We start from the raw sequence: 72,089 nt of genomic DNA, 5'->3' as shown, positions 1-72,089 counted from the left end.
TGCTACATAGTTTCAATTTGAAGTAAATCGGACTGATTCTGTGTCTCGCTGGCATCGTCAACATTGGGTATGTGTTGTTCATATTTACATTTCTTAGTTGCCTTGAATAATTAAAGTATATTAAAATGTATATGTATCCCTATTAACATTACAGTCACGCGCTAGCTGTGACCAGCAAGTTTTAAAAATAAACGGCTGATAAAGTTTTATTAAATTATTTACTGTCATAAATCAAGGATAACGTAATTTCAAACATCTATTTTTCGTTTTATTCGTTTTATGGAGTACTTCGTAACCCGATGACTTTCCAAGCTTAGAGCTGTTTGGCTACATTCATAAAAAGAAAGAAAATCCACCAAAAAACGTTGACAACGTAAAGAAAGCAGCAAGTTTAAAAAGCCCCACCTCGGCTCACTTTTTGAAACTTGGTCCCATTTTGAATATCAACAGCAAATCGGTGGTTTTAACGTTTAAACAATAGCATCATTGCCATTAACATGCCTACTTGTTATTCGTTTAATTCAATCATTGGTCATGCACTTAATAATTATTATAAAACAAAACATATATAGGATATTGGCAAGAACAACATAATAACCTTTCTGATCGTTCCAGAATTATGCTAACAACTTAATATCGCATCGGCACATTAAAGATACATAACACTTCTGGAAATAATTTAAGTTGATAATTATGACAAAAATTAAATCAGTATCTTTTACAAATGGGACCAAGTTTCAAAAAGTGAGCCGAGGTGGGGGCTTTTTAAACTTGCTGCTTTCTTTACGTTGTCAACGTTTTTTTGGTGGATAATATTAAACACGAAGTACTTGTGATGTTTCCGAAGTGAAAAGCTGCGTTAGGAATAAGTATTGAAACTGTTGACACTTTATAGAATTTCTTATTTGCATTTCTACCATTACCTGAACCTTTGCCGGTTCAAATATTACCATGGTTACGGTAACATTAATGATTAAAAATAAGTAAATAAATAGCTTTGCTTTTTATAAAACTCCCTAGCAAAGTGTGACACCTCAAAGCTGAAATGGTCACGCTTATATTTCAGCCAACTGAAGGACCTCTGTTGATAGAAGAAAACAATAGAAATCGATTCTTCATCGGATTTGTTGCCATTAACCAGATTTTTAGTTGTACACAATCATTTATATTAAATCAAAAGTCTTTCATGACCTTTGCTTTTGCACTGCTTAAATATGATTATAAAGCGAACCTATTTATTATTTACTGATTCTTTCAATGTTTGCAGCAAAGTATACATTTTTTATTTCAATAAAACATGGTCGATAAATTGCGGAATGATGAGTGGCTTCATGAAATATGAGTGCTTGCTCCGACCAAGTACCCTTCTCTAGTCAATAAGTTTAATTCAACACTAACTCGCATAAAAAAGGAAACCTTGTTCATACCTTCCTTGTCCTTACATTATAAAGACCTATACGCTTGTTTTCCAAGTATGCATGGAGACGGAGAAGAAGCAAGAAATAGGCCAAGACGGAAGTGTAAGGAATTATAAGATATAATTTTAACAGGAATGTTACCTGGTTATGTCCTTGCATATTACTACATAAGGAACATATTGTTGTCAACACATGACATGGTTAAGTAACATTCTGCACAATTTATCAATACCGAAATAAGTGAAGTACATCAACCCTGGAGGAACTTGAAGAAGGCCGTAATAACGGTGCTCGGGTTTGGGGTTCCTAGAATTTTTTTAAATAATTATGCAGTGTAGAAGGAAGTCGATTGACTCAAGTTGAGGCAGTGGCCTTTGGAATACTCGCTCGACTTTAAAAACATCCGATCGCAAGGGTCCGTTTGTGTAGAAAGTGCTTAATGACCTTCAATTGCTTATGGATTAGGCTCAGCGAGTAATATGATCACGTCCCTAGATATACAAGGATGATAGTAACCATTTCAAGAGGATACAGTTTATCTTGCATGACCCGAAAATATAGATCTATATTGCATCATTATACTAGTATTACATTCATTACCTCTTTTTTATACACGGATCTTGTTTATTTAGCTTAATATGAGTGAGCAGGTGTGATATGGGTACGTGTGTGGTGTGTGAGCTGTAGGTTGGGGTGTGGGTGTGTGTGTGTGGATGGGGACGCTTGTATGCTGACAATGAGCATGTTTGCTGCTAAAGTGAGGACACACACCAGACCAAATGAACACCTTCATACCTTCAACGAGGGATTATACTCGTTTATACACTGATAAAGGACTGCATATACTTCCTTCTATTATGTTTAGACTTGCAGAGTATTTCACAATTATAATTTATAAATATGTATAATTATATTGTAAATTTATATTTCACAGTAGAGTAGTTTGCTGTGACATGTCGGGCTGTGGTAAAACTACATATTAACTGTATTGTTCGTTTAGACTATAGTAGAGTCTTTTACAATGGTATTTCGAAGTATGGTAAAACTACATTGCATGTTTAGTCTAGTATGATATTTTACTGTGGTATTTTGAGGTGCGGTAAAACTACATTGTGTATTAGACATGTAGAATATTTTACAGGCGTATTTCGATGTATGGCAAACTTACATTGTATGTTTAGACGTAGATACAGTGATATTTTGAGGTACAGTACTTTAGAGTGATATTGTGTGTGGTAGTAAGACTACAGTGTACATGTATTTTCCGGGGTAGTACGTTTAGACTAGTAGAGTATTTATTTGACAGTGGCTTTTTGTGTTAAAGTAAACCAAATTATACATATTGATAAATTTTATGATTGATTCTCACAACCAAAATGTTCACTTTTTTTTGCGGTAGCTATGTCTTTTTCAAACTGATGTTATACTCCATGTTTAGATGAGTAAAGTCTTTTTCAGGGGTATAGCCACAAATGGTTAAATTATATTTGTACATTTAAATACATGAACAATAGCCTTCATACCAATGTTTTTTTCGAAGAAAATGCTAATCCTGTATTGCAGGTTTAGACTCAACATTATGCAATGGTGGTAGACATCCCTTTTATATAACAAAACACAAAATATATAGATGGCAATTTCAACTGACTTGTAACCTCAATATGTAACCCGGGTCTGTAACCGATAGTCAACCATTTAGTTTCTGTATTTTTACAGTATTGGTCAAGCCTCGACTTGTCCGATCATATAAATACCACGTGTGACTTTTCGTTTGATGTGAATGTCTCGTAAAACACCCTCCATAGTATTAATAATTAAGCCAGAATAATCGCAAGTTCCTAATTGCTACAATATTTGAACCATATTACGCTTATTACTTGATTAGATTTTCTTTTAAACAAAATAAATGAAAATTTAACACTAAATATACATAAGCTTATCAAAAATTGCTGTGGAAGAACTGAGATAGTTCAAATCAATGACATGGATTTGGTTGACTTGACATTTTGTGACATTAACTGAAGTACACACTTTTTGATATTAAAGATTAGTTGTTAACAATCGCTATAGAATCAAGAAGTCTGGGCGTCATATGTGAACAATTCATGTCAGAATGTCTACATCATGCAAATAATCATTGAGTTCTTCAAACACTTCACATGTTGAATTGGCTCTCCAGATTTGACATGACATGCATGACATGAAAAGAATCAGATAAAATCACATAATTTCGCTAAACGACGATACATTCAATAAAATTGCGGAAAAGTGTTACGGGTGTCTTCGCTCTCTCAGTGTTTGAACCAATATCGAGTGAGAACATGACATTCATGACTACTTTGACAATTCATAAATTTGAACTAACAAGAAATTAAAATTTAGGGCTAAATCCTTTACCTAATCGACTATTTAATCAAGCTACGGGATAAAGTTGTTGAATAATTAAACTGATTAGTCATAAAGGTGTGCTGACATAGTTGAGAGATTATCAAATTTAATTAATTTTCACGTAATGACTTACGTGGAAAGCAAAGATCAAGACACAGTACGAGTCATTATTGCTGGAAGCGAAAGTTACCTCATACATGAGTCGGTTTATTTTTTGTTCTTTGCTTTCCCCGATCCGTTCCATCCAACCAGGCTATTTGGGTAATTATGTTGTAACAACTGGCGGCGCTAATCAATAACATATTTTCTGAATGGGTTATATTTGGACAACTGTCAACGCTGATATGACAAGCATTACGTCGGTAAAATTATAAATAACTAAAAGGCCTGGTGTCAGACTCAAAAATAGTAAGATACTTGACAATCGATATGTGTAAATTAATTCCAAAAATATTCAGATATCGTTTGAATATAACAAAATCTACATCAAAAGGCAGTCTTTCAAGTTAACTTTCGGTAAAATATTGCATGTTTGGCCATTCTTTAATGGTAGTTTAATTAAAACACAATTTTGTGATATAAGCACATGCATGATGTATGATTCTTTGAATGGGATGTTTAAGGATGTTGAAGGATTGCATTTTAAACGTTCCAACCACTATGGTCTACAATAGCCTCATTCCAATGACATAGTTCAACCTCAATTAAACAATCATATTGCAAAATTTGACCTCAAGTTACAAAGTATGAGTTTTTGTACCCAAATTTTCAGAGGCCATTCAATGAATGTACAAATATACTGGGGTTAAAGAACTGTACCCTGATAGATGAGCATGAGCAACGTAGAGCAAATGGCAGTATATCATCTTTGGGAACAGAACGGTACATGCAAGGAACCAAACTAAATCTGACAGGAAAATTTTATTCAGTAACCTTTTTCTGCTCTTTATGGATGGCCACAATATTTTGATTTACAATGTCCTTCATGTATCTTCTGAAAAGATTTCAGCGTTAATGAGGCTGTCAAGTGTCAGAAAAAATCATTACGAAAAAATGGTGTAACTTCTTAATAGAGGCAATGTAATATTCCATTTGAAATATACACACCTATGTAAGACATGACATTGAGGGTAGACGATGTATTGTTGGTCGAAGCAGCCAGAAAAAAAAATCGATTTTCATTATCTAAATCAATATATTATTGAAAAATAACACTTTGATGTTTTGCAAAAGTTCATTCTACAAATCAAATACTTTGAAAAATATGCTTGATTTATTGTTGTTAATGAGTTATGTACGTTTGACAAAAGTGTTGTTGTTTCAGCTCTCTTTACAACATAACTCACAGGACCTACAAAAGTATATCTGTGATATTAAATTTCTTCTACACACTCGCTATGAAAATTAATGATCAATGCAATTTTTGCCAAAGCTCACTACCATTCGCAAGATACTGTGAACTACCAAATCTCAACAGTTTAAAATAGTTGCTAACCTTACAATCATTGGTGGTGTGGACTTCAAATGGAGGTAACTCAAATTAAGGTCAAGTCTTCCATAGGGGATGTATGGATTTCAGATGGCATAGCCCAATCAGTCAAGGAATCTAAATATTAATTAAATTTGGTGTAAAATAGCGATGTTACAGAATTTTGGTTTTAATTTTTGTAAGAGTAAAATCATGAGACTCTATTCTAAAATTGTTAAACGTTCGCCTTCCTTTGAAATACTGACCGAATAATACCTTTTAAAGGGGGAACTACTGAGAGCAAAGAGCGTATCAAGTTCTTATACATGGCACTATTGCATTAAAAGTATAGTGAAACTGCTTACAAAACATCTGGACCTCTGTAGTTTGTAGGTAATAGCTGCCACTAAAAGCTACTAAAATAGTTTGAACAATAAACGAATAATATATTTTCCATATGCAAGGTTAAATCACATAAACCATAAACAACAATAGGCACAACAACTATTTATATAGGTTAAACAAAATATTATATAAACAACAAAACACACAACTACACGATTCCTGATCCATGCCACCGCAATATTACATTTCCTTGCTGAAACAATACATAAACAAATAACCACCAAAGAAGTAAACGTCAAAAAGTTAAAATACATAACGCGAGCTATATTATAATAGCTAGATCAATTTGGATAACCAATTTTCTATTTTCTTCAACCACTTTCAGGCGAAACGATAGACAAACAAAGACGAAATCTGTTTGCATTCTATTTGGTCACGGTAGCCATACAGTATAGACATTAATACCTAACGGCGTACAACTTGTCTTTATCCCACCTGCTTTCATAAAAAGCTTCCTTCGAATTTGAGAGCAAAGAGATGATTGGATTTCGCCTTTAGCTGCATAAAAATACACAACTTACATCATCCCCATGATCTCTCCTTACACCATTAACTTACTTCTAGGTTATGTCAAAAGACTTGCAGTTATATTTGAGTCATAATTTGCTTGTGTGTATAATTATTGGTATTTCCTATTGGCAATAGTATCTAAGTACAATAATGAGATTATTTGGATTAATGGGAAATGATTATGATAGTGATGTATGTGTATCAGGATGTTTGTTTTTATATTGGTTGAATCATTTAAATCCATAGTGTGCATGGTTAATTTTAGCTTTCAATCATTTAAATCCATTATGTGCATGGTTAAATATATAAGCGAACATTGCAAAAATCAAATAACATTTCTTAAAAGAACCAACAGTAACAAATAATTGAAAAGACTAATACAGTACGGAAACGCTTTGCAAATTTTCCTGCTCGCTGCATGCACTCGCGCAATATACAAACCATTGAGGTTTGCAAATTGGTATCTGGAAAGACATGCAAGAGGGGGGGCAAAGATTTGTTGGCAGGCCGAGGGGGGGGATATTTTTTGTTTGTTTTGGTGGACATTATATTGTGTAGTGAAAAATGATTATGAAAGAAAAATAATTACGGCTATGCTTTAGTCATTGTTAGTCGGGATAGAGTGTCTAAGGGACTTTTTAGATAACGTAGTCCGTGCATATTAGCATTTTAATGTGTTAGGCAATTATTTTTCAGTTTAATGGTATCAGAAAACTAATATGTAGGGGTGGGGGTGTGTATGTGGGTGTGTGTGTGTGTGTGGGGGGGGGGGGGGTGGGTGGGTGTATGGGGTGGAGGATTGCCCTGTTGGCAGTGGTGTAACTAGTGCAACGTGCCCCGGGCGCTACTACTAGGGGGAGCTAAATCGGCCTCACTAAAAATATTGAACCGATGCCATTCCCACACCCCGCGTCTAAGAAATTCCGGGGGGGGGGTAGGGGCGCTAATTTTGTTTCTTTCCCCTGGCGCTACCAACCCTAGTTACGCCAGCGCGCCACTGCCTGTTGGTGTGCGTATCATTGTGTGTACTTTGTGTTTGTGTAGGGGTCTAGTGGTTAACGCCCGCGAGTTTTGTGCGTGCTCTTTATTTGAAAAAGTAGTACTGTGTTGGCGCTATTGTACATAAATGTCGGTCCTTTGTCATGATTGTTGCATGGGTTGTCTGACGCAGAATATGATTTGATTCAGGTAAAGAAAAAGTAGAGACGGGGAGAGATAGTGAAAGGGAGGGCAGAGAGGAGAAGAGCCAGGGAAGAGGGGTTGGGGAGAGAGGAAGATAGAGGGGAGATGGGGGGGAGAGAAGAGAAGGAAAGGGGGAGAGTGAGAGATCCCCTTATCGCAACATTAAAGCTCTAGTTAAAGTAACGACCTTCGCACCCGGAGGGGGTTCTCCCTGGTTGAAGGTATACGGGGATGTGCCACGGTTTTGGGGTACCTTTTCAGCAATTTTGGTATATCAATGGGTGGGTTTTCGGTGGAGACCAATGCGCCCAATTGGGCGCATTTGGGGAAAAGTGGCTCTAAAAGCGCCCAATTAGGGCAAATTTGGGTGCTTTTGGGGTGTTTTTTGTGGAAAATTGGTATACTGATGGGTGGCAAAATCAGCAAAAAGTAGGTATAGAGAAAGTCGGCATCCGAAAGTCTGTGTGGCACATCCCCGTAAATTTTTTTTCGAAGACCCCCCCCCCCCCGGGCCTTCGCACACAGTCCGATCCGAAGGCCATGAGTATAATCTGATAATAATTATGCAGAAAATAATTTCCTTTTCAATGATATGAAATTCATCGTGATTGTCCAAACATTTTCCCTACGTTCAGGCCGTATTTACCTTTGTGGGGCCCTGGGCCAAGACAAAATCTGTTTATGCTTGCGTATTACATTAAGTATTACTGTCTGTTCAATTAGCTTAGATTCTTGAATTTTTAAGATATTTGAAAAAATAAAAAATTGTGGCCAAAGTTATCAAAGAAAAGTGTTAGCACAGCCTTAGACCTAACGTGATTTATACTTTTCAAATTCCAAAGTTCAAGTAAAACCCCATTTCTTTTCAATTTTGCCTCATTTTAGGCAGTTACTTGGGTCCACCAAAAGGGTTCGCGACCTTTTTACCAATCGAGTGGGACGGTCCATTCTCAACTTAGGGCATAGACCCTATCCAATTTAGCAAAGCAATCTGTCCACCAATCTGTCTTGCCATTTCAATTGTTATACCGTTCCGGTTATTGGATACTGGATAGGTTCTATAGTTGATGATGGTCCACCGGTTTTTGTTACACGAAATTATATAGCGCGATTACGTTTTATGAATATCATTATTCTGAGCATTATTTATTTCCTAAACAATGACATTAAAATCATGGATTTCGTTCTTATTTCAACTGGTTTACAATGTAAATTGAGTTTTGTTTAATACCATCATTCCTTCCCAAGAATATCAGCATTCGCTTGACATTTTCAGATACAGTGACTTTACAAGAATTGTTTTCTGTAACCTGATTGTTTTAAATAATATTTTCTTGTACAAAAGTTCTTTTGTTTCCAAATGTCCTTCTCATAGTTTGTATTCAACAAACAAAACGAAATAACAAATTGAAAATAAATGTGTAGTTTTATAATAGGCATATAGGTCTACACCTTCTCAGACCCATTCGCACAATAAATAAATAAATAAATAAATAAATAAATATATTATTATTAGTGAAATTACCACATCGCAATACAAATTTGTTTCGTATGGATGGTTTGACCCATCCACACTCGTCAGTTGCAATGTGTAAAATGACAAAGAATATGTCTTGAGTTTTGATGCGCGCGCAAGAGGAATTAACGCAACCGCGTATCTTAAAGTTGCGCAACACAATACGCGTCTTAAGTGCGTATCCATGTCTGGGCCTACTTATTGCTAAACATGCTAAAAGAGCGACTTATTTATAGTTACACAGTAAATGTTTTTTTCTATGCCTGCAGCCACTTGCTAGTTCGTTTCTGTGGTTCAAGGTTGACATTTGTGGTTTAGTTATAATAAAGTATTTCTCAGTAATGCATAGATTGCATTTTTTTTTTTTTTTTGAGTACGATTTATTTTGAGCAATAATTCTCCATTTGATGGAATATGATACTTTCTTATCATTAAGGTTCCAGATGTAGTTGCTCAGAGCGGTGGCGTATCTTTGATTTACATTTTTGAAGGTACTGTTATGGACATTGAATCTTGTTTTAAATGGGCCTTCTGTAAGTCCAACAAAATAAATAAATAAATAAATAAATAAATAAATAAATAAATAAATAAATAAATAAATAAATAAATAAATAAATAAATAAATAAATAAATAAATAAATAAATAATTAATAAATAAATAAATAAATAAATAAATAAATAATAAATAAATAAATAAATAAATAAATAAATAAATAAATAAATAAATAAATAAATAAAAATAAATACACAAGGAATGTATTTACATAAGCTGGGCCTATTTTAGAAAACCTTAGTTCATAAATAATAACGTAATGTTTCAACATTAGGGTTTCAACACAATTTAGGCATACTCATGTAGGCCTACTGGCAAATAGCTATTTTGTTGGACAATACTTCCTGATGCGGATGGTCGAATAAATACTATCTCATCGCATTATGACATTCATCCCCATTGCTCTAAATGGATTGATTCAAAAAGGTTTATGGTACCCGACGTTCTACGGGTTTTTATAAAAATATCGCGGGAAAAGACCAAAATTGAAAAGAAATGGGGTTTTAAATTGAACTTTAGAATTTGAAAAGTATAAATCATGTTAGGTCTAAGGCTGTGCTAACACTTTTCTTTGATGACTTTTATTTTTTATTTTTTCAAATATCTTAAAAATTCAAGAATCTAAGCTAATTGAACAGACAGTAATTTTACATCTTTGTTGACCATGTTGGCTCCTATATTTTCATTTTGTTGTTAAATATAACATCGTCATCATGGTTATAGTTATTTCGTGTTACCACAATTTCCGTTCAATCTATATTCTTTGTGTACACGTGTCACATGCGTAAACACACAACAGTATATCCTCTTTCCTGTTTTTAGTTTGATTAAAGTAATAATATTGTTTTAAAATTCTAAACTAATAAAGGCGCACTTCGTGATCAACAGCCTCATCCCCACATTCGCTAAAAAGAGATTTAAAAGAAAAAAAAAATACCATCAGGGGCTCATATATAATTGTTTGGGAGTCTATTGTTTTACGCAAGGGATTAAGTGATTTGGTCTGTAATTTTACTTCATTGTTACGTTTGGCGCATCAATGCATCAGATTTCAGTAGGGGTGGATGGTAATAATGGGTGCTGTCAATCACACTGATGTCTGTCTATACGGGCTGGATAAGTCAATCATATGGAACACTGTTGCCTCAAGTGGTCAATTACCACTCTTACTCATGTCTCTCATTGTTATAATTACTAATTAGATTTTACAAGGCAGGATAAGCCTAAAACAGGTCCGAAAGCAAATTTGATGTTATTCCGGTCTATATTAATTTGACGCTTGAAAAAAAAAGGACTTCAGACTTGCAAAGCACCATGCCAGTCTCTCCCTTCCCTAGGCACTCTCCTCTCTCTCCTCTCTTTTCTTAACATAGTGCAGTTATGTCCATAGCAAATTCACCGTGACCTTTCCAGCCATAAACCCGGTTAGTGAAGATTAAACCGAGATATGCAGTACTAAATCATTATAGTAATCGATTGTCCAATGCAAATTTATTACTACGTGGTAATATTAATCCAATGAGCGATCGAATTGTCCGCTACGGTCGACTAATGCAATCGATAATGTGAAGCAAAATGTGCATTGGAATAACACGGGAGTTTGGATATAGATGGTATATTTCTTTCTTATACAAATGTATGGTCCCCCGTTATTAAAGCTTGTACCGGGTTGAAAATTCAGATATTTTGAAAAAGAATAAGCAATTGAAACAAAGAGCAAGTACTAAAATCATAGCTTTTATACTTTTTCATATATGACGCTAACTAGTTCATCTCCTATATCTACAACACAGCGCTACCAGTAGGGGTCAATTGCCTATTGTGAGGGCCCCTGTGTAGTGTGCATACATGTAGTTAACAATAACTGCATGATGATTGATCTGTTTATTAGTTGTGATATTCTACTCTCCTACGCAATTTGCAAAAATTAATAACTATTCATTTTCTGACACCAAGAGTTACAAAGGTATCATCATGATATTAGATGACATACGATTATAAACAATATATAAAATTTCAGGATGTGAAGTCGGAATTTGACATATTTTGATGCATGAGGTCATAAACCCAACTTACGTGGGTAGACGATACCAGGCGGTACTTTCCATTTTGTAGGAAGTAAGGAAGTAAACTACGTTGTAATTCTAGTATAAACTATCATGACTATAGGCTTTGAGGGAAAAACACAAAAATAATACCTTTATTGGAGACATAAACACAGATCTAAGCTGATACGGCTTCACACACGGAAGCGGTTGTTCTTTTATCACGTTTCTTATTTTCTTAACGATATGAATATGGAGATCTAGGTAAGTCTGTTATTTGTATGAGTTATTGTGAATGTGTGGTTACTGATAATGTGAACATTTAGAAATACTGTTTTATTAATGTTGTATCGCGAGAGATTGAAATAGAATAGAGTAGCCTATTTCCAGTGTGTATTGTAAAAACAGTTTTCTTAATAACCTCAGATTGTTGTGCTCAGTAGCCTAAAATGGTCATTCTTTATCAATTTGATATTTTCCGTTCCAAATCATGATAATTATAACTATTATTCCCGAGATGTACACACACTGGCAACATCGGTGAAAAAAGATTTGATTTTGGCCAACTGTAAGCTGAAAATTGATTCAGTGTCCTGTACTTGATGTTAATGTTCTTAGGATGATAAACAAGATAAATGGAAAGATTCGTAACCTGTAGTGACATCATGTGCGTATTCTATTGCTTGCAATGGTAGAATAATGGGAATATGTAGGAACACAGCGACAAAGAAACAATCAGTTCACAAAATGTCCAGATGTTTTAAAGATGTACGACGTCTTCCAAGAATGGGGGACTGAGAAATAGAATCTCAATTGCAATAACCTAAGTCAAGTGGTTAGCCCATAAAGTCAATGTCACGTAATATTAGGTCAACACACAAGTAAATGTTTTGGTGTGATTCAAGGCCATTCGGTGCCTGTTTGCGTAGCCACGTGACCATTTTTTCCTCCACTGATTTTGAACATTATTTGTCTTTTAAGACGGGTAATATCTTATAAGTTATACCCGACACATCCGTAATTTATTTTGATGCCACCATTGTCCCGATATTTCATGTAAAGACATCTGGGCATTTTGTGGACTAAAGTGTATTCGTCTCTGTGTTCAAACGGATTCCCATTATTCCGCCAATGTAAGTACTGGAATACATGCATGATATCACCACAGAAGACCCCTTCCATCCTATTGATTATCCGAATTTCATGCAAAGAACATTGTATGATTGTTCAACTTACAGTTAGGCCGAAGCATTCTTTTTTCAGCGATGTTGCAATACTTTTGGCCAGTGTGTGTAATATCCATACGGTATTATGATAATGATACGTTATTGAGAAATGACGTCACATATACGTCCCGTTTTGTTCTAAAATTACACCACATGATAATTTAGAAGCTCATAATATTCCTATCTGATTCTGATCCAGATTCGAAGTCATCTAATACTGCAGATGTTAGAGAACATTTTAAATACAAGTACATGTTAAAATACTGTAACAATAGAAAGCATACTCTGATAGTACACATTTAATGATAACGATTAATGATAAATAATTCACAAATAGTTCTAAAATACAATTTCCATGATTTTAGATGTTTTTATCATGTTAAAGTGTTAAGAATAATCAGGGGTGCAAATTGTGATTTCTTCCTCAGGAGCAAGGTTTTTAGGCTCAAGATTTCCTCAATCATACCATGCATAAAAGCTTTATTCTGCACTTCAAAAGATGAGAATGTTAACATAGTGTGTATTTTTAGAGCGACGCTATGTTAGTTAAAGCCATATTATAACATTACTGTAAAAATAGATTAGTAGGCTATTGATTTTCCATAAAATGTTAGCTTTTACTCTCAGATATGTCCCCTTTTAATTTTGAGCCGAACAAGTGAGGTAAAGTAAAGAAAATTACTACAAGCGCCAATGCATGTTACTACCGCGGTTGTAATATGGTACGATCCTCTGATGTGTTTGTGTTATGTGTTTTGAACATCGCATACGTGTTGGACTAATACTTCCATCGTAATAATAAAACAACGGTTCCTGCGTTTTATTCAAAATCTCGGATTTTGACAAAACTGCAGCACCTAAAGTCTTGATTTTTGCAGAGTATCTTTGTTTACTTAAGTACATAACAATTGTGTAAAAGCAGAATTTAAATTTTTTTTGAGAGCGTTCTCCTCAGCAAATGTTATAATATGGCTTAGTCTTCGAGCTTCATTAGGCTTTACGATGACAATGTGCGTGCGTAGCTTGCAAAAATATGGTATTTTACACTAGTTTGGGGACATAGGCTCCTTTCCCCTTTTATTTTCCTTTACAACCCATTTCCTCTTTCATTTTTGTCAGAGGGAGCACAACTTGTTCAGTGCTTTATCATGTTGGTTCTTCTTTTTAAATTTCCTCAATATTTTCCAGTTTGTCCTCTTCTCAGTGGCATTAGTAATGATACACTGAATTCCTTCATAACTTTTGTTTCCATAAAAGCCTCATTGCTGCCTCTCTATAAATTTCCTCATATATGATTGCCTCCTCTCTGTAAATTTCCTCAGATACTTCTTTTTTTCCTGTTGAATACCTAATATGGTGATGAATTGTAAATTTCCTCATATCCCATTTCCATATTCTAACGCCAACACTTCCGTCTTTTTTGCTCTTATTTCTTGAAAAATAATGTGAATTCCTCCCAATTTTGCACAACCAGTGTCTTTCAAGATTTCCTCCCTTCCATTCAGTAGCTTCACTGCCTCACAACCCTCCCGTATTATCTTGTACCTCACTCCTCTTCTTTTTCTTTCCTCTTTCCCCTTCCTCTCCCCTTTTCTTTTCTTCTCTCTCCCTCCTTTTCCCTCTCTTTCTTTTTCTTCCCACAGCATCATTTCCTCAATTTTGACTCTCATTTCCTAGGAGCGGTGCTCCCCGCTCCCGCACAATTTGCATCCCTGAGAATAATTAGCCAAAATGCAATTTGCAACTATTTGCAATTCAATTTACACTACTGCGCGTGATATGTGTACTTATTTAGTAAGTTTTGATGTAATTTAAATTTTAATCTGTGGCTGGGCCATATAGGGAACAAATGGATACTTCCATTTCCTGACAGTATTACGTGACTCTGAAGAAGAAATCAAACAAACTATCAAAGTCTATTATATGGGTTGCCCTGGCCACGTGATCAGTAATAGCAAATTTGTTTATTTCAAAGTTTTTCCTTTGTTCTTGACAAAGACATAACTCTCATTAACATGATTAATCAACAGAGCTGATGAACCTCTTCAATCATAATAGATAATAATACCTTGATTTTGAGAATGATGTTCCGGATCTGTTGGATATTGTTGACTTGGTACGTTACAGTAATATCAGTTCGGGGGCAAAATGCGTTTGATTACTACAGCAGCATAGACAGCTTCACCGAGACAGGTAAGAAAATGACTCTGTTTACACTGATGAAAACCGACGCCCGTTGCACCTGATTTAGTATTAAACAGTGTTTGAGCATGCATCTTTGTGTTGTGTATATGTGAGGAATACAATTTGAACACATTTTGGGCACACATTTGAATTTGGACACATTTGGAATTTAAATTTTGAACACCGCGGACGAACACGGGTGTCTTATACAGGGTGTCCCATTAAAATTACCGCCCGGGGAATTAATTGTGTCTGACATAAGTTGAGAAATACGCATCAGAATCAAACAATTTGAAGTAAAACAGACAGACTAATATTTCATGGTTCAACAAAAATAATCGTTTAATTTAAGAAGGCACAATTATAAAAAGCATGATGACAAACTTGTTGTTTTTCGTTTTTTAAGTTCTAGTGAATATGCTTTTGTTTGGTATCATTCTGATGAATTATGTTCATAGTTTTCTTGGAATCTTCACATTGATAACATATGCAGAAAAGCTCGCAAAATCATCGGCTTCATTCATAGATCTTTCCAATCAGCCCCCTTCAGCATCCGTCGTTCTTTGTACTTGGCCTTGGTTCGCCCCATTCTGGAGTATGGTTGTACTACTTGGCATCCTCTGAACATAACCCTTACCTTCTATTGGATTCCGACCTGCCTCTTCTTAGTAAGCGTCGTGATGTTGCTTCTCTGTGTCACTTATATAAAATCTTTGCCAATCTTTGTTCTTCTCCCAACCCTTTCCAGTCTCATCCCAGACCCGGTCTACGAAACCTCAATTCCCGCGCTGTTCAAGTTCCTTTCCGCCGGCTTTCATTGTCCCAGAGATCATTTTATCCGTTTGCCTCCTCCATCTGGAATTATCTCCTGAAGCTATTGTCAATGCTTCTTCCTCCAGGCCTTCAAATTGGCCATCCAGTCCCACCTCTCTAACCAGTTCACATAATTTATGTTTTGTTTTATTTTATTGTGTATTGATTATATGTATTTTCTAGTAATGTTTCTGATTTTAATGTAAGGGCAATCCTTCAATTTATTGTGTAATCAATATTGGATCTGCCTGGCCTTGTGCCAAATGTTATAAATAAATAAATAAATAAATAAATAAATAAATAAATAAATAAATAAATAAATAAATAAATAAATAAATAAATAAATAAATAAATAAATAAATAAATAAATACATAAATAAATAAATAAATAAATAAATAAATAAATAAATAAATAAATAAATAAATAAATAAATAAATAAATAAATAGTTAATAAATAACTAGCTTACGAAAGTGCTTCTAGCATTGACATTCGCAACTACCGTTTCCCATTTGTTTTGCTATGTTGAGTATTTTTGTTTGAACTTATTTAAGAAGTCACTCAATTCTGAATTATTTTCAGCCACTATATCAACAAGTCAAGACGAATGTATGGAAACGACCCAATCTCCGCCGGTTCGGACGTCTCGAGTACTGTTACTGGGAAACAGTTGTCTTCAAATTGCGGATGAGTTGAGATGTGAAGGTGAAACAGTACATGTAAAATGTTCGAGAGACCAAACTTTGAGGTGGATATCTGCAGAATACAAAACACTTCCAAAGCCGGGCAAGTGTGTTGACCTTCATGATAGTTCAATTTCGTTAGCACACTGTCAACCCAAGAACTCATTAGACGTTGTGCGTCAATTTTGTGGTGACAGCAATGAATGCACTTTCATGGTCAATGATACCTTCTTTGAGGGAGATCCTTGCTTTGGTGTATATACATATGGTTTGGAGGTGAAATATTTATGCAATGGTATGTAATATAGTTTATATAAAAGCGCTCAAGGGGAGGGGTTTAGTAGTATGAACTTAAAATCGGTTCATTTATAACAGATACTAGTTGTACTTTCATGTCGTAGAATATTTATCAGGTTGAGACACATTAGGTGGGTGAAAAATAAAGGAAATAATTAAATATCCAAAGCTAACGCTAAATACGACGCCTCCGCCTAATGAATCTCTTAGTCATCACATTCAGATTTGATTGGATATTGACTTTTAATATATATATTTATTTATGATATGATATTGACATTTTATACAATTTCAAGGATTTAACGATCGAAAGAAATAATAAACGAAACACGTACATTATCAAGCCTGATCTGTATTGATCAATCTAGACAAACTTCATAAAGGTTGAGTAAAAATACTCAACACTTTACTCAACGTTGTGTAACTATGATACCGAGCAGTTGTTGATGAAAGGAACGCACAATCCTGTTGCTAAGTCATTTTACACAGAGTTGGGTAAATTCATTTTATCAGCATTTGCATAGTTTTATGACCCAACAGTTATTTGCTTATGTTGTCAACAATTGTTTAATTTTATTTTTGTATTCATTTATTAATAATTGTGAAATTTTCAGCGTACGCATAATGGTATAGAAACCGTTCCTATGAATGAAGGATATACAATACAATACAATACAATACAATACAATACAATACAATACAATACAATACAATACAAATGTATTGGTCGAGCTTTGAGTTTTAAAATATGTTGTCCAGTCCAATAAACTTTTAAAATGTCAGTAAACCACCTTTCTTTTTATGATAACATAATGAACAGGATTAATAGTTCTGAAGCTATCGTACCCAATCAAATAATGATCAAATTATAGTTGTAAAGGTTATAGAAAAATATCTACCACAGACAAGGGCTGCTTTTTAAAACGTTATTTAGTATTCGTAAATAAATTCATCAGGATAGTTCATAATTCATAATTTGCAAAATGTTCTTGTGTCCAAATCCAAAAGTATTTCGGTATAAAGATCTATCTTAAACATACCTCAATGATGTTTCGTACTACACCGTAGTACTTTCTCAAATTCACTCATCAACTCTCACACTCCTCGTCTGTTTCCTGTTGGTACTTGACGACGAGGGTATTCGGAACACGCCTAAAAGAACATAAGACCGAAGCTGACAAAGCCTCTAATAAGGCGTTCACAAGATCCCAGAGAAAGGCCTCTGTCACAGGAGAGGTAAACAAATCAGCCATAACAGACCATGTAGCAGAGGAAAACCACGTAATTGGTTGGGAAGACGCAAAAATCAGAGACAAAGAACAAAACAGGAAACGAAGCCGGGAAACGAAGACACATTAAGGAAGCCATCTTGATTCGGCAAACTGGGCCAACACTTTTAACCGAAACGAGGGCAACCACTTCCTACCCCATATTCATGACCAATTGTTCCACTCCAAAACGCCACCAACGTCAAGTTCCAACAGGAAACAGACGAAGAGTGTGAGAGTTGATCAGTCAATTTGAGAAAATACTACGGTGTAGTACGAACCGTCATTGGGGTATGTTTAAGATCTTTACCGAAAAACGTTTGGATTTGTACACAAGGACATTTGCAAATTATGTTATTTAGTATTGTTATTTGATTGTGTACGACATCGTTTGCTTTACTACAGGAAGCGATTCAGAAAATAGAACGCGTAGTTGGATTTTATGTGAAAGCAAAAATGAGCCTTTACATTGTGACACTGGAAATATAACGATTCTGTCAGCTGTATTTGGAACAGTAAAAGAGAGCGAGTATGCTCATTGTGGAGCCACAGGAGAAGCTTACTTCCCAGCCTGTTCAAAGGATGTTTCAATGGATGTTCAACAGACTTGTACTGGAAAACCAACATGTGCTCTAACAAACCTTACAGAAAGTTTTGGTGACCCCTGTGCGGATAAATTCAAATCATATTTTGAGTCCGAATATGCATGTGATGGAGGTATGTGTAAAACATTTTAGTTTTAGTTTTAAACACCAGCACGAGTATCATTGAAGAATAGAATGTTGAATGTTTTCCACTTATAAAGATTTCGGTCTCAAGTATTAGTTTCAGGATGATAATTTTCAGCATCAGTATTCCCCGGGCAGTATTCTTGAATAAATTCATCAGGACTATTCCATCCATAAAACTATATTTTCATATGCTAGTCCAGGTTAAACAGACGTACGTGCAGACGTTTCGATAACTACTTTTCTCAATGCTACTGTTAATTTGATGATCGTTAGACAGCTTTTGTTGATCGCTGTTCGGCAACGGAGTTGCCAGGCGATTACTCCATCAACACTACGCAGGGATGCAAATTGTGCGGGAGCGGGGAGCACCGCTCCTAGGAAATGACAGTCAAGATTGAGGAAATAATGCATTGGGAAGAAAAAAAAGAAAAAGAGGAAAAAAGAGGGAGGGAGAAGAAAAGAAAAGAGGAGAGGAAGAGGGAAAAAGAGGAGAGGAAGAGGAAAAGAAAAAGAAGAGGAGTGAGGTAGAAGATTACGTATAGGAAACAGATCTCAGCAAAGAGGGCTGTGAGGCAGTGAAGCTACTGAATGGAAGAGAGGAAACCTCAAGATACTGGCTGTGCAAAATTTGGAGAAATTCACATGATTGTTCAAGAAATAATAGCAAAAAGAGGAAAGTGTTGGTGTATATGGAAATGGGATATAATGCATATGAGGAAATTTACAATTCATCACCAGAGAGGAGATATTCAATGTAATATAACAAGAAAAAAGTTGGGTGAAGGCAGGTGAAAACACTGGGTACATAACTGAGGAAATTTATTGAGAGGCGGCAATCATATCTGAGGAAATTTATAGAGATGCGGCAATGAGGATTTTATGAGAATAAAAGTCATGAAGGAATTCAGTGTATCAATACTAATGGCATGCAGTGAGGAGAGGACGACCTGGAAAATGTTGAGGAAATTCAAAAAGAAGAACCATAAAGCACTGAACAAATTGTGCTCCCTCTGGCAAAAAATGATAGAGGAAATGGGGAGGGCAAAAAAGGGGAAAGGAGCCTGCGTCTAACCAAAATTGACCCCAAACTAGTGTAAAATACCAAACTTTTGCGCGCTACACGCGCACATTGTACAGATACAGCCTTTTTTGAAGCTCAAAGACTTATGTTGCTCCAAATTATTATCTTTTGAAGTGCAGAATAAAGCTATTTTATGTCTGGTATGATTGAGGAAATCTTGAGCCTAAAAACTTTGCTCCTGAGGAAGAAACTACAATTTGCACCCCTGATCAACAGGTCGTCAAAGATATGACACACATTATATTGGCCCTCGTTTCCGTTCATTGCGGTGCCTTGCTTTCTGATGGTGGTAGGCTCCTTTATCCATCTTGTGTATTTATCACTCTTTTCCCGACAATCTTTGCCTCCTCCCAATTGATGATATGATTAAATGTCCATAACATGATCAGATATCGCATATTTATTGATGGTTGAGTGCGAAGCTTTCCTGTTGGCTCTAGTGCGGATAGTGGTAGTGACTTCCTCCGCATCAGTTCAATGTTCGTCTAAGGGCTTACCGAATTTTCTACAAGTTTCATCTATGTATGTAAGATCACAGTTGTGACACGGCATAGAGTACATGACATCCGTAGAAATGTGGGGCTCGTGTTTATCTTTAGGATGGACGAGAGGACTGCATAATGTGCTTTGGGGTTTCATGGGTGCGTGGATGTTATATGACCTTTTCCCGTCATATTCGAAATAAATAAATTTGGCCTTTGAACTAAATTTGTTAAGTATATCAAGAGCTACATCTGTGCCAATTTATGTGCTTTTCCGGTAAAATGCACAATATTTGTACTATTTTGCAGCACTATAAAGGACATTATAAACCATATAACCTATAACCTGAGCCCTAATCTAATCCTGACCCTAAAACTAAAATCATAAACTTAACTCTAATCATAACACTGACACTAACCCCAACCGAACTATACCCCTAATTACACTAACCTAAAATGTCCTAAACCCAAACAGTGAAACTCTTATATTGAATTTAAATTATTGTCGATCGATATATATTACAGGTGCAGACTGTCCTGCAACAGGACCTCTCGGCATGGAAAACGGGTTAATACGAGACGAACAGATTACAGCATCTGAATACACCGACGATAATGCTCCAAAAGAAGGCAGACTGAACAATGCCAATAAATGTTGGGGTAAAGTAGATCCAATTTATCCATGGATTCAAGTTGACTTTGAAGAAAATGCCATTATAACCGGTATACAAACACAGGGAGGTTCAATAGACAAATGGCCCGACTGGGTAACACGGTTGCAGATACAAAGTGGGGATTTAAAGGATTCGCTGACGTTCATTACAGATGAGACTGGATCTATTAAGGTAAGCACGTGAAACAGTGCGTTGTTATATACCATTGTATACTTTAAATCTGCACATGAAAGACGGATCGAGTCACCACATTTTTAAATTGATCTCTGTGTGTTCTCTTGAACTCTCTTCACTCTCATGTGCGCGATTCCATTGTGAATTCTATTACATTAAGTACATTATAATGACCAAAAAAAAATCAGAAGGTGCATTTTCAGAGGTGACAATGGTTTTCTTTCCTATTTGCCGAGTTCAGTAATTAAATGGTCGTCAATGTCTCAAAATTGCCGGCTATAGAGAATGTAGCAATTGCATATTTTCAATTTTTAAATATTTTTAGATGTTGTGTTGCAATTAAAAAGACAGTATAGACAGCTTGCTAAATGAAACGTTCTCTGTCTTGCATATTTCTCACTAATAGCCTACAGCCCGTAAATTACATAAGCCAATTAAACAAGAGAAATACAAACCGAACAAGAAACAAACTCAATCACGCTCTTCCTGTTAAAAACAAAAACAAAAACAACAAAAATACCCCCCCCCCAAATAAAAACGTGGAACATTATCTACATTCCTACATTTTAAGAGTCTTACACCCGCCTGATTCCCTTCATTAACAAACACACTATGGTTTCCGAAGCAATCACAGTACCCACATGATACTTGAACAAAAATCAATGAAGCACTGATCAAAAAACATCATGCACTTGGCATATTTTGAGATATTTTAAAGGCATTCGACATTCTCATTACTAAACTTGAACCCTGCACTGCATTGTAACTGCACTACAATGGTTCATTAAAATATCTAACTAGTGGCAACAATTTGTTAAAAGCATCTTCTACACTCAAACCACTTACCTACGGAGTCACTCAAGGAACCATCTTGGGACCCTTCCTTTTCCACATCTACATTAATGATGTCACAAACACAAGCACAACATTCACTTACACCTTTCTCTTACATTGGACGACACAAATCTCCTTATCGCACAGCAGGATCTTAACTCATTTCAAACTATCACCAGCATTGAGCTGAATAAATTAAAACACCTGGTTTACAAGGTTTATTAGTAGCAAACGTTCTCTGAAAATTAAAATAACGTTATGAAATTATCACTCACCAATCACCATGACCACATTTCTTGTCGTCACGGTAGACAGCAAACTAATTGGGTACCACACATATAAATAACATTCAACAATTACATCGAGCCAAGTCTCCAAGTCTCTCCTTCTTTTAGATTACTACAGGTGTTGTATCAAATACTTTTTATCATGAGGGGGCCACAGCTTGTTAAGCTCAGTGTGAGTTTTTTTCTGTGACTCCCAGCACAAATCTGTTAATAAAATATTGTTATCAGAATATGTCAGATGGAAAACAAAGGCACTAGATATCTGATTATTATTATACAACCATGACAACGTTCCACTAAATCAATTGGTACAAAAATACCTTTCACAACCTCTGACCCACCCTCGCACCAGGGTATCTCTGAAGGAACTGTATTGTTGGGAACTGATTTTTATGGGTATTTTAAGACATAAACGAAACATAACTAAATAACTGATGTAGTTGAGGAATAAATCAGCTATCACATACTTTTTGAATTTTGACAATTGACCATTACGTTTTTGAAATAAAGGAATTTTACGACACTACCTCATTTTCAATCCGTTCCACGGAGTCAAAATATCTATCAATGACAATAGACGGCTCATGCGCTGATGAATACAGATGACAATGAGGGAGTGTCGTAAAATTCTTATTTCAAGAATGGTGTGGTTATTAAATATTGTCAAATTTCAAAAAGTACGTGATATCTGACTTATTCCTCAACCACACCAGCTATTTAGACATGTTTAGTTGTGACGTCAAAATACCCAAACAATTAAGTTTCCGACGATACAGTTCTTTCAGGGACACCCTGCATAATGGTTTTGGTTTGCGTTAAGGCAGGACGTGCGTACGTACCTACGTGCGTGATTTGTGTGATTTACTACATGTGTTATGTATATGGATGTGTGTTAATTAATTGACTATTACGGTATAATGCATTATCTACCTATCCATTCAATCCAGACATTTCAGGCCAACACCGATCTATATTCTGTTGTTAATATCACGTTTCCTGAGCCAATAAACGCAAGGTACCTGCGCATCATACCAACAGAATGGGAACAGTCATGGGTAACACTACGCTTTGAAGTAATTGGCTGTCCTCCTGGTAAGACTCGCTTGTTGCAGGCTTTGGTGCATAATTGGCCCCCCAAGTAAAAAAGAAAAATGTAATAATATCGTAAATAAGAATATATTCGTATGTTATAGAATGGCCAAGCTGAGCCAGTTCAAAATGTGTCAACAAAAAGAATTGCCGGACAAACTGTGACTGCAACTTCAAGGCAATGATAAGTCTGTGAGGAAGCGTAACCTTAACGATATAAATTATGTGAGGTAACGCAAGTAAATGACGCTGATCTCGGAAATTAAAAAAAATTCTGGTTCCATATCCATCTCATGCACTTCTGTAGGGTTTGATGTCAGGAATATTAACATGAGTAAAGTGCGCGCTACAGGCGTGGATGCGGGAGTAGGAAAGATAAAGAAACAGAACAATATTTTATTCTTTGTGGATCAGATATGTTGCTCATTCATATTCATCCTGCCTATTTTGGGCTCTTGCCGGATGCCACAACATATTGAGCATTTTATCCACAATCATCTCATCCGGGTTCGTTCTCTCACGATCACATTTGCCAAAGAGGACATAAAGTGTTTTTTAAATCTCATTTTATGAATTTTGTTTTTATTTTTCACAGTGACCTGTGCAGAAATTAAAGAAACAATTAACACCAATGGTTTAAAGAGAAATCAAGTCTCATGGCCAATAACCCATGCTGGAACGGCGATAGTTGAATCAATTGAAAGATGTCCTGTGAACACGGAAAACCGTAAGTATGTTTTAAAGAGTAGCTTTTAGTATATTTTATGGAGTAAATACCTATAAAAGAACATACTAGATCCCCTAAATTAAATTTTGTTATCACATATGCATACCGTACCACTTAGAAGGGTGAGTCTAGTTGAGCATGCTGGTGCATGGGGGTAGAGCTGATGGAGCTGGTGATGGTGATACTATACTCCCGATGTTTTAGATTTAAAAAATATTATCCTGTTCTGCCAAACATAACTAAATCCTAATCTTTTTAATAAATTGTAATATTTTGGCAATTTGAGGGAAAATAGGCCACAAATATAGTGCTGTATTTGACTCGAATCGGAAGTAGAAACGGGTAAGAACGTAAAAGAGTCGGCAACGTGTATAACTCGTTCTACACCAGCTTGAAGTAGGTACAGGTGTATTATTATTAATCGAGGGGCGGATTCGATGCAACAAGCATTCGTTGAAACATACTGAATATCGAATATTTGTGTAACAAGCAGGGGCATAAGAAGCAGTGAGGGGCCCTTTTAGCATCTCCTTTATCAGCCCTATTTCATTTTCGCTTGTGCAATGGCAAATATTATTATAGATGGAGTAGAGATTATATATCGATCCTTATTTCTACCTCGGTATAAGATATAGAAATATAGACGGGCAGTGTAGCAATGGCTGCTGCACCAATCGAAACATGGAGACCGCGTTTCATCGAGAGTTTAGCCAACAATGCATGTATCGAGTAAATCGGGTTCATATATTCAACACCTGCGAGAAGAAGACTATTCTATATACAAGTGCAAATTATCATCACCGTTGTCACCTTTTCTGAAATGAAATGTTGGTTAACAAGAAGAACCTGAGAACAACGTTCAGAAGACTGATAATTATCCAACCAATGCACTTTAATAACAGACCAACAAATTGTGATTTAACAGACTTTCCAGCAATGCAGGGTCAGATATGAAAATGAAACGCTCAGGGTTTAATGAAAAAAGGCTTTAAAATTTGTTTGCTCTCTCGTAAGATAAGATAAGGTAGTTAGTTAATATTACCCAGGTGACAACTCATTCTGAATGGTGAAACTATTCTTCATTTGGGTGCTAAACTGGCTGGGAGAGGACAAACAATAAGTGGCCTTTGGTTTCTCTACCGGAAGTCAGTTTGTTCCAAAATTCCTTAATAGGCGTGGTGCAGAACAATAGATACAGCTCGGAGAATAAATCCATGTTCTATGTTATGAAATACACAAATTCTATAGTGGGAAGAAATTTTGGATCAAATTGACTTTCATTTCATGAAAATCGGAATATTTTGGCGTTTCCGACACATGCATTTTCTATTTTATACAAAGGAAATTTGGCACTTGCCGAAAGAAATTGCACTTATGAAGGACACTGGGCCAACTTTACAATAAATGATTGCGGAATGGAACAAAGGACAAGAGTAGAAGATTTGTCTAAGGTTAGTGAGCTATTTCTTTGCTACAGTTTGTTAATTTATTTTGGCCCTACGAATAGATCCAAACATATTATCAGGCAGGTATATAGGATATTTGTGAATTTTGTTGAGGTTGCAAAAAGTTACCACCCGTGCTTAATATGGATTATTATAAAGACACCCGTACACAATAAATTCAGTATAGCTCGTAAGACCTCAAAATTATCTCACTGAGAAAGCAAACGATTCAAGAAAAGAAACAAATTTGAGTTCAAGCTGGTACATATAATGTACCACCTGATACTTTATCACAATCAAGTTTTTCAATCCGTTATACATACAATAACATTTGAATACGAATTTTTTTTTATGGCAATAAAGCTCTCTGCAATTTTGGTCGATTTCAGAACAAAAGTGATGTATGCATAAAGGATAATTCACACCTTCTGTAGGTAACATAAAAATAATGTGAAATCGACTAGCATTTTGAATGCGTTTTTATCATTATATCGTTTAAAGATACCAGTGACTGAAGGGAACGTGCAAGAAATTACAGACGCACTTGCAAGAGCTATAGAGGAGTCCAACACGAATTCAGAAAAGGTTGACATTGCTGTTGTACAGACAATTTTTGATAACATCGTTCAAGTTCACTCGTCTTCACCAAATGTAGGTATTTTTTCTTACTTCCACGCTCCGAGCGCGAGCCATTCAAACAATTAATATAAATATTGTCGTGTCACAGGTGTTTCAATTACTGACATTAAGAAATGTGGGGGCTTTTCAATAAAAGGCTGTCACTGTAAAATGATGTTCTTTCTATTGTTTCAAAAAGACACTTGATACAAAACATGATGAAGAATTATATAGTCCCAAAAGGTATTTTGGTGTGCACTAAACTAATGTTTTGTTCATAACGACGAAGGTTTTTGATCTGTTGATCTGATATTAATTTACGATTTTTTTTTTTTTTTTTTACTAATACTATCAGTAATCGTACGTAGTTGGATGCAGACAGGAAAAAAGAGTCATATAAGCACGTGGGCACCAGGCATATCTTCAATGTCGTCTTTCGGATTATGTCTTTAGTAATTTAAAGTGACTGTTTTTAAATGAAAAGATAAGTTTAAAATGAAACTGCCAGTGTTGTCTACAATTATGACAATGTTTATTTCACTTTAGGTCACAGAAAGTGTCATCAAAGCCATCAACAGTATTCTGTCTGCGAATATATCATCAGATGACCAGGAATCTGCAAATGCATCATCTAAAATAATCAGATCGTTTGAGAAACAAGTCACCTACACTATTGAGACGTATGGAAACTTGAGTTCCGTTAAGCCCAACATTGCTGTTATGGGTGTCGTCGTTAGTGAGACACAAGATAGAGGTGGTATCGAATTTGGTATTAAACAAACCTATGACGGATTTGGTGAGGATAGCAATCGAAGTTTTGATCCAAATGATGTGAACACAGAGGACCAAATCATTGGAAGTTATATTCAATTGCCAAAGGATGCGTTCTATCAAAGCGGAGAAAGCTATGGTAAGCATTAATTTATTTTACATTACACTGGTGAGGGCACAGTGCTGCAATGGTACGGGTTTTGACTCATGTCCAGGTGTATAAATGGGTACCGATATATTTACAATATAGCTGTGAAGGTAAAACAAGACTCCTTTTGCGGGAGGCGTATTTATTTTCTATACTGTGATTCTTGTGCCGGTAGAAGGGTGTCAATTATTTTCTCAGAACTCGAATTGAGGAGCCCATCTCTCCTGTTTTATTTATGAAAATATGATACAGAACATCAAATTGACATTTTCGATAAATCCCATAAGCCTTTGGGAGTAGACCTGAGATGTCCTCATTTGACGTCACACCGACTTGCAATGTGCAGTAACGATGCAGATTAGCGTGACGTCAAATGACGCCATCTCAGATCTACTCGCAAAGACATATGGGATTTAGCCGCTCTTGCCATACATTGTTTGCACGAAGGTAGTCGGCGGTACAAGTAAGCGATATGTTTGGTGGCTACCGTAGCTGGTGCACAACCCTAGTGCCCAAACTATACCGGGACAACAAAAGATGCAGATAATTATAATTTCAAAAGAAAATGAGCATTTTAGACACAGACAGCAACAGACCCCAACACCCCCCACCCAATTCCCTCACACACACGACACAACACACCCACCCCCACACACAATCCACACCATTGAACAGACAACTACAAGAATGCGTTTTTTCCATTTGCAGATACAAAAGTAAGTTTTATTGGATACAACGACAACAGATTGTTCCAGTCACAAACACTAGACGAATTAAACGCTTCCATGATTGTTGGTCCAATACTCTCAGCTGTTGTCCTTGGTAAAGATGTTGCCAATTTGAAGAAGCCAGTTATTATACAAATTGAACTGAGACAGGTAAGAGACAGCCTTCACCATTGTTCACATTTATTCAATTTCATGCATTTTGCGGATGTAAGCTCTTTTGCAACACAACAAATTTACCTCTCTGTAAAAAAATCTTAACAGAAAACATAATATAAAGGATCCATGTTTCTGTTTTCCAGGGAAATGAAGCCATACCAGAAGCCGTATTGAACACGTCCACCACATGCGTGTATTGGGATTTTAGCAAGCATGGTGGTATCGGTGATTGGGCAGAAGACGGATGTGAACTGATGAGTGCTGAGTCAGGAAAAATAACCTGCCATTGTAACCATCTTACAAGCTTTGCAGTGCTTTTGGTAAGTACACAGCCTTATAACAAGCATGTCAATTTTTAGAGTCAGGAAAAATAACCTGCCATAGTAACCATCTCACAAACTCTGCAGTGCTTGTGGTAAGGACGTAGCATCCCTTCCTGCTTCTTCGCCTGCCTCTCTCTATTAATATTGCTGTATTCGTACCAGTTATACCAGAGGTACTCAAACGGCGCGTATCGGGCAAACAATTCCAATGGGGAGGAGCAAAATCTTAAACTGTCATCTCGCTGATACTCCCCCATGCAGAGCGACTCTACAGGGACAAATGTGGGCGAAGTGCTCAAAAAGAATTTCAATTTGAATACCAAAATAGGAAAATAAAAATCCCAAAGTCTGTTCTGGTGTTGCGAGCTAGGTGGGAAACTTGGCCCCAGTCTTCGCCACTGTCTCTTTCATCTAAATTCGAGTGTATGTCGGTTTGTAACGTTGTAGAACTCCAGGCAGGAATTGTTCTTGCAATCCACCTATTCAGGATACTTATTTATGTTGAATTCTTAAAAATGCAAAGGTGAAATCTAGTCAGTATACGAACGTCACTCACACATGCCACATGTGCACCAAGCGTAATGCAGACTCAGAAACAAGAAGGGTATCCTGTCCTTACACACACTACTTCTGAATACGAATTTCGCACAATGTGTAGAGTCCACACCAATTTACTTTTTTGCCCACGGTCAGCCCATCATAGAAGACAAAAGCCAACAAAGCGCTTAATATACATTGGACTATACCATAGTCGAATTTTATTAAAAATATGTTATTATTAGTCATGATGAATCCATTTCGTTGAACTCAAAATTATACTGATGGTTATCAAAATTAAAGTATTCAATAGTAAAATGGTCATAAAGAGTTAAAAATATCAGATAATTAGTGACAATAAAAGTAACTGAATGCAACATTATCTTGCATAATTATCACTTTAATACTGAACAATTCTGATTTTGGAATCTACCAGTTTATTGACAGCGAACCCCGAAAATCCCACTATGGACTTTGAATTTTAAGCAGAACTTTACCGGGGCTTTGCTCTCTAAAAACACACAGTCAAGCATACTTGTTTATCAGTCCATTAACCACAAGTACTAAGCATGGTATAGTACAAGACGCGCCAGATGTTTGCTTTCGCGTCAACACAAAAGCGCCGCAAATACCACAGATAGTTGTGTACGGTGTAGTTAATGGTAATGGCGCGGGCCCGGAAGATTTAAACAATAGCGAGATATGGACGACCAATCACAAGGCAGACCCATTTAAAGATGCATTACATCATGGCCAATTTTAGTTAGGCCAGAAATTGGCCTAACTCTCCATAGAGTCCCGTGTTAAAAATCTTAACCGCAAGGCAAAGTCAGTAGTCCACCTGGGAAGCTAACAAACAGAGGGAGTGCGGTGACTGAAAAGATCAGATACAGATGTGGAAATCTATCAGTTGCACACAAATCAATATAAATCAGAGTTTTATGCTTAAATGTAATGGCCAGAGTATGCAAAATGGGCAAGTAGACTACGGAGAAGTCTAAATATACATATGATCTGTGTTTTAAGGAAATGTTTCCACAATCCACAACTTATAGTTAACCTGGAACATCTTAACGTATACATAACTTCATTTTGTTTTATTGTAGGATTTCTCAGGTCACCATGCCCGAGGTTCGGAGCCAGGGACTTTGAATTTCACTTTGGACATCATCAGTAAAGTGGGCTGTGCCTTCTCAATAGTTGGACTGTGTTTGACATTGATGATATTCCTTTGTTGCAGGTAAGTCCCTATTGTCATGTGTAGGTATTGAAATCTTAAGCAGCAGGATAGACAGGACACTAGATCACTAGGATTCGTTTTACCCTAGTAATTCAGTTTCAAGTATTTTAGTGTATCATGATAAATGTGCCACCCTGAGCTAATTTACTGAAATTCAAGTTTCTGCCGTTTTCTGGGGACGGTTATTATGTGGCAATAGGAAGACAACAGTGTGAGAAATATAGTATATTATTTGAAATAAATTTGTAGTTTCTGTGCAGCTCTCTCCCGCCACCACTTGCCGGAGTAGTACCGATTCATCGACCGTTTAAAAACCGTTTAGCGGCAATATTGAAGGCATTTGTCTGGCTATTCCGTGTTCAATTAACTCTAGCTAGGATCATTAGGATCTTTTTTTTTTTATGTCGAGCATATTTAGGCATTAACTTCTAGCTGAAATCTAGTAGATAACGCTGACGAAACTTCGGCCAGTCACAAGTGATCTGACGAAAGGGGTCGCCGTAGATAGCTGGTCGGGTATTTTTACAGGACAGGAAAGTACTGCCGACAATCGGGCGCTACCCTGATCGGAACCGACTGTGACGTGGACTTTTTTATTATTGATCATCTGCCCCGCCATTACCAGATGAACCACGGGGAAAGCGGAGATTGTTTTGTCCTGCGGGGGGAATTGAACCCGGGACCTCTCGCACCAAGGGCACAGACCGTAACCAGTGTGCCACGCTACTCCCTAATCTTGCATTTTAGCTACGAATCATAGCAGTTAATTTGCAAGAATATTGATATTTATTTTCTGTTCTTGAATGTTTTAACACTATTACAGAGGACTTCGCATCAGTCTCCAACGTAAGATTCTCATCCAATTCTGTATCTCAATGCTGGGTTTATACTTTGCCTTCTTGATCGGCATTGACAGTACCCATTCCGAGATAGGATGCATCATTGTAGCAGCACTTCTGCACTACTTCGTCTTGACTACAGTACTGTGGATGGGGGTTGAAGCTCGCCATATGTATATCACCTTGGTTACTGAAGCAGACCGAGCGGGGAGGAAATTTATGATTAAAGCAAGTTTCTTTGCTTGGGGTGAGTAATGCTGATTTTGCAGATAAATGATGTTTTTATTCAAGTAGTCCAATTGATATTTATACATACATAGAAACACAAACATCCCTTCACCCTGCAATACCAACATTTATAAATGTGCGCACCTGCAATCGCTTTTACCATTCCTATTTAACGATATTACATTGTACAATGTTTTGAAGAATTTATACAACCACACAACATACACCGACCGTAGAAAAAAAACCCATTTGCCATAAATTTTCCGTCACCTCCCTTTTCCTGCTTTCCTTCATGCCTTCATTTCGTGTTCCTTACCTTTCAAACACACACAAAACAAAACAAAACAAAAAACACAAAACAAAAGAAGTTTATGATTGATTTTTGTTTCGATGTGTTAACAGGTGTTGGTTTGATACCAGTCGGTGTGGTGCTAGCTATAAAACAACGCAATTACATAGCGCCTTCATAGTAAGTGATATTCTACCATCAGATCATTGTTTTTTCTTTAACATGTATAATATGAGTTCAAAATAAGTTTTAAAAGGGTAACCGTTTCACACTGGGTTTATTGATCATGAGAATTATTTCTTGTTCATCCATGGACTATTGACAAAACCGACTCGCAAGCGGTAATGCTCAGGGTTTTGCCGTGGCTCAACCAGAACCAGAACCAGTGGCGTAGCCGGTTGGGAAGTGGAGGTGGTGGGCCGGGCGGTGCCGTCGCTCTTCATGGCCGTCGGTACATGACGGGCTCGGGATGAAAAAAATAGGGTTAACAATAGACAATTTTGTGTGCACTGCTTGATTAGGATGAAGTACAAGTTGCTCAAATCTGGGATATGACTCGTCCGTTTTTACCTGTTTACGTTGGAACATGGAAGGATATTGTTATATAAGCATGCATTGAAAAGAAAATGGTTGTGCAAGTAATTAGCAGTAATAGTATAGCAATTGAAGTTTACCCCATAGTTTATTTAACATTTCTAATGATTGCTAATTATGCATTTTTTGTTACCCTTGCAGCTGTTTTGTTGCACCTGATTACGGTCTGTTTTTCGGGCTTCTACTTCCTATCGGGCTGGTCTTCTTACACAATACAATCATCTTCGGGTTGGTTGCAAGAAAGCTTCTGGGCTCCAAGGCCTATGTTATGAAGTCCGATCTGGAAAATCGTGAAAGTGAAATCGGGGATGAGGAAGAATGTCACAAGACCGGAGTAGGAGAGATTTTTAAGCGCCTGCTGAACGCGTTCGCTGTATCTATACTTCTCGGCATAACATGGGTATTTGGATTCCTCGCCATCGAAGAGGCACGATTTGCCTTCCAACTATTTTTCTGTATCTGCAACTCTTTCCAAGGAGTTTTGATATTCATTCTCTTCTGTTTCGGTCAGAAAGATGTGCGCAAAATCATCTGTGCCAGGTGCTTCTCTGAACCACCCTCTCAACCCAAGTTGAAGCAGATAAAGAAGCCTGCAGCCACTGGAGCTACTTCAGTATCTAGTGATACTTGCCTTACTGGTGAAAGTTATACTGAAGACAAGGACACGCTGATTACTAAGATTGACGGAATGTCGGTGTTAGAAACAGAAATGGTGGATTCAAAACAACAAGCCACTTCAGATAAATCAGATAAAAAGGAAGAATCTAAAGTGAATCAGACAGAGGCCGTCAGCTCGGATACAAAACAGCCACCCGTCTCGCATCTAAAACAAGGTTCTAACCTAGAGCCTGCCACCGAACAAACTGACGTAAGTGCTTCGTCAGAATCAGACTAACAATATTGCCGAAATGGCTAAATCAGGCGTACAAAATCATAAGACCAATATCTACATTTTAGAGTTAATTGTACATGACTAATTCATGACTAATTCGAGGCATCGGGTTGAATAGGCTTGGAGAGCGGAGGCATGCCACATATCAACTACTACTTCAAACCATACGGCGATCTTGCTATTATAATTAAAGACAGAGATAAAAAGAATTTATCGCGTCTGACGTCATCTGTCAATCAAATTCGAGCACGGTTTGTTTACAAGTGTCGTGATGAAAATTCTTTTTATCTCTGTCTTTAATTATAACCATAACCGTACACGCTTTCAATGAGATCAGACAACATTTTGTCTACCCCGATTAACCATTTCCACAGTGCTTCTCGCCAGATGGTATCAAATGCTGCCTTGAACTGAACATAATTCCAGTGGATCGGTATACGCTTTTTCTCGACTTTTCAATGATTTTCCGTACAACAAAACTATTTGTGGTTCCTCGGGCAATACAAAATCAACACTTTTCCTCCATCAGGTGGTTATGATTTTTTCTGTAGTTGGTTCTAAAATAAGGTACCATAAAATAATAATGTTTTGATAACTGTATAATACAATCCGATGGTAAACTATTGTTTCATTGTTAACATCATAAACACTACAATGCTGAAAACAGAATATCTAGTACATATGTACTAATCTTGTGGAATTCTGATAATTATAACCTGATGCATTTTGTTTTCCTTGTTTGTTTTTTTGGCTCTCATAATTTTTATTTGTGTGTCAGTATTTCAAACATTGGTTTGTGTGGGTTATTAAAATTATTAACCTATTAGTCTCTTATGAGGAAATTATGACTATGATGATTTAGAGGGTAGTTTTACTTTCTCTGAATTGAAAGGGACATGTAATATTGTGAAGTCAGTGTTGTAATCAATCTGGGAACAATTCTTTTTCTCTCATGTATTTGATTTACTTCTCAAGTTCATTTAGTTATAATCTCAGCTAAGAGTAAATATTTATTTATTTATTAAATATGAATGATGAGGAAGCAATGTATAATAGATGCTTTATATGGCAAGACTTGTGTTAACAGGACCGGATTTACCTTTTTGGGGCCCTGGACCAGGCCAAAATGTGGAGGCCCCCAAACTCACCGTCACTAGGCATGTGCACGCAAGGGGCCAAGTTTTGATTTAGGTACAAGATCGACAGTGGCGGCGGGACGGTTACAATTTAGAGGCAGACGAGCACAAATTCACCTATATTATAGCCTCAAATGAAGGTGAATTTTGCCATATAACGGACCAGTGAAGCGCGCAAAATTTTGTAATTTTAGCTTACATGGTGTTTTTCGAGCTAAAAAAGATACATAGCGCAAATTTGGCCCAATGGTAAATCCGGTCCTGTGTGTAAATGTAAGAGTCATAAATAACGAGATAGGTATGAATATTATTAAATTGTCTAACTCCCCAGAATTGTCTAATTCCAGAAGATTATATCCTGTATAAGGAGAGCTTTTTTTCCAGGTAAAAATAAGTGCAATTTCAACTGTAATTCCTATCTGTTCATATAAACAGCCTTGAAATTCACGAAATGTACCAGCTATCATACATCGTCCACACCAGGTAAATAGTCATTTTGTACAGACAGTAAACGAACCAATAAAAATACGACATGTAACAAAGCACATGACTGCTGAGAGTAGCTGCTAAGTTACAGCATAAGCTGAATTTATACTCCGCGAGCCGTGAGCGATTGGTATTTGACCAATAAGGTAGGTCACTCATTGGCTAAAAACCAATCGCTATAGCTCAACGATGTAATAAATTCATCCAGGCCAAATCCTATTGTTGAACGTCGGACAATAAAACTTGTATTTATAATAGTGTCGCACTGTCTGTATAGAATTGAAAACTCATTGACAATTAAGAGCACATTCCATAGTTGCATTGACAATGATTGAGATGAATGGGTAACCGAAACTTGAAATTATTTCTGGTATTTATTCCTAGCTACTATGAAAAAGAGTAATGGTAACAGTAATGTATGGTGGTGTATTTACTATTGATATTCAATGTATGATTACATCTCAAATCCGTGAATATATCCCGTTGTTTTTCGTATTTGTAAAAACCTATTGTTGGACATGCAAGTGAATATATGTGTTGAAAGAATATGGTAAGCTGCTGTCTTCGCTTTGAACTGCCAGTCTGCGCTAATATCAAATTATCACAATTTATACTGTCACATACCATATTGCACTGGCAGTCCCATTCCTTTTTAAAGGAAATGTTATCAATTTGATATTTGTTGAGATATCCCTCCAGATTCAGCTTTGTACCCAAGTAATGTCGCTGAAAAACCAGTTGTCACAATTATTGGTCAAAATTAAATCATTGTTGGTTTTACATTCCCAACATCGGGTGTAATTATTACAATTTGAATTTTTTGATAGGTGATAGCATATTCCAATAAATTACATCTTGTATTATTTTGCTATATCAATTTACCATTGACTCTCTCTGCGTGTAAGTATTTGTAGATATTATTATTGAGCTTATTATCGACCTTGTTGGCTGCTATAGTTTTATCTTGTTGCCAAATATTATCGTTATCATGGTTATAGTTTACAATTTCCGTTTCAATATGCCTGTCTATTTTCCTATGTGTCACATGCGTAGACACATAAAGATATAGAAGATCCTCTTTCCTGTGTTTAGTTTGATTAAAGCAACAATTAACTATTAAGTAATACACCCGGGTAATACAATCTTGCTAAGCAATACAATCTGTTGTCAGTGGTGTTACGTATCCTTGTTCAGAAATAGATGTCTGTAAAAAGTATGATATATGCGTCATAATAGTAGGCATATCATTCATTATAAGACACGCGATGTTTCAGTATTTAGTGCCACTTTCGGGGCTTTTCCCGCCTTTAAGTGCAGCAACGAAACAAAACAAAACAAAATACAGAGTCAACCAAAATAAAAGAAAGAAAAACAAACAGTACAACAAGGAGCCGGATTGTACTTGTGAAATAAGGAAGGGGTTTGATTAAAATCAGGGTTTCGCGAGGTAAAATAATTGTAAGCTTTATTTAAAACAAAATAACACGGGCCTATATTCCGGTGGTACATTAGGGACCGTTCACAAACTGGACTTGTATTAGGCTAGCGGCACTCTGTACAAATTGCCTATACCGATTCCGAAGACAAGATCTGTGGTACAGTCGCATCCCCTGCTTTGTACGTGTTTACCCAGGTCACGGTATGTCTACGTGACAAACAGTCAGGGTCAGCGGACAGCGCAGTCTGTCTGCTGCCATATCGTAATAGATCTATCAGTCACCTTTTTGTACCGTTCGCAGAGCGTGACGTCTGCACAACAACAGCCTAATATGGGCATAATGGCTCCGCCCAATGTAGTCTCGGTACCAGCCGGTTTGTGCTCCTCCGTCCCTAAACAAACCGTCTGGCGACAGCCTCATAGTACGTCTTTTCTGATTGGCTGAACCCTAACCCGCTCACAAACTGGGTTTACAAATAAGGAATGTGATGCGCACGCATCCCAGTACTAGTGACAGCCCAGAATACGTAACTTACAGCCTGTATGCAACATTGATAAACACTGCACCGGGGATAAACATTATATTATTTGTGTAATAAAATCGGTTGTTTTCTTCACTTTTTTCGACTCTACGTTTCTGTCAAGACAAACCAAATGCGTTAGAAAGGTGAGTGTGCGGAGTAATTGGTATAGTAATTTCATGGAGTCGTTTTCTCGAGCTCACTGTTTTATACTCAACAGTAGAGTCAGTAGTGAGTACGTCGAGTCAACATGATTGATTCATGACATGCATGTATAAAATTTATTTAAAACATGATTAGTATGTACAGGACATTCAGAAAGCTTATACAGAACATGCAGAACACATGAACAGTGAGTGCAGTACGTATGATCTAGTTCGCAACGCAAACTTAAAAAACAGTCATGACAGTGCAAAACAGCCGGGCAAAACAGACGCATATCATTTATCGGCATGACGTATCAATTGCATGCTGCAGAGTTCCCTGTACTATGTGTAATCATGCAGCATGAATTCTGCACATTTGTTTTGCACACATCCAATATGCATGCAGGGCGGTCGCGGCTGTAGCTGGGGGAGTATCGAGTATAATGGGGTGTGACACCCCCTAATAATTCTTAATTTTGTCGGCAAAAATTGACTGTTGCTGGCAAAACCATAGGCAAATTTAATACAAGAGTCATATAAAAATTTAAGTGTGTGGTTTTTACCAACTTGGGCTGTTATACAATATTTTTATGTAAAGTAACTAATGAAAAATAAACGATGACAAAAAAATGTTGAGGAAAAAATTTTATCCTCCCCCCACTCACTTTTTAGATTCTTGAGCTTTAATTGTTCTGGTTAAAAAATTAAGGTCATCAATTCACAATTTTACTAGGCAAAAAGGCGAGATGGTAAGTTATCTTGAAATAATATATATTTTCTTAAGATATTAAAGTTATCTTGATATAATAAATAATCTTGATAATAAATTATCTTGAGATGATAAATTATTTTGAGATAATAAGGTAAATTATCTCAAAATAATAAATTATCTCGAGATAATAAATTATTTCAAGAAAATATTTTTATCTGGAGATCATATATTATCTTATATAATCACCTTATCACTTATCTTCAGATAATCAATTATCTTGAGACAATCAATTATCTCGAGATAATCAATTATCCTGAGATAATCATTTATCCTGAGATAATTATCTCAAGATAAATAACTCTAAAAATTACATATTACATATACCGTACTCTATATATTTTTGTCCAGATAAAATATCTTGAGATAATAAATTTATATCTTAAGATAATTGATAACAAATTATCTTGAGATATGTATCATCAGTAATTATCTTTTTTTTACTCATCACTCATCAATGCTTGTCATTTGTATTTAGTTTGCAGTTGACCAAGATATCAACATTAATGGAGATTAGAGATGAATGTGGGATTTCTGTGACAATTGACCTGATACTTACAAGTACCGGTAAGTAGAAACATGCGCTAGGTCAACTCGGCTTTTTTTTCTTCTTTATTTAGAATAGTGCCAACAGCAAAAGGACACAGAACTGTTCGGGTCAGTCAGTCAGCCCATAGAACAGGGGTTTCTTCCATTGCTTTACTGTATTTCAGTATCAAGTCCATTTTAATCCACAGCTCAAGCTTTCTTGCTTTAATATGGCTTTAGTTTATCTATATAACAAAATGAAGATTATTAGGATCTTGGTATAGAGACCAGTAACACTACCATGTACCAGTACATGCCATGTATATTTCAATATGCCATGACTTCTAAAAATGGGTGTGTTTCATTGTGAGTACTTCCATAGCAAAGTTAAGTGTTGGACACTGAAATAAGAAGCTTGTAATGTTCAAATCTTCTTTCATTCAGCAAATTCATCTGTTGAATATTCATGCTGGTAGATTTCATCCATGCAATAACTGTACAATGTAGACATTAATCATCCACATGCTATTACAAGCATGAAAAAAGTTTTTATATTATGTAAAATTGTTATTATTGTCTTGTTTTACAGGGTCATGCATGATGGTTTGGAAAATGGACCTTGTGATGGCTATACCATGGACATAGGAAACAATTAATTTTTGAATCAACGGAGGAACTATTCTTGTTGGAGCTCAATGGATTATTCAACCTCACGGATTTGTCACAAACTTCTCACATAACATTATAATGCAGTTAATGGATGTAAAGTACCAGCATTCAGCAAAGAATCAGTACGGTTGAATTAAGTTAATGACATGTCGAAGTCTGGCTATCTTTGTGACTAATTTGTGAAACATTGCACTATTTCCCTGTTTGATGCTTCAAAAGAACTCCAATGATAAAGGTTAGACCTGTACAATAAATGAATTGTGAAGAAAAACAGAACAAAAAATATTTAGGGCTCCAGAATTACACAAAAGATTGCATAAACAAGGGAATAATTGCGCCAAGATCATAACACAGGAAACCGATATGATACAGGGTCTTTGAAAGAGCTGTGCAGTCAGAAAATTTAATTTGTGAGAACCGTAATATATAATGCCACAACAAAAATGATGTTGCTTGGTAAAGCATCTGCCACATATTTTTTTGAATTTTAAAAATTGACCCATCGGGTCTGGAATGACAACAATTTGAAAATTACACCTCAAAGTGTAATCGTTTCCACAAGTCAAATTATGATGCATGAATAGGAACACAAATTCAATTTCCAACGGTACAGTTCTTCAGAGACGCCCTGTATACTGCAAAGCAGGTTATTTTAGCGGTATACTTTTTTTTCATGATTTGAACTGTTTTGCTGTTTCTTGTATTCAAGTTTTGGTTATTACAACATATGGTTCAAAAATATTTTTGCAAGCTATAAAATTTACGCTTCTGAAATTAACAGCAAAAATAAAAACCTAGTGAAAATTTCCGCCTATGCAGTAATGGTGATAGTAATCAACAAATGCTACAGTTTTGATGAAACTGATCTCACAGCTTGATTTCAAATTGTTTATTATTAAAAGAAAATGTTGCATCACCTGGAATGACTCTGTAACAAAGGAAGTAGAAGTGGTCATGAGTATGACGTAGGGGTGGTCTTAACCCTGCAGAATTATGGAAACTTTTGAACCTCATAAAATTTTTATTTTTTTAATTTAAAAAAAAATAGATATATCTAGGACTTTTTTTTTATCAACTTCACCAAAAATATCTGAATGTCAGGCTTTTAAAAATTATTTTTGAGAAAATTTAGCATTTTTCAACCTTTTTTGGTGAACATTTCTCAAAGTTGGTCAAAATTCCATTTTTTTTTAAGGGTCCTAGATATCTATATCTAGTTTTGAAAATTAAAAAAAAAAATTGTTACATTTCCCCAAATAATTTGGATGAAAAAAACGTTTTGTTCAAAACTGAGCATTTTTTCACAAATTTGACCTCACAGATGGATTTGTCAATTTTTTGCCATTCTTCACCCAATGGAATTTGGGGAGCTGCACATATAATTGGTGGAAGTGCTGATAGGTTTGCGCTGCAAACGGCCATTAGCCTAGTTGATGCGATCTGATTGTGATGATTCACATGGCAGCGAAATTACAGTGCTTTAAAAAAAAAAAAAAATTAAATTAAAAAAAAAAAAATTTAGAGGATTAAAATCCTCTAAAATAGTAAGACCTAGGAAAGAGTGCTATATAAATCCAAAATGTATTTATTTTTTATTTTATTCTAAATTTGTATACTTTTATATACCTCAGACCAACAATTTAGCAGTTATGGGGCTCAAAAGTTGCCATTATTCCAGGGTTAAGACCAACCTTAATACCTAGTGTTGTCCAGGTAACAAGCCATTCTTGGTAAAACTATTCTTTATTAGAGTGGTAATGACATGTAAAACAATTAGAGACCAGTGTTATCAAATGTGGGGCATTACATCTACTTGATCATTCATGGTGCCCAACATTTATTAACCTTGGTCCTTTTTGGCTCGTACATACATAAACTGGAATGAAAGCCATTTTTGTGGGACATGAGAGCACATCAGACATAATTTTCATTTTTGAAATTCATGATATCATAGTAATAGAAATTTTATGACAAATTAATATTTTGACATTTTTCACATTTTTGATATATAACAGTCCTCGAATTTTTTTTGGTGTTTTGGGGAAATCCATATCTTCAATACGAAAGGTAAAAATTTCCAATTGATCGCAGGCTTTTCATCCCACCTACATACACTATAAGTATAAATCATCAGATTTATAAAGTTTACTTCCAGTACTGTTAAATACCAAAAATACCAATTTTAATCATTTGCCATATAATGTGTATTACATTGCGAATTTCAAAAAATCAAAATTATTTGATATCAAATTTAACACTGAAGAAAATTCAAGCAAAGCAAATAATTATGTTTGTAATTTATTATTCTTTTCATTGTTCACAACAAAGTCATGATTGTTAACATCATCTGTAATGTACAATGTTTGTGTTAAAAGTTACCAAATTTTTCTTCAATAAGGTAAGCAAATCTTCAGATACTATGTAAAGAGGTTTAATAAAATGTTCCTTTTATATAGCATGATTGATGGTTCTACTTAGAGTGATTGTAGTCATAAGAAATTATACATTTCATGTAAAACTAGCTCAGTTCGCTGACCATAAGGCCATCTATTGCCACATGACTCGACTAAGTAAGTTGGGAGTGTTTCAAAATACTTGGATTTCCCTGACAATAATAGAAATAACTTGGAGCTGTAAACAGATGTAACGACAGTGGCGTGCGCAAAGGGGGGACCATACCCCCACTATTGCTGAAAAGTCAGGAGAAATGGCCCAGTCAAGGACACATTTTGAAAAATTTGGGAATCAAGACCTATCCTCCACCACTTAAAAAAACTTGCAGATGCGACCGTAATGATAGCCAGATTGTTTTGCTGTGACTTTTATTTTTACCAATTACATACTGAAGGTGCACCAATTTTTCAAAATGTGTCCTTGACTGGGCCATTTCTACGGGCACAGGTAGGTACATCATTGCCAAGGTACCAGGCTGGTACACACCAAGTACCTACACAGTACCAATACTGCTACTGCACAGGATCTACCAGCAGTGGTACTGCACTGGTCCTACACTGGTAGTACTCCCCTGGTACTGCACAGTACCAGCCAAGTACCTTTGGCGATGGTGTACCTGTGCAGGAATCTGGTACTGTTACTAAGCTTGTTTGTTTAAACGGTCGCTCTGTGTCCAGTTGAAATTGGATTACGCATCTCCTTTCTCTTGGCCCAAAGGCTGACAGTAAAATTGTTCACTTGATTATTGGAAGTGGTCTTCTCTTCATATTAATATTAATCCTTAAACACTTGTTGTCACAGTCCACTGCTTAGATTTAATTTCTTGATTGGAATGTATTACCGGTAATCAAAAAGTTACTTGTGGAGTGCTTGTTATCACACATGGCACTGCAGTACACCGCTAAACAGACTTGCAGAGGAATGTTTATCACAATATGCTGAATGTGGGTCCTTATATCGACAACCAGGTGACTGAGTTTCCAGGCCTTGGTCAATCTTTCTGTAAATTTTAAAAGAAATAGAATAAAATATTTTATTGTTTCACATCGAACAAGTTGGTAAGGTGCAGTGATGCCTTATCGGGGGTTCCAAGGGGCAGCGCCCCCAAAAGCTCATGGATTTTAAGGTTTTTCAAAGGCCCAGATTGGGTATTTCCCCCTTTTTTGTTCAAGATTTATGTGAAAAAATTATTAAAATTACCGTGCGCTACTTCGTGCGCCACTTCGACTGACTCCAAGCGCCACAAGTGGCGCGCGCGCCGCCAGTTGAGAAGGCTTAACGATTCTGATCAGTGCTGGCCCGATGCCAGTCACTAAGCTTCATTCACTGTGAGCTACGTTGCACTGGCATACCAATTACTGATATTAAATTAGTTAAAAGGGCATTTCATGACAATCCATAGCCTCATGGCCCCACTTTTTTCAAAAAAGGTTGAGATTTTTATACCACTGGAAACCTCAGGCTACATATCACCGGCGTGTCCAGGATCTTTTCCTGCGGGGGGCTCAGCCCCTCTTTCAGATTTATGTGGGGGGCTTGATGGCTAAAATCGCCAAAAAACGGCTGATTTTACATGATTTTTAACAAAGTGCGGGGGGCTTCAGCACCCAAACCTCCCCCCCTGGACACGCCACTGCATATTATAAATGATTATGTACACTGCTCCATAGGCCACCATTGTAATTTCGCTCTGGTATACCAGAACGAAATTCAAATTTGATGATATTTTTGCTAAAGGAATTAATCTGCAAGAAATATTTGGTACCGGTACATTTAATTTTTTTGAGAAAAGTGAGGGATCCGGATGAGGCTGTGGATCACGGAATGACCTTTTAATTAAGTTTGTACTGTAAAAATAAAGGGAATTTGGCCGGGGAATTTGTTACTGACTTGATTTAGTAATACCAACAATCTACCCCGGGCTTACTACACTATTCAAACAGTGCAGCTTTGCATACATTGTACGTATTAAACGTACGTATAGCTATTTCATCATTACGTGTCGTAACTTATTCAACTGTCTTCTTGGGCTCTGATGGAGGCTATAAAAAGCCTATAAAATGCCCACCTTAAACACCTAAATTACACTGCATAATCTAATAAATGAGTAGGAGTTAGAAGACTTCTGCTGCCAATCGGGTCCAATTCCATGTGTGTACTTGTTGTACCACTTGGAGAGAACCCGGGAGAGAACCGTGTCAACACCATTTCTTGAACTCGTTGACTGATTTGGCTGTTACTAGCTTACTTTAGCTTACCCGGGACCATTTTTAATATACTCACTTTATTACAGCACTCAAAACTGGCATACAGATTCAATCCATATTGTAGTTCTACTCGAATTTCCACAACTCCACAGCATACACCAACGTTGTTTACATTCTCCGCACATGACTGAACCCGGAAGTCCCTATTGTGAGTCGCTTCCTGGTTCCGTTCACGTGACTCTGCTCAGCCAATTGAAAATGTTTTTATATCTACGCTTTTGAATATTCATTAAAATTCATTAACCAATCAGCGATTGTCAATTTCAGGCTGTCGCCAGACGGTTTGTTTAGGGACGGAGGAGCACAAACCGGCTGGTACCGAGACTACGCCCAATGAACCATATACGGCGCTGTCAATCATCCTTTTCGTAGCTACGTCACATTACAGCTCATTCATATCATTACATATTCACAATCACCTTTGTAGAACAAACTCTTACGCAGGTACCGAGCTCGCGCTGTCCTCACTTTAGCGATCGATGTAGCGCCTCTCTTAATTTAGTACTCTTACATGTCTTAGCTCCTTAGATTATTAATACACAGATTGGAATTTTCCATGTCGCCAGGTATGTACGCTGTACCGGCGTGAGCTGAATTCGGATACGCTTAGAGCGCACAGGCATGGAAAATTCCAATCTGTGTATTAATAATCTAAGTCTTAGCTTGTATTCGCATTTTGCACGGATCCGCCATCTTGCTACCAAAACGATGTTCTCCCTGCAAACGCATGCGCAAGAGGTGCATTTTTGTTTCTCGCGCTTTTCTAGCAACGCGCCAGCAGCCTTTTGCACCGCGTACGCGGTAATTAAAGCATGCGTTTGACAGGCGTACGCACACAAAGCACGCGCTTTGGGGTTAGAGCCTCGTTTTGAGACGACCGTGCGATTGGCGAATATAATTATATAGATGCATAAAGGTCATAAACATGATAAAACAACGTCTGTGGGTAGACGTAACCATGCTGTACTTTCCATAGAAGGAGGAAGTGATCTACTTGGCGTAACTCGTAGAATCAATAGGGCTAAGGAAAATTTATGCTTGATAACGTTATTAATATTATATCTGAGCTCCATATCTACAAACATTACACGGAAGAGGCTGTGTTCTCTTGTTACATTTCTTTGTTTCTTGAACGGATGAATTTGGAGATCTAGGTAAGTAAAATATATTTTTACAATGCTAAAATAAAAATTATACATAATTTGGTATGTACTGGTATACGATTTTAACCTATAAACACCACACAAGGCACTTGATGCACACGTCAATGACAATCATGGTAATACGTACCTTTAGGTCCCGAGTTTTAGGCCTGTTTAACATGAAACCATTAATGTACTGGTACATAGAGCTATCACCAGTGAAACAATCCAGAACAAAGTGATTAGGACACATCAATGTTTGATTTCATATGGGCCTCCTACGTTTTAATGCATGTACAGATTACAGGAAATATGACAATATATATAATTATGATGGACAATTGTTTTGGTTTGAAAATTTAAAAAACAAAATGCGTGAATACTATGCTCCATATTATATTTTGGCTCCATGTTAAGCCTTGACGGGCTGGAGGCCCAGTATCAATATAAAACATCAAGGCCACAAACCCGGCAGGACTGATGCCGGAAACTCCCATAATGATGACTTAGTAATGGAGTAATATTCCAACATATAAACAGAGCAAGAAAGCAAGAGTAACCTTAATGTAACGTTGACCAACTTAGGGCGTCAATATGGTCATCCTAAATTGAGTGTAGAGCCATATGTAAACTGGCAATATACGACAGATTAGTTAGGGGACAAGAAAGCATGAAGTTATCGACATTTTTTGGGACAGCCTGTCATTCATTTTTTTTGACCCCGTAATTTCTCTCATTCTTCAGGCCCTGCCCTCTGTCGGGGGCTAATTTATAGTTTAAGCTTGATCGCCATTGTTTTCGAGCTCTATTGTTTTTACGACTTGATTTGGTTCACAACATATATGTGTTAATAATATGTTTTCTTAAATAATTGTTTTCCTCAACTAGACGGCAATACATTGATTTTGAAAATGATGTTCCGGATATGTTGGATATTGTTGACTTGGTACATGATATTAATATCAGCTTTGGAAGACATGCGCGTAGGTCCTGTTGACTCCTCGACAAAAGGAAGAAGACAAAGTAAGAAAAAGTTCTGATGTTTATATTTCTCTTCTTTTATTTCAACACGTAACTTATTGAATAAGGGGAGGGGAGCATGACCAGTGTTTGTACTCAAATATTCAGACAAATAAAGCTGACACACAAGATGAATGGTATGGGTTCTATATAGTAGATCCCAAAGCTTGATATAAGGCGTGTTATTTCCGCCCCATGTCCATGCTTTCAGGCGAAAAATCAACAATTTTCGTTTTGATATTGGACTTTATAAAGCAATATAGTAACATTTCCATGAAAAATAGAATTGTATTTCTTTTCCACAATAAAGGAAACAACAACAACAACAATTATAAAGCGTCAATTGTGACGTGTCATGTCAAAAGGAGACACTTTTGGGCAGGATCGTAAACGGAGAAATAGCCAGAAATCTGCCCGGGGGTGATTGTTTCACAATTTGGGTTTGTTGCGAATTTGTGATGTTATTCATGTGTGAATTGAAAACCGCGCGCTTCAAAGTTGACCAATTTTAGAAAACATCTATGTCAAAAAATGAATTTCCTCATATGCTTCATTTATCCAAATTGTTTGAATTTTTAATATATGGTGTGTGAAGACTTTCCGAGGCTACCATCGGGTCCGCAAAATTAAATATTGTTTTGTTTAAGAGCTACTGCCTGTTTTTATGGATTTTTGAAGATCGCTCATAAATCAGTAAATATAGGCCTATTGAAATAAAGGGACCTACCACCATTTAGCTGAAATATTAATCTTTCTTAGCATGTAAATTATTTCCGTCGACAACGAATGAAACACTTGCTTTGCCTTGAGTAAAACTAATTAAAAACAAAACATTATCAACGAAATTTTTAGGAGTAATTTTCCAAACCACAATAGCTCTAAGCCATTGTGTGTGTCCAAGGCCATACTATTTCTGTATACGCGATACAGTAGAATGGCTGTTCCTTTTACCATTTGTCTTCCCATGTTAATCCAGATAACAAAATGTTAATTTAAAGTCTCATTGCAAATGAATTTTTATTTTTACTTTTCTGATTTAGCTTTGAGCAATGGTGACACATACCATGTTTACAGAAAAAATTAAAATTCTATTCCAGACATCGTCAAAATGTCAAACTTTGTATTTTTTGTATTATATTTAAGTAATTCACTGCAGTTTCTTTATTCAACATCATAACAGGTTCATACTTGACAAATTTATGGTGAATGAATAGACTTTCATTAAATATTGGAAAAAACCCAAAATTACTCATTCCTAATTTACATAATAATATCACGAATACATAATTAGCTGTAATTAGCTAATTTGCATAATTAATTACTTTTTGTGTATTTTTTGTTATCAATTGAAATAACTTTGTATACATATGTGTGCAAAAAACCGCACCCTAATATCATGTACGGTTTTCTATTGGCATCAATTTTGCATATTAATTAGCTGAACTTAGTCATTTTTTCACCTTTAATTTGTCTGCAGATTGGCTGAAATAGCTAAAATAGTATATTTGGTTAATTTATTATAATTATTCAATGATAGATTTTTAAATTTTTGATTTCTTTAACGAAGTACGGAAAGATAGGCATTTAACCTGTGATACTTAAATTAACGCTGCTTTGTCAAGCAAGGGTCCAAATAAACCTTCAAAATCTCGAAATGTGCCAATTTTGTCATTATAGCCATTTGTGGCAGGTTTTAATTCCATTTATGAGCATCTTAAAATTGACACTACATCACAATGCATTGACCGATTTCAATTAAATATCGTGTTTCTGCTGCGCTTATTTTTGGGGTGATTTGCCTACTGATAGTTTCAGACCGGAATGCAACTGGCTGATATCTCAATTTCCAATTTTATAATACCATAACTTCCCAGCAAACACAAAATGTTTTCGACATCATTCGCAAAAGGTTATAAAAGGTTGTCAGAAAACGTTTAAATGTCGGGTTATATAAAGGGTACATTAATGGTATTAAACGTTTTCATAACATTAAATAACATTTGTTGGTAATTTACTGCACAGCAAACACAAATGTTTTACAGAAAACATTTAAATGTCGGGTTATATAAAGGGTATAAAAACGTTTTGATAACATTCCAAAAACATTTTTGAAAACTTGGTACCAATCATTCAAAACAGAATGTTATTTTGGAGTTGAAAAAATATTTGGAAAAAAATGTTTGCCCAAAATATTTACAATAACGTTTTTAAAATGTTTTCACGACCTTTATATAACCAGACATTTAAATGTTATTAAAACGTTTTGTATAAAACATTTTAAGAACATTCCTGTGTTTGCTGGGAACAAATATTTTAACATAATAATTTATTTAAGTGTTGACAAAATATTTGGGCAAAAATAATTCAAACTTTTTAGCTTGACAAATCCATTAAATGATTACTCACGACTTTAGCTTTCGCCATCAGGGCTGATGGCTTGATCACAAGTGAATAGGTCCACTGCTTTTCCCGCGAAACGGCTTGTTGACATTTGGGCAAAAATTTTTGCAAAAATAGTTTACAATGACATTTCAAAAACATTTTAAAAACATTGTTGCAGTGTGTTTTCATACAAAACGTTTTAAATCGATTTCATGACCTTTATATAACCCGACATTTTAATGTTATTAAAACGTTTTTACCTAAACCAAAACCCAAAATATAACTTATTTAAAATAGATGGCATTTCAGCCAATCATTACTCTCTCTTACCCAGGACCCATTATGACCTGCTCGTTCGACGTTCGTTGGCCATATTATAATTTGGGGTTCGCAATCGAAGGGAAGCTGTAGGAAAAACTGCCACCATGGAGGCCAAATGGGGATCTAAATACCGATACCATTGAATCATATACAAATGCTCAACTGGGGGGATGCTTTCAAAAGGGAGGTTCCCGTTCCTTGTCCTCCGCTGATTACGGTACTGCCTCGGAGCAACAAATGGTACCAGCATGAATAAACATAAAGCATCGGCTTGTGGACGCATTCTGAATGTAGCCATCCTATAGCCATTTCTCCTCATTATCACACTCTTAAACGGCGAGTGCGCTTTAAAAAGGGAAAGCTGCTTTAGCACGATTTTTTGGAAATGGTTCATAAAAATGAAAAGGATGATTGTGACTTACTCTAATCTTGTCTCCCAAGGTTATTATACTATTTAACCTGGAGGAATCATTCAGTGTCAGAGACTTGATGTCCAGGGTAGGGTGTAATGACAGCTAGGCTTTACCCTGATCGGAACTGGATGTGAGATCTATGTCATCTAGTGCATCAGCCCACAATTCAAATGCAGATATGAATAGTGGATATTTTGTTCAATTTGTTAATTATATTGGAAATTGACAGGAATCTCTGAACGTACATACAAAATTTCAAATATTGAAAAAGTCTGCTTAGTTCCAAACTAAAGACGTCTCCTTTTCTTAAAATTGTACTTATTTGGACTCATATTATTATACATTACATTACATTACATTACATTACATTACATTACATTACATTGCATTATATTGCATTGCATTACATTACATTACATTACATTACATTACATTACATTACATTACATTACATTACATTATTATCAATTTTTTGCTATGAGAGTTTTTAACAACAGTGCACATATTCATTTAGTACTTTTCAAATGTGCTTTTCTCTTACATGATCGTTACGATTTTTTCATCATAAATAACCTGTGAAAAGTGTGCTTAGCATCAAACAACTAGGTTTTTTCTTCATAATATTTTGTTTTCTGTTATTATTATTTTTTTGCATATTAAGGATTAGCTAAGTTCTAATTATTTTCAAATTTTCAATCAACAGATCAGGACGAATCAATGGAAACGGCAAAATCTCCCCCGGATGTGTTGATTAAGACATGTGAAGGTGAAACAGTGAGTGTAAAATGTTCGCAAGTGCAAACTTTGAGGTGGGTATCTGCAGAATACAAAACACTACAAGATCCGGGCAGGTGTGTTGACCATCAGAATAGTACGAATTCGTTAGCACACTGTCACCCCAAGAACTCATTAGATGTTGTTCGTCAATTTTGTGGTGATAGCAATGAATGCACTTTCACGGTCAACGATACCTTCTTTGAGGGAGATCCATGCTTTGATGTATATACATATGGTTTGGAGGTGAAATATTCATGCAATGGTATGTAATATGATTTAAATTGTTATTTTGCGTCATTCATCGATTGTGTACGGAGCCCGGGAAGTGACATGTAAAATTTTAAAAATATCTCGAGATAATTATCTCGATATAATAATCAGGTTATCTCAAGATAAACAGGTTATCTCGAGATAAATTTCTATTTTTTTACATGTCACTTCCCGGGCTCCGTAATTGTGCGATATCTTTTAACCTTGTTTTTTTTTTCTAAAAGCCTTTCTTCTGACCCACCAATCCACCCAGCATATTTTGATTCTAAATGCCCACCTTACATTCTCCACACTAAAAAGCTCCATGCGCCTTCATGTATCTTAAATGCTAGTTGCACTTTCATGACTTAGGTCTTTCCTTGGCCTTCTCTATTACTTGGCGAACAATGTTCAAACTGTTCCTCTGGCCCTGTAGTAGGTTTGATTCAGTTTGTCACTACCGTTATCATGCACTTGCATGCTTCAGTCCTTCGACAGGCAGTGTTGATGTTTTTTAAATTATTGCTGGCTTTTTCTATGAGTTTGCATTTGGTAGGTTTCGGGGTTGAGCGAATTACTTCATCATCTCAGAAGAAATTCCGTCGATTCACAATTCGATGCGCCTCCAGCGGTAGCTGAGGAGAGGCCAAAATACGCAGTGCATCATGGGAAAATGTCGACATCCAAAGCCCACGTAATACGAATACAACACAGGAATATGTCATTGTGAAAATGTCAATATAATTATAATATACGTTAATATACACTAAGCAAAAGTTTACAATAATTGTAGTAGATCCTTTTTCGATCTATTGATCACACGGAATCATTCGTGGAGTAGTTTCAGCATTATTATTATGACACTCGCGTAGAAATTCAATGGTGGCTAGGAAGGCGAAGTCGACCCGGGAGGTCAAAAATTGGACAAGCAAGAGTAACCGTTGGTGGCGCATTGTATTGTGAATCGCGAGAATTGGCGCTCAGATGTTCGCTGAATTATTCTTCTCATCACTTCATTACTCGTCTGGAGAAGTTTTAAAGCAGCCATTTTAGCGTTGCTTGCAGTAAAAACCAGATTTCGTAGATTTCAGGATCTTGAAGAGTTAGTAACTGTTGCTTCTGGCAAGGGCCACTTCAATCTCCTAGACTTCCTTTTCAATCAGCTTCCTTGTGCAGTATTAGACCGGTTATATGCAGTTGGGTTGGCTTTGATACAGCCTGTTTATACATTTGTAGGCAAAATATCAATAATTTTTTTTATTTATAAAGTTATTTGGCATTGTAATTACCATTATTTGATTATGTACCTATACGACACAATTTTGCTTTACTGCAGGACAACAGACACAAGATTCCGAAAATATGCCACAAATTTTGTTTTTGTGTGAAAGCAGAAATATGCCTCTAATTTGTGAGACTGGAAACTTAATGATACTGTCAGCTGCGTTTAGAACAGTAAAACACGACGAGTATGATCATTGCGGAGCCAGAGGAGAAGCTTACTTCCCAAACTGTTCAAAAGATGTTTCAACGGATGTTCATCGAACATGTAATGGAAAACCAACATGTGCTTTAAAAAGATTTACAAAAACTTTTGGTGACCCCTGTGCCGACAAATTCAAATCATATTTTAAGTTCGAATATTCATGTGATGGAGGTATGTATAAAACATTCTGATTACTTTGATCTCATTTTGAATACCAGCACGAGTGTAGAATCGGGATCAATCAGTTGAAGAATAAAATGCCTGGTGTTTTTCTGCGCCAAAATATTAGTTTTCAAGAAAAGCATCAGTATTAAATAAACTATTCTTCTTAGTTTAGACGCAAAATATTTTAAACATCAGCTACCACGATTATATGGGCATGAAAAAAATCACTCATATTTTTTGGATTTAATTTGTTAACCTCTTTCGTCTCTCCTCTTTGAAGGTCACGAAGCACCGTATTGTAGATGTAAGAATGACGGTGCTTGTGAAGGAGACCGTTGTAGATGTCAAACGGGATTTACAGGAGACTTGTGTGAAATTCGTAAGTTTCAACGTTATTCAAAATACGTAAAAACAAAATGCAGTTCTTTTCGGCAAGGCGCTGCACTTTGCTTTGTACTTGCAATACATGGGCACAGCAACAAAAGATGTTGTTGGACCCTAAAGTCCACCCTACAAGAACGAATGCCACAGGAAAACATATGAAAGAGAAAAGAAAATATCAAGGAATGTGTTTGGGACAAAATAAAAGCGATATTTTGGCCTTTTACCGTAAACTTGGCGCAAAGTAAGCATTTGCAAACATCCACCTCATGTTACGCTCTCGATGCCTCAAGAACATGTGTTTTTAGTCCTCACTTAATGAATTATTTCTTGCAGCGAGCTGCCAAAAAACTAGAGAAAAGAAGTTCTCATGGCCTGAAGTTACTAATACTGGACAAATGGTGATGGTTCAATCAATAGAAAGATGTCCTGTGAACACAGAAAAACGTAAGTATGCGTATATGACACCTATAACACGAAGGAGGTTCCGAATCATGGTGGAGGTAGTGTTGGTAGATGTACTACAACCAGGTAGGACGACTCGAAGGGTGTTAACTAAGACCTAAGATCTCTTACCGGGAATACTAAGACTTAATAATAATACCGGGAAAACTAAGACCTTATACCTGGAAACTAAGACATAAGACCTGGTAAAGTAAGATCTGGCAAATTAAGACCTGGAAAACTAAGACATGAGAAACTAAGACATGAAAATCTAAGACCTGGAAACTAACCTAGTTTGCCTTTCAGCATGGCAAATGCAATTTATCTGCGAATATGTAACATAGTCAGGTGAGTTAGCTTTCATGGACAATTGTAGGGGATGGGGGCAAGATGATCTTAATTAAAGAATTAAACATTTTGCCATTTCTTACTAATACCCATTTTCTATTCTTCACAAATAGGAAATTTGGGACTTGCCGAAAGAAAATGCTATAATGATCCAATCAATGGAGGTCAGTGGGCAACCAGTTTTACAATAAGTAATTGCGGAAAGCAACAAAGGACAGGAGTAGAACATTTGTCTAAGGTTTGTGAATTATTTCTCAATTTCTTCGTTACTGGTAAACATTTTGTTACCTTTAGGATGATTCATCTATCTTTGTAAATAGATATTAACATGATATCGGAAAACTTAAATATTAATATTAGTAGCCAAATCCAGAGCTTTGTTGACGGGGATTTGCCATTTAGTCTAATACCATTTGGTCTAATATCCATTTCGTCTACATCCATTTCGTATAAACCCATTAGGTCTATATCCACTACGTCCAATAATCATTTGGTCCTTTAACCATTTGGTCCGATAATCATTTGGTCCGATAACCATTAAGTCTAATAACCAATAAGTCTAAAACCATTTAGTCTAACAACCATTTAGTCTAATACTTATTTGGTCTATAACCAATAGGTCTAATAATCATTTGGTCTAATCGCCATTTGGTCTACACACCATTTAGTCTTACAAGCATTTATCTTATTAATAAATAGACAAAATGGTATTAGACTAACTGGTTATTAGACCATACGAGTATTAGACCTAACGGTTATTAGACCAAACGGTTATTAGACCAAATGGTTATTAAAGAAATATTAGACCAAATGGTTATTATACTATATGGTTGGTAGACATATCGGTTATTAGACCAAACAATATTAGACTAAATGGGTATTAGACTATATGATTATTAGACTAGGTGGCAATTAGCCTTTCTGGTAATAGACCAATTGGATATAGACTAAACGGGAATTAGACGAAATGGTATTAGACGAAATGGCAATAGACCATTACCACTACTTTACAGTATACTTTGATAAACAGTTATCGAATCAGAACAGCTCATAAACCTTAATATCTCTCTGAAATGTGCCGGATGGTACTTCGTTATACAATCAAGTTTAAGTTTTGTCTTTCCGTAAATTAGCATTTGAAATGCAAAAGATATTATGGTAATCGTAAATTACTTTGCAATTTTGAAGAGAGTGATTCCAAGTTGTATCCTAATTTAGTATAATGTATTCCACCATTTTGACATTTAAAGACACCAGTGACTGAAGGGAATGTGCAAGAAGTTACAGACGCACTTGCAAGAGCTATTGAAGATGCCAATAAGAATTCAGAAGATGTTAACATTGCAGATGTACAGAAAACGTTTGATAACATAGTTCAAGTTCAATCATCTTCACCAAATGTAAGTTTTGTTATTGTTCTAAGTTAGAAAATACCATTTCAATCAATTAAGATAAATATTGTCGTGACGCAAGTGTTTAATTTTCTGACATTAAGAATTTTTTTCTTCAGAAAAGGCTGTTACAATAAAAATAAATAATGATATCTATCCAGACATTTAAAGGTATTTTACACAGTTTCAAATGACATGCTTATACATGCTTGGATCAATTTTACTTCCCAAAAAGACTATTTTGTGTCAATTTAAACTAATATGGCCCAGGTTATGCGTCATTTATGTATATTGTTAATAACCATAACGACGTGAAGGGCACCAACCGGTATTTTCAGTAATCTTACAGTTTTTGTCAGAGAAGAACGGCACTTGTTTACATTTTGAGAGCATGCAGAGCATACACACGGAAGTGGGGTTCTGATTGGCTGAATCAATCGTCTGACAATCATAGCAACAGACCAATAATCTAATTGGCCGATTGTGCGTGAAATCGTTGGTCGGCGCAGATCGGCGCCTTTAAAATGAACATAAAGCTCCGCGACGATGTCGCTCATTAACAGGGCGCTCGCGACAATCTGAGCAAGGGAGTGCCGTTTTTCTCTGAAACCCAATGTAATAATATGTATTTATGATCTATGATCTGAAACGGAGTAAACGACAACGTTTGTCATTTGTAGGAATATTTACTATTGAATGTCTATCCTGTCAGAATAAACAAACAAACACAAAACAAAATCCATTAGTTTTTGGTTTGCGCGAGAGTAACATCGGCTCGTAGCATGAAAACAATCATCTCTATGTGCGACTGAAAATACCAATAAAGAGACCTTTATTTTTGTTTTTAAATTTGTTTAAAAAGGTCACTGAGGGTGTCATCAAAGCCATCAACAGTATTCTGTCTGCGAATATAACATCAGATGACCAGGAATCTGCAAACGCATCATCTCAAATAATCAGATCGTTTGAGAATCAAGTAGCCTACACTATTGAGACGTATGGAAACTTGAGCTCTGTTAAGCCTAACATTGCTGTTAAGGGTGTCGTCGTTAGTGAGACACAAGTTGGAGGTGGTATCGGGTTTGCCATTAAACAAACCAATGACGGATTTGGTGCGGATAGCAGTCGAAGTTTTGATCCAAATGAGGACAGAGACGACCAAATTATTGGAAGTTCTATTCAATTGCCAAAGGATGCGCTTTTTCAAATTGGAGAAAGCAATGGTAAATATTACATGTGCCCAGCAAACACAAAACGTTTTCGACATCATTCGCAAAAGGTTATAAAAGGTTGTCAGAAAACGTTTAAATGTCAGGTTATATAAAGTGTATATTAAGGGTATAAAACGTTTTCATAACATTAAAATTCATTTTTTGATAATCTACTGCTCAGCAAACAAAAAATATTTTAGATAAAACGTTTAAATGTCGGGTTATATAAAGGGTATAAAACGTTTTAATAATATTCCAAAAACATTTTTGAAAACTTGATACAAAAGATTCTAAACAGAATGTTATTTTGGGGTTGAAAAGATATTTTGCGAAACATGTTTGCCCAAAATATTTGCATTAACGTTTTAAAAACGTTTTTATGACCTTTATATAACCCGACATTTAAATGTTATTGAAACGATTTGAAAAAACATTTTAAGAACATTTCTGTGTTTGCTGAGTGCAAATATTTTAAAATAATGTTATTTAAGTGTTGACAAAATATGTGGCAAAAAATGTTTGCGAAAATAGTTTACAATAACATTTTTGAAAACATTTTAAAAATATTGTTGTAGTGTGTTTTCATACAAAACGTTTTAAAACGTTTTCATGACCTTTATATAACCCGGTTAATGTTATTAAAACGTTTTTATAACGTTTTTGTGTTTGCTGGGTGGTAGGACCCATCGAAGTTTAGATTCTCTCTACAAACTTTCTTGTTTGCATTGTTTTGCAAATGCGCCTGCCAGTACATTTTGTTTGGCCCCGGTAGAATAGTTACCCTGGTGGAATGTGTAGGTTATTATAAAGACATAGAAGAAGTGAATTTGTGTGCTAAAAACTTTAATTTCTTCAAACATACGAATCTCTCCTAAGAAATTTTGCACGTGTTCTGGGTAAAATCCTCTTAAACTTAAATATCATACTGGGAAGTTTTGATAATTATTACCTATCTAGCTAGTTTTCCAGAGTTTTCAATTGTGGCTGTAAAAATCGAAAATTTGATATTTCGCATATATCTGCCGTTTTATTTATGAAAATATGATACTGAGATATATACTGATGTATATTGAATAAACAGCAGTTCTAACTTTGCTTAGTTTGCCCTGTGCTGAAACTAGGGGATTCATAATCATAATTAAAGAAGAGAAGTGAATCTGGTGCAAAATCGAAAGATACTGTTTTTTCTTCTTTCAATTGTTGATAAGGAAAGCGAAGTGTTTGACGGCTAGAAGACACATCCTAATAGCCTAACCGATCATAAAGCATTAATTAATTAAACAGATCAAATATACAGATAATTATTTAGCCCCACACACCATTTGCGTGCTTGTAGACAAAAACACCCGACGCACCACACACCTCACCTCTCCATACACCATGACACAAAACACCCCACCTCCTTGGTAAGACGATAGCAAGAATGCGTGTTTTTTTTTCATTTGCAGGTACTGGCACCAAAGTAAATTTTATTGGATACAACGACAACAAACTATTCCAGTCACAAACACTAGGCGAACTAAACGCTTCCATGATTGTTGGCCCAACAATCTCAGCTGTTGTCCTTGGTAAAGATGTTGCCAATTTGAAGAAGCCAGTTATCATACAGATTGAACTGAGACAGGTAAGAGATGAAGAGATGAAAAGATGAAAAAGGCGGTCCTTTGTGATCATGTAAAGTCAACTCAATTTGGGCATAGGGGAACATTTTAAAGCACGTAGGTTTAAACCTCGAGAAGCACAAACCCGTCATCGAAAAATATGAAATATGAAATATCAGACCAAGATGTAAATCGGTAAACAGGTTTTGGTACAGAAAGCTCTTAATTGTTATAGATTGTTCAAATTAGTAAGATTCAGTCATGTGAATTATAGCCTATCGCTAAGTTACCGAAATAGAACGGGCAAAACTGTTTTTTTTCTTCAAGAAACAAAACCTGTTGATCACGCATTGATCTTATACATTATTATTATGCTTACACAAAGTCAAAGCAATCTTGGCATTGATGTTTAACAAGAGTGATCACTGTCAATCGTAAAATTGCTAATATATTATGTAATTGATTAAAGTGTTAAATTAGTTAGAGTTTGTCTTTGTCCATGACTAGCTGATAGAGGGATCCAGCGCACATTGAACATATTGACACAACAGAGAAATATAATTCTGGTTTTTCAGGGCAATGAAGCCATACCAGAAGCCGTTTTGAACACGTCCAAATGCGTGTATTGGGATTTTAGCAAGCGTAATGGAATCGGCGATTGGGCAGAAGATGGATGCGAACTGATGAGTGCTGAGTCAGGAAAAATAACCTGCCATTGCAATCATCTTACAAACTTTGCAGTGCTTGTGGTAAGTATACAGCCTTCTAACCAGCTCCTCAATTATTAGAGTCAGGAAAAATATACTGTCACACCCGCTGTCACTGCAACCATCTTACAAACTCTGATATGCATGTGGTAGGACGTAGAAGTCCTACCTGCCTCCGGAGCTGCCTCTCTTTATCACAAGCGAATATAGAGTAGTTTGTCTCGTCTCAAATTGAGAGCAGCTGCATATTTGGATTTCGCAGTGACAGATTCGACTCAGTACGTTTACGTTCTTGCGTCCTCAGCGTACTGACAAATCGCCCTTCTACGCGTGTGTATATGTCCCGAGGGATTAGGGTAGCGCCATTCGAATATGCTGCTGTATACGAAATCCAACATGGCGTTACTCTCAACTTGAGAGGAGACAGAATATAATCAGGTTGCTAAGAAAAACGCTCAAAGAAAGATAAAAATCGCAAATTGTGGTCAAGTTTGTCTTGGTGGAATCTTGGCCCCAGTTCAGTCGTTGTAAATAGCCCGTCTGTGTCAGTTAAATACGAACGGTTCTAACTTCACAAAATGTCTACCAGTTCAGGATACTCATTTATGTAGAATTCTACTCACTTCAATTTGCGTAAGTAGCCCAAAAACTTACACGTTATTTACTGGTGAAATATAATCTATATCCCCATATGAACGTCACTCACCCATGTCACAGGTACAACAACAGTAATGCAGACTCATGTGCAAAAAGGATCTCTTCACAAATTACGCTTGAATTGGAATCTCCAACAATGTGTAGGGTCCAACTACAAGGAGCCGATTGCCCCACCTAATTCACCGTTTTGCCCACCATAAAACTTAAGATAAAAGCCAACAAAGCACTCAATATCCACTTTCGTTTTGGGTTCCATATTGACTACGTTCTACATACGATCTGTGGTGTGGTATCGTCAAAAATGGGAAAATACGTTATTTGATTTGTGTATTAATAAAGAATTAAAGTACGATTTTTTTAAATTTAAAATTTGTTATTCTATACTCAAAATGCTGAAATAATACTAGTAATAATAGTCGGAAAGGGTTTTTTGAGCTGAAATAACAAGGTAAAGTGAAAGAAACCCTACTGGTTATTTTGGCCGTTTAACATGCAGTTCTATGGAAGGACATAAAGTCATAATCATGAATTATGACTTTATGTCGAACTTTGGCTGACGCCATTTAGGTGCAAGTTGGGACATGTGTAAACATTACTAATATGCCAAAAAATCAGGTTTGAAAAAAATTAACCAATTTCATATTATAAGATCGTATATTATGGCTGTAACGGAAAGTTTCCTGCGCGTTCGACCGATTGCAAAATATACAAATTAAGGTAATAATAATTACATCCTTGAACACCTTAATAAACATTTTGTTTTACTATAGGATTTCTCAGGTCAGCAAGGTCAAGATTCGGAACCAGGGACTTTGAATTTCACCTTAGAAATCATCAGTAAAGTGGGCTGTGCTTTCTCAATAGTTGGACTGTGTTTGACATTGATGACATTCCTTTGTTGCAGGTAAGTGTCTATTGCCATGTGTAGGTATTGAAATTTTAAGCAGTAGCATATACCTACCACTTTAGCTTTCAAATGGTTTGGTGTTAAGCCGGGTCGGAAGACATCCACAGCGAGAGAAGGCAGATTGTTTTATATACTGAAAAGACTCATGTCACATGGTTAGCGCAAAAAGAACTGAATAACTTTTAAATCACGCCATAATAAACATTTTTTTTTGCCAATGAAGTTTCAGTGTCATTTATTTCTCTTCGGCGGCATTCACGTGACCTTATCATTGGAATTGAGTATCGTTGGTCTCACATTCATTGGAGTCTTTGAAAGACTTCCGCCTTCGTTCCACTGTGGCCTTCGTCTTCCTACCACTTCTGTATCAGAACCGTATTAATATTGAAGCCATGCGGCTATTCTCTTGACCAAAAGCCTCCCTCTTTGTTTTTGAATGTTTTAACACTATTACAGAGGACTTCGCATCAGTCTCCAACGTAAGATCCTCATCCAGTTCTGCATCTCAATGCTAGGTTTATACTTTGCCTTCTTGCTCGGTATTGACAGCACCGGTTCCGAGATAGGATGTATCATTGTAGCAGCATTTCTGCACTACTTCGTCTTAACTACAGTACTATGGATGGGGGTTGAGGCTCGCCATATGTATATCACCTTGGTTACTGAATCAGGCAGAGTGGGAAGGAAGTTTCTGATTAAAGCCAGTTTTTTTGCTTGGGGTAAGATTTTGCAGATAAAGGATGTTCATATTCAAGTGGTGATATTCATGTGCATACAAAAACAAACATCCCTCACCCTCCAACCCCAACATATACATACACACCCCTCGTCCGCAACATACACACACCGAAATAAATTCGTTGAAAAATTCATAAATGTGCACTCCAGGAATATCTGTGCATTTATTAAGTTACAATTGCAAAAGCATTTACCATTCATAATTAACGTCATTACTGATACATTATACAATATCATATAGCATTCATACAACATGTACAACCACACATTTTCAATTCCACATGTATGAAATGTTTCCTTCTCCTATCGCTTTACTGCGCTCCTTCACGCCTTCATTTCTTGTTCCTGATTTATTTTTTTCATGTCTTGACAGGTGCTGGTTTGATACCAGTCGGCGTGGTGCTAGCTATAAAACAACGCGATTACATAGCGCCGTCATAGTAAGTGGCATTATTGTTGTTTTCCTTCAAAATATAAGTTAACAGTAAAAGAGTGTTGCCTTTCGTCCAGATCTCTAACTTTACACATTATATTCGTGTAGATTACATTGTAGTTGACTTCTACCATCAGACCATTATAACCCTTTTCTATAACATATAATATGTACTCAAAACAAGTTTATTAAAGTGAAACTGTAGAACCAGCCCAGTCCCCTCCGATCGCGATGTCCAACTTGGTCAAAACCGACGCGCCAGGGGATATGCTTGACTGTTTTGCGTTTCGCCGTGGCTTACTATCGGCCAGGAACAACCACTTCTTGACTTATCAAGACCACTTTTCTTCACCTTTGGGTTGGTTGCATAAAGCTTTTGAGCTCCAGGGCCTATATGTTATGAAGTCCGATCTTGAAAATTGTGACAGTGTATTTTATAAATTGACACATCGCTGCCACTCTATTCATGATCCACTTTCAGATAGCTACACATAGTTTAAATAATGGAACAAGTTCATGATCAAAATAGTCGAAGCTTGTAGCCCATTTAATGTGTCTAATGATTTGTTACTTACGCATTATTTGTTATCTTTGCAGTTGTTTCGTAGCACCTGATTACGGTCTGTTTTTCGGTCTTCTACTTCCCATCGGGCTGGTCATCTTACACAACATAATCACATTCGGTTTAGTTGCAAGAAAGCTTCTAAGCTCTAGAGCCTATGTTATGAAGTCCGATCTTGAAAATCGTGAAGCTGACGATGAGGAAGTGTTTCAGAAGACTGGAGTAAAAGATATTTCCCAGCGCCTGCTTAATGCGTTCGCTGTATCTATACTTCTCGGCATAACATGGGTATTTGGATTCTTTGCTATTGAAGAGGCGGAAATGGTCTTCCAGCTACTTTTCTGTATCTGCAACTCTTTCCAAGGAGTTTTGATATTCATTCTCTTCTGCTACGGTCAGAAAGATGTACGCAAAATTATCTGTGCCAGGTGCTGTTCTGAGCCACCATCTCAACCCAAGGTGAAGCAGATGAAGAAGCCAGCAGCCACTGGAGCTACATCAGTGTCTGGTGATACTCGCCTTACGGGTGAAAGTTATACTGAAGACAATGATACACTGATTACAAAAATTGACGGAATGACAATGAACGCGTTAGAATCGGAGACGTTGGATTCAAAACAAGTAGCCACGTCAAGTAAATCAGATGAAAAGAAAGAATCCACAAATCAGAAAGAATCAGCCCTCTCGGATAAAAAACAGCCACCCGTCTCGCCTCAAAAGCAAGGTTCTATTCTTGAACCTATCACTGAACAAACCGACGAAAGTGCTTCGTCAGGAACTGACTAATAACAACGACAGAAAAGTAAGCGTATAAAAATGTTATAGGATTGTTATTTCAACATTTTTAATTGTTGGTGTACAAAGAATAAGTAAGTTATAGTTTTAGTACACATTTTGTTATGCATGATTGGTAATATTAAAGCACTGTATATGCTCTTACAATGAATGGAACTGATCACACTACAAAATCTTGTTAGTGAAATGGGTTAATAACAAGAAATTTCTTAGCTCTCAATCTCTAATTTCGTACTTCAGGATTCCCACTTAACCTAAACACTACTAAGTTATATTGTTATTAATTAATATGGTAAATCCAACATCCCCACGCCACGCACGAGTTGCAAACCCTTTCACACACTACCTTTCTTGGCCTTAAAAGTGTACAGGCCGGATAGCATCTTTTGGATGGTGTGTGCCATGGTGACCTAGGGAAAGCGAGGTCGATCTTCGAAAGGCACAGTCTGTTCTAGCTTTGCTCCAAAGCCAACCTGTTTTCCATCCAATTGAAAGAAAAAATGAAAAACCATGCCATATGCCCTCTGATAGTAAAGACCAGCTGTGGGCGGCTCGGTGAGTGGACTTTCGCGGTTGGTGCGTTTTGTAGACCAATATCTAAGGTAGACAGTGATCTTTACTGCATAGTGGTCCTATACTGCATAGTGGTCCTATTTACTTGTTGGTGACTTATGTAGCTAGCCTATAGTGAAGCTTGCCTTTGGCAAGCTCTGTACATGTACATGTACTGCTGGGAGTGGTATTAATTTTTACAGAATGGTCTAAACCAGGCAGGGATTGGCCTATGTACATTTTCTTTACTAATACTAGTCACTTGCTCGGGTTTATTTATCACTGGATCTTCTAAGGTACTGCGAGGGCTCTGGTCAAGAGCTAAGTCTGTTCATACGATAACATGGTAAACAATTTCATCCGTCTTTGGGACACTTCAACAATGGGGTTTGTTTCATTCAGCCTGCGCCTGATCTCCTCGTTCCTAATCTTGTGGAGTATAAGGAGAGACCAAAGACATCTCATCTTAAATATACTTCAAGTTTGCTTTGGTCTGATTTACCAAATGTCTATTGGTGGCAATAGGGAGATCATCACTTTGAGTGACCTTGAGATGTCTTGGTTCGACCAGGTGCCTCTTTATAGTCTTACAAATGCGCAGACTGCTAATCCAAGAAAAACAGCTCAGAAAAGTGGGAGATGAGTCCGAGGATCACGAAATACCCCCCCATTAATTCGCTGCTATGCATATTGCAGCATTATAAATTGACTTTAAAATGTCAAACAATATTGTATTGCAAAAATACTGACCACTGAGTTTCATTGTTCATAATCATGTTTGTTTGTTTAACTAGTCGATCCGGATGGACACGCGCTTGGGTCCTGATTGGACCAGACTCAAGCTTATAATATGCTAGCCTGTATCATGTGTATGGAGAAAAAAGAAAGAAACATAATTGAAGAAAAAGCCGGAGAAAAGAAAGGCTACTCACAACAAATCAAGTGAACAAAATTGCTGTTAGCTCTTGGGTCGAGAAATAACAAATTCTTATCCATGCCCCGATACAAAGACCGGGGCAAAGACTTTCATAAGTTCTAGAATGATTGAAAACAAAATATCCACCATACTATAGACCTACTTAGTTGTGGAATTCAGATGATTAGATGAAGACTACTAAGTACATCCTGTTTTCCTTGTATATAGTAGTTTCCTTCGTGGCTCTCATATTTATATTAGGCCAGTATAGCGGACATGTTTCCCATTGGTGGCCTGAAAATCAAAATATAAAATAAGAATGCGGTTTCTTATTTCTGTTATTGAATTTTTACAATTATATAGAGACAGGACTAATCTAAAATCAGTGCAGTAGAGTAGATTAGATATGAAAATTATAAGGTTTAGGAAAATCATTTTTTTTTTTTTTTAGGATTTATTAATTTTTCTATTGCTTGCAAAACAAAATGAACAAGAAAAAATAATTAATTTTCTGCTTTCTTGGATTTCTCAATAAAACACGAAATGCGGTAAAATTGCTCCAAATAAAATGCGCGAGGACTTCGGAAACGTTTTTAGCCTTTTTTAGCTTTGGGCTGGGCGGAAATTATGACGATGATGATTTAGGCATATAGGGTAGTTAACACCACTTTCTCTGAGATGAAGGTGCTATAATGTAAGATCAGTTGTAATCAGTCTTAACAATCCTTTTAACTCATGTATTTTATTTATTTATTTATATATATATTTATTTATTTATTTATTTATTTATTTATTTCTTTATTTATTTATTTATTTATTTATTTATTTATTTACGTATTTAATTACTGATTTATTATTTGATTTGATTTATTTCTAATTTACCAAGCTAAGACTAGATTAAATATTTATTTATTTATACATTTATTTATTTATTTATTTATTTATTTATTTATTTATTTATTTATTTATTTATTTATTTATTTATTTATTGTTTGTTTGTTTGTTTGTTTGTTAGTTATATGAAATATAAGCTATAAGTAAGGTACTATATATGGCAAGATTTGTGTTAGTGTAAGATTCGAGAAGAGTGAGGAAGGCAAAGATATTGAATTGTCTAACTCCGGTTTCTGTACAAAAAATTGGCTAATCCAGAAAATGTATGTTGCAAGGAGAGTACAGAAACAGCTTGGAAATGCAACCAATTTATCGGTATTCAAAACCACGAGCTATAATCACGTCAATGCCGGAACTGTTCTCTTTTAAACCCATCTTTTATAGTGTAGGCCTATACATCCGTTTCAGTGACGTTATGCCCCTGTCACACTGACACATCCCATCGCCCGATTGGCCAAACGTACACGTACAAGAAACGTAAATCCGTTGTTGTTCGTCAGTGTTCGTTTTATGTTTTTTTATATCCTGCTATCATCCGCCAAATGATGATGTTCGTTAAAGCCCTATTATAACATTTGCTGAGGAGGACGCCCTCAATATTTTTCGAAATTTTTTATTAGGTACTTTAGTAAACTAACATACCCTGCAAAAATCAAGACTCTAAGTGCTGTAATGAGTTTTTTCATAATAAAACGCAGGAACCGTCGTTTTATTAATACGATGGAAATATTACGCGATGTCCATAACACAGTACGTACATGACGTGCGGGCAGTAGTGACATATCAGAAGATCCGACACGACTCAAGTTCGAATGAGTGGCTCGCATTGGTGACAAATGTGCTGGTCATTAAATAGCGATTTTCTTTGATTTGCCTCTTCTGTTTAGGCCCAAATTAAAAAAGGACATATCTGACAGTGAAAACTAACATTTTATACCAAAGAAATACAATTCTATTTCTTATGGAAATGTTATATAAATGGCTTTAAGTCCGTCGCCAAGTTTTGTGCATGGAGTGTACCGAACACACATGTTCGGTAGTTGTCCGATACCGTATGTGTTCTGTATATTTCCCGAGTTTGTTCCTTATTCTTTCGTTTATACAGTGTGGGCCAAAAAAAACTTTACCCAATTTAAAAGGTTCATATCTCAAAATTGAAAAGTCTGTTGCAAATTGTTTTCACATATTCGTAAAGAACATCTTCTTTAGAGTATTTGGTGAAAAAACTTTTAAAAAATGTATCAAATTAAAAACGTGACGCTAGTTCTAAATCAAAGAGTCAAAATTAACGTTGTCCACGCGAAGGTCTATACTAGCTGTCGCGTCGCATCACTTGCAATGGCGAGTTCGATAAAGAATGAGAACCATTCAGTGTACGCACAAATTTGTTCAGCAATTTTATATAATACAATCAAATAAATCAAACATGAAAAATTTAAATGCCAAGCTATGATATTTCGTCATGATATGCAGCTTTCACGCTGCAAAGATAAACACAATTCTCTTCAAATACGCGCAAAGTAATTGTAACCTCAGACCTGATTTTTTTGTCATTACGAAATGTTATCTACAAGAAAGTTTGCAGTTATTGAACTTTTTTGCGTTCGTGGTATGTTCGGCAAATTGTTGCGTCGACAACTGACTCTGGGGTTAGCTGCAGGTTCCCTTTGAACCACTGCAATATTTGCAGCTGAACCACCAGTTCTTTGACGTCCGTTCCGTGCTTTGCATCTATTCATCACACTTCCGAGGTTGTGAAAGTTGTTCGTATGTAGAGTTATGGTAGGTTTCGGTGGGATCTTACGTTCGGGAAACGAATCCGAAATTGACGCTTTACTACCAAAAAGCTTTCTGTTCTGCTTAATTAAGTATACCTCTGCCATAAAAGTCATCTCTTGTGTTGTGAACTTTATCTTGACACCTTGCAAATCTATTTAGAAATAAGCCACGCGGTCAAAAAATGCACGAAGGCCTATTTAAAATTCAAAAATTGCGCCCGATAAAACCTTTGTAATTGTGAAATTTTATGCTAATTGTTGGTCAATGACAGGAGAGAAGTTCGAGTACATGACAAGTAAATGGGGGTTAAAATTGATTGTATTTCTTTCATGCATGTAAAACAATCATCACTTTTCAAAGAAAAGCCAAACGTGTTTACCAATTACATGTATGCCTAACGCATATGTATACCTTGCTGTTAGCAATCGGACACATCCCATTGAATTACGTGTGGACAAAGTGATTTTTGACCCTCGGACGTAAAACTAGCACCATTTTGTTAATTTAGCTTCTTTTGCTTTCATTTCTTCATCACACACTTTTAGAAATATATACATTTAGAATATGTAACAATGTTATGAATAGCTCTTCTACACTTCGAGCAACCACCCACTGAAATTGGGTAAAGTTGTTTTTGGCCCACACTGTATACTGGAGGTCTTCGGGAGGGTCGCTGCTGCTGGCGACGGATGCATTACTGGCGAACATTCGCCTCGTTCACCTCGGGTCATTTGCCGGACGTTGAACGAATACATATCGGACATACATGGGACGCTTGCAGGATTATTACCGGCCACAACGCATAGAGAAACGAACGAAAATCGGACGAAATGGCCATGTTCGTTGCGAATACGTTCCTGTGATGCCCCAACCCAAATCTTCTACCGGATTGGTGATTTCGCCACCGGATCAAATATTATTGTAAACGGCGATGTACGTTGACCCAATCCGTCTATATGTGACAGAGGCATTAGAAAGGTTTTAACCTTAAAATTCTTCTAACAGAATTAGACTCGGCTATTGCAGACCTTGTATTGCAGACCATTAATTTCGTCAACAACTGTTCTATTTATTTTGAAATATCCTCAGCCAGTCTAAACGCAGGACAACCGTTCTTTTGTTCTGCTTAGTCGCGCTAAAAGTCGATCGATACATGTTAAAATCAGCACAATTCCGAGATACACCTTTTTTGCTATGAAATTTATTTTCTCGGTCAAATATAAAGCAAAATTTTTTTTTTCTTCAGTAATGTCAAATAAAAACATAGTGCTTGGATGAACATTTTTTTTTTAAAATCCTGGTGTTAAAATTAAGCATCAAATTGTGTCTTTTAGTGTGATATTTTTGATTTTATAGGCCTTTAGTTCGCCCGTGAGCTTTTTACAGAATTCATTTTTAGCGTCTCAAACTAATATAGTTTGCTAAAGAAAGATATTTCCCACCTCTGTAAAGCACATCGTGTGGGTCTATATATTATAGTTTTGTCAGAATTTCCGTTTTTATTTTACCCTTGTTCCTTCATGCTCCGAAAATGTCAAACTCAGTACTCTATTTCGAGAGCAACCAGCAGAAATAATCGATATTTCAATTGTTGTCAACCAGGTCCCTTTTCCATTGAAAACCAGGATTGCCTGACCAGCGATTTGGAAGCCCAAATCCCCAATTCTGGTAAATGAGGTGAATTTTGGAAATTTGGCTCATTGTTGCCATAAATGATTTTTCCTTTAGGTCATTATAATAGGTTGTTATAAACTTCCATGTTTAACCTTGTATTGTTTTGGCTGCTTCATTATGACTTTCGGTGGCCAGCAATCACAAACAAAAGGCACTATACCCAGTCACCTTCATGACAATTGAAACACTAGGTAATTTCTTTGCTATATTGAAGTTCTGGCAACACTGTATCCAGGCCGGGCACCCAGAGATATCGATCCACAATGCTAGTATTTCACGCGTGGATTTGAAAATGTGTCAGCTGGTAGTAAAAAATTATGGAATCAAAACGGAAATTCTGACAAAACTATGATATATCGCTCACGGTGATGTGCGTTAGAAAGTTGGGAAAAATCCTTCTTTAGCGAACTATATTACTTTGAAAAGCTAAAAGGTTGATCCAAAAAAGGCTCGCGGGCAGAGTTGAAGCCTATCAAAATCGAAAATCTTACACTAAATGACTGAATTTCACGACTAAGTTTAACACTAAGATTTGAAAAAAAATACAGTATCAAGCATTACAGTTTTTCCTGACATTTACTGAAAAAATGAAAATTATTGCTTTTCATTTGGCCGAGAAAAAAATTTTACACTGAAAAGGTGTAACTCAAAATTTTGTTCATTTGAATACCAAATTCGATCGTTTGTATTGCCTTATTAAATGACTGAGTGAGCCTTGCAGAACAATAACAATCGGTTGTCCAGCGTCCTAACTGCAGCAGATGCCACAAAGTTCGACTTTCCATTTGACTTTGTATTCGGCTTTCATTTTAACAGAAATCAAATGAACTTGAATGAACTGAAGCTATACAATTCATACACACAACTTTCATGCACAACTCTTCTGACCTATATTTGACACACGTGATTGGGAGACTCTCTTCAAAATTGCCAACAAATTGTGAAATTATTAAATTCCAAGATTAACCCAGCAAACAAGTTTTAAATAAGTTATATTTTGGGTTTTGGTTTAGGTAAAAAACGTTTTAATAACATTAAAATGTCGGGTTATATGAAGGTCATGAAAACACACTACAACAATATTTTTAGAATGTTTTCGAAATGTCATTGAAAACTATTTTTGCAAACATTTTGGCCAAATATTTTGTCAACACTTAAATAACATTATGTTAAAATATTTGCACACAGAAATGTTCTTAAAATGTTTTTTACAAAACGTTTTAATAACATTTAAATGTCGGGTTATATAAAGGTCGTAAAAACATTTTCAAAACGTTATTGTAAATATTCTGGGCAAACATTTTTTGCCAAATATTTTTTCAATCCCAAAATAACATTCTGTTTAGAATAATTTGTACCAAGTTTTCACAAATGTTTTTGGAATGTTATTAGAACGTTTTTATACCCTTTATATAACCCGACATTTAAATGTTTTCTGTAAAACATTTGTGTTTGCTGTGCAGAAAATTACCAACAAAATGTTATTTAATGCTACGAAAACGTTTTATAACATTAATGTACCCTTTATATAACCCGACATTTAAACGTTTTCTGACAACCTTTTATAACCTTTTGCGAATGATGTCGAAAACGTTTTGTGTTTGCTGGGAAACTAGTCATATTACCTGTTATAGGGCCTATTGAAAACACAAATGCGTTTTTTTAGAAATCATAGAATATAATTCCATTTCATCATCTGTGTGGGTTTGCAGAGAAAGGATTAATTGGGTCTCTCTAGACCTAATTAATACCTCCTTCTCTTTATGCTCCTTTAACCGGTCCATATAATATTTCCTCTTCCTTGTAAAAATCTAAAATCTGAAGTTGTTTTCAGTTTTTTGTGGCAATATGCCTATGATAAAAGTGTTTATGTTAGTGGAAGATTAGTTTACAAATAAAAGGAAATTTGTATTTCCACGCAGTCCATGCAAACATTCCATATTTCCCCACAGGGTGTGGTATTCTGATATCTGATTGGGCAGTTAGCGGGAAAAGTCAAACAACTTTTGAGTAGCATCATTCTACATGTAAGAATAGGACAGTGTGCTCTACAGTCGAGCAGTGTGACATGTGCATCACGAGTGGCACCTACTCCACATTCCAGATAAATACAGCACTAATTTTTTGGGATTAAAAAAATATGATCAAGTTCTGCAAAACAAAACATAGCTAAATCCTAATCCTTTAGTTAGTCCTAACTGGCAATAAAAGTAAAATTTTAATATTTGGCCAATTTCTTGAAAAAAGAGCCAAAAACATGCAATTTTGCTCTAAATCCCACTTTTTTGTATTACTATAATTAAATAATGGGTTATAAAAATGAAACATGTCTTTTCTAAAAACTAGAATGCAAAACTGAAATTAGTCTTAGTACAAGTCTTTAGGCATGATTGTCACAGCATACGAAAAACACCCTAAAAACGTGTTTTTGGCCATTAATTCCAAAACTTGGCCAAATATTAAATTTGTTCTTTTATTGCCAGTTAGGACTAACTAAAGGATTAGGATTTAGCTATGTTTCATTTGGTAAAACAGGATAATATTTTTTTTATCCCAAAAAATTAGTGCTGTATTTTTCTGGAATAGGGAGTAGAACTTGTGAACCCGTATAGGGAGAGGAACTATATTAACATTATGTGTGTCTGGTCCTCTGTTATTTTTGCAGTTCTTAACTTATCGTTTCACATGTTATATCAGGCGACTTTAAAGTCGAAACTTCTTCTGGTTCCTCCGATTCTTTCGTCTCACCCTCAATTATACCACTACTTTAGTCCGTATATACCTTCTTAAAGGCAGTAATTTAGATTTTTTTAATCTCTAAACGTAATGATGATAAGTATATAACAGTATATACATTAGCTTATTTTCAGAAAGGTAATGACGCAGATTCCTTCTGGTCAAAATTGAGCAGTGTTGAGAAAAAAAAAAAAAACAGATTTTACTTTACTGCCTTGAGAAAGGCACATACGGACTTGATAGACGCTTGTGCTTACCTCGACCAATCAATCGACTCAAGCTTTTCCTAAATTGTATATAGATAGGGATGAAAGGTCATGTAGGGTTTATTAGATGTCATCTAGTGAAAATCTTTAAAATGATACTATTGCCAGGCACTTGACCCGATTTCAACCAAACTTGGCTAAAAGAACCATTGCCCTAAGCTTGTTTGAAGTTATCACGGTTGTGTCGGGATCAAAGGAATTACTAGTATTAGGGATCATTTTGTGAAAATATTAAACACTCTACTACTAGTAGGCATATCACCTCAAAAATAATCGCAGCAGAAACACGTTATTTAATGTTCCTACATTATTGAGCTTTATTAAAGCATCAAAAATCAAAAAACAGAATTGAAATCGGTCAATGCATTGTGACGTAGTGTCAATTTAAAGATGCTCGTAGATGGAATGAAATCCTGCCACAAATGGCTGTAATGACAAAATTGGCACATTTCGAGATTTTGAAGGTATATTTGGACGCTTGCTTGAAAAAGCAGCGTTAATATAAATATCACATGTTAAATGCCTATCTTTCCTGACTTCGTTACAGAAAACAAAAATAAAAAATCTATCATTGAATAATTATAATAAATTAACCAAATATACTATTTTAGCAATTTCGGCCAATCTGCAGACAAATTAAATCTCAAAAAATGACTAAGTTCAGCTAATTAATATGCAAAATTGATGCCAATAGAAAACCGTACATGATATAAAGGTGCGGGTTTTTTTGCACACATTATGTATGCAAAGTTCTTTCAATTGATAACAAAAATACACAAAAAGTAATTAATTATGCAAATTAGGTAATTACAGCTAATTATGTATTTATGATTTTATTATGCAAATTAGGCATGAGTAATTTTAGGGTTTTTTCAATATTTAATGAACGTCTGTTCATTCATCATAAATTTTTTAAGTATGATCCTGTTATGAGGTTGAATAAATGAACTGCAGTTAATTATTTAAAAACAATACAAAAAATAAAAAGTTTGACATTTTGACGGTGTCTGGAATATAATTTTAATTTTTACTGTAAACATGGTATGTGTCACCATTACTCAAAGCCAAGTCCGAAAAGTAAAAATTAAAATTAAGTTGCAATGAGACTTTAAATTAACATTTTGTCATCGGAATTAATTTACATGCTAAGAAAGATTAGTATTTCAGCTAAATGGTGGTAGTTCCTTTACTTCAATAGGCCTATATTTACTGATTTATGAGCGATCTTCAAAAATCCATAAAAACAGTCAGTAGCTCTTAAACAAAACAATTTTTAATTTTTGAGGACCCGATGTTAGCCTCGGAAAGGCTTCACACACCATATATTAAAAATGTAAACAATTTGGATAAATGAAGCAAATGAAGAAATTCATTTAATGACATGGATGTTTTCTAAAATTGGCCAAATTTGAAGCGCGCCCTTTTCAATTCACTGTTATGCTTGCATGCACAGTGTAGCAGAATTATTGTGCAGCCACTGTGACATACCTACTACTACTGCTCCAAATTAAAATGCTAGGAACACCATACTTAATCATACTTATACAAAGCATGGGGTCAAAGATCAAACAAAGGTCAATAGAGTCATTTTGCTAAATTACACTGTATTGCCGCAAGAAATTGTAAGGATACTTGCTGCCTGGTTGCTGGTAGACATTGGGAAACATGATTTGGGTCAAAGGTCACCCGGTGGTCACCGGGTTGCATGTATAAAATTGTGATGAAATCTGACACATTTCATAGTTATAACCTGACACTTTCTTAAGAGTTCATGTCAAGGTCAACATGGTCATAGGTCAGTCTACCCTTGTACATTGATTATATGAGTGGATCTGGATGTGTATTAGTTAAATAGATCTACTGCAGTAAGCTTACTGATCGACTAC

At 36.0% G+C, this 72,089-nt stretch overlaps 3 protein-coding genes across 4 annotated transcripts; all 3 read left to right on the top strand.

The window, feature by feature from the left end:
* The first annotated feature begins 16,298 nt into the window (after positions 1–16,298).
* Positions 16,299–27,018, top strand: LOC140152244 (uncharacterized). Its single transcript, XM_072174546.1, has 8 exons — positions 16,299–16,685; positions 18,361–18,672; positions 20,775–21,094; positions 23,166–23,310; positions 23,903–24,034; positions 25,376–25,485; positions 25,981–26,130; positions 26,644–27,018. The coding sequence occupies exons 1-8, from the start codon at positions 16,319–16,321 to the stop codon at positions 27,016–27,018; spliced, it is 1,911 nt and encodes a 636-aa protein (XP_072030647.1). The 5' UTR covers positions 16,299–16,318.
* A 707-nt stretch (positions 27,019–27,725) lies between these two features.
* On the top strand, positions 27,726–61,489 carry LOC140153243 (adhesion G-protein coupled receptor G2-like). 2 transcript variants are annotated; one of them, XM_072175941.1, is made up of 6 exons: positions 27,726–27,894; positions 28,044–28,220; positions 29,867–30,000; positions 30,824–31,086; positions 31,470–31,536; positions 60,627–61,489. In XM_072175941.1, the coding sequence occupies exons 1-6, from the start codon at positions 27,802–27,804 to the stop codon at positions 61,375–61,377; spliced, it is 1,485 nt and encodes a 494-aa protein (XP_072032042.1). In that variant the 5' UTR covers positions 27,726–27,801; the 3' UTR covers positions 61,378–61,489. The 2 variants fall into 2 exon arrangements, with proteins under 2 accessions (XP_072032042.1, XP_072032041.1); XM_072175940.1 differs by lacking the exon at positions 60,627–61,489 and adding an exon at positions 32,092–33,294.
* LOC140151681 (adhesion G-protein coupled receptor G2-like) lies at positions 56,518–60,037 on the top strand. The gene is made up of 5 exons (XM_072174017.1): positions 56,518–56,610; positions 57,163–57,336; positions 58,722–58,855; positions 59,315–59,577; positions 59,970–60,037. Exons 1-5 carry the CDS (start codon positions 56,518–56,520, stop codon positions 60,035–60,037), a joined length of 732 nt encoding a protein of 243 aa, XP_072030118.1.
* Positions 61,490–72,089: the final 10,600 nt, after the last annotated feature.

Source organism: Amphiura filiformis, chromosome 5 (assembly GCF_039555335.1).
Source record: "Amphiura filiformis chromosome 5, Afil_fr2py, whole genome shotgun sequence".
NCBI classification, from domain to species: domain Eukaryota; kingdom Metazoa; phylum Echinodermata; class Ophiuroidea; order Amphilepidida; family Amphiuridae; genus Amphiura; species Amphiura filiformis.
The sequence above is the reverse complement of the archived record's forward strand: the minus strand, read 5'-3'. Positions and strand labels throughout refer to the sequence as shown.

Coding starts and splice junctions, on each gene's coding strand:
- LOC140152244 (XM_072174546.1), top strand. CDS start 16,319: ATGGAAACGACCCAATCTCCGCCGGTTCGGACGTCTCGAGTACTGTTA. Junction 16,686..18,360: donor GGTGAAATATTTATGCAATG/GTATGTAATATA, acceptor GCTTTACTACAG/GAAGCGATTCAGAAAATAGA. Junction 25,486..25,980: donor GAGTAGAAGATTTGTCTAAG/GTTAGTGAGCTA, acceptor TATCGTTTAAAG/ATACCAGTGACTGAAGGGAA.
- LOC140153243 (XM_072175940.1), top strand. CDS start 27,802: ATGATTGTTGGTCCAATACTCTCAGCTGTTGTCCTTGGTAAAGATGTT. Junction 27,895..28,043: donor TACAAATTGAACTGAGACAG/GTAAGAGACAGC, acceptor TCTGTTTTCCAG/GGAAATGAAGCCATACCAGA. Junction 30,001..30,823: donor ATGATATTCCTTTGTTGCAG/GTAAGTCCCTAT, acceptor ACACTATTACAG/AGGACTTCGCATCAGTCTCC.
- LOC140151681 (XM_072174017.1), top strand. CDS start 56,518: ATGATTGTTGGCCCAACAATCTCAGCTGTTGTCCTTGGTAAAGATGTT. Junction 56,611..57,162: donor TACAGATTGAACTGAGACAG/GTAAGAGATGAA, acceptor CTGGTTTTTCAG/GGCAATGAAGCCATACCAGA. Junction 59,578..59,969: donor AGCCAGTTTTTTTGCTTGGG/GTAAGATTTTGC, acceptor ATGTCTTGACAG/GTGCTGGTTTGATACCAGTC.